General features: G+C 37.0%; 3 protein-coding genes across 10 annotated transcripts; all 3 read right to left on the minus strand.

Moving 5' to 3' along the window:
• Positions 1 to 11,466: 11,466 nt before the first annotated feature.
• inpp5kb (inositol polyphosphate-5-phosphatase Kb) lies at positions 11,467 to 21,569 on the minus strand. 6 transcript variants are annotated; one of them, XM_079448055.1, is made up of 14 exons: positions 21,412 to 21,569; positions 21,055 to 21,125; positions 18,674 to 18,778; positions 18,180 to 18,288; positions 17,631 to 17,747; positions 17,047 to 17,222; positions 16,835 to 16,946; positions 16,305 to 16,414; positions 16,149 to 16,175; positions 14,498 to 14,708; positions 13,966 to 14,103; positions 13,769 to 13,852; positions 13,301 to 13,405; positions 11,467 to 13,204 (listed from the first exon to the last, which is right to left on the minus strand). In XM_079448055.1, the coding sequence occupies exons 2-14, from the start codon at positions 21,099 to 21,101 to the stop codon at positions 13,136 to 13,138; spliced, it is 1,410 nt and encodes a 469-aa protein (XP_079304181.1). In that variant the 5' UTR covers positions 21,102 to 21,125; positions 21,412 to 21,569; the 3' UTR covers positions 11,467 to 13,135. The 6 variants fall into 6 exon arrangements, with proteins under 6 accessions (XP_079304181.1, XP_079304179.1, XP_079304182.1 ...); XM_079448053.1 differs by having other exon boundaries at positions 21,215 to 21,415; XM_079448056.1 differs by lacking the exon at positions 16,149 to 16,175.
• Positions 21,570 to 22,639: 1,070 nt separating this feature from the next.
• pitpnab (phosphatidylinositol transfer protein, alpha b) lies at positions 22,640 to 41,854 on the minus strand. 3 transcript variants are annotated; one of them, XM_079448440.1, is made up of 12 exons: positions 41,679 to 41,809; positions 37,717 to 37,747; positions 31,309 to 31,454; positions 30,806 to 30,897; positions 29,993 to 30,000; positions 29,727 to 29,801; positions 28,956 to 29,039; positions 28,764 to 28,841; positions 28,540 to 28,650; positions 28,186 to 28,308; positions 26,966 to 27,050; positions 22,640 to 25,718 (listed from the first exon to the last, which is right to left on the minus strand). In XM_079448440.1, the coding sequence occupies exons 1-11, from the start codon at positions 41,693 to 41,695 to the stop codon at positions 27,003 to 27,005; spliced, it is 813 nt and encodes a 270-aa protein (XP_079304566.1). In that variant the 5' UTR covers positions 41,696 to 41,809; the 3' UTR covers positions 22,640 to 25,718; positions 26,966 to 27,002. The 3 variants fall into 3 exon arrangements, with proteins under 3 accessions (XP_079304566.1, XP_079304565.1, XP_079304564.1); XM_079448439.1 differs by lacking the exon at positions 29,993 to 30,000 and having other exon boundaries at positions 22,640 to 24,834; positions 30,791 to 30,897; positions 41,679 to 41,854; XM_079448438.1 differs by lacking the exon at positions 29,993 to 30,000 and having other exon boundaries at positions 30,791 to 30,897; positions 41,679 to 41,823.
• A 1,354-nt stretch (positions 41,855 to 43,208) lies between these two features.
• Positions 43,209 to 56,084, minus strand: slc43a2b (solute carrier family 43 member 2b). The gene is made up of 14 exons (XM_079448267.1): positions 55,883 to 56,084; positions 55,179 to 55,403; positions 51,304 to 51,589; positions 51,140 to 51,195; positions 49,771 to 49,847; positions 47,912 to 48,004; positions 47,661 to 47,794; positions 47,223 to 47,419; positions 46,769 to 46,912; positions 45,520 to 45,652; positions 45,278 to 45,410; positions 44,703 to 44,776; positions 44,323 to 44,446; positions 43,209 to 44,235 (listed from the first exon to the last, which is right to left on the minus strand). Exons 2-14 carry the CDS (start codon positions 55,336 to 55,338, stop codon positions 44,074 to 44,076), a joined length of 1,773 nt encoding a protein of 590 aa, XP_079304393.1. The 5' UTR covers positions 55,339 to 55,403; positions 55,883 to 56,084; the 3' UTR covers positions 43,209 to 44,073.
• Positions 56,085 to 58,217: the final 2,133 nt, after the last annotated feature.

Here is a 58,217-nt window from a genome sequence, read left to right on the forward strand (position 1 = left end):
AGTGCTTTAAGGTTATATAACTGTGTTTGTAAGAGATACTTGCAGCTAAAAAGTAGATCTTCGAGGTCTCTTGTGTTCAAAGTTTCATGTGCCATGAACTACAGATTGCCTGTATTTAAAAATATTGTTGCACACGGCTCTGCTTTCAGAGAGAACAGCACACCATCGCTCTTTCATTATGCCATACTAAACTATTACAGTATGTCATTTATTAACAAATACAGCTTTAAAGTAGAACGAAGACTAAGTAAATCATGACCTCATTTCTGCCTCATTACAGCTCATTGAATTTTATGACAATTCACTTTATGTTGTGTGTAAGGCCAAGGTGAGTGAAGCTGCCCCGTTCGGTAAATCAGGTGAAGATTACATTTCTACCAGAGCATGCAGAACTGAAATTGAACGTGTGTAGGCTCAGTATGCATTGTTAAGTTATGGTGTATTATAATGTTTCTTAATACAGTGAAAAGTTATTCATTTACGCAGACAGTATACAGTTTATGTGCAGCGTAGAGAATGTGTTCGCAATCCACATGCTGCATCTGAGGTGTTGAGCGAGTCCTTGCTGCTTTGCCCTGGATACAGTCCACACAACGCAACTCTGGAGATGGAGGTGAGGCCTGGGGGAGGCTTTAGGCTGAAGTTCATAATGTCCCCCGTACATGATTTATTTTTCAAGTTCCCAATCTGTCTCTGTCTTTCTCACTTTCTCTCCCTCTTCTCCTGTTACTGGCCATTCAGTCATCTTCCCAGGCTGTTTTCAGATGGAGCGCCGGGGCTCTGGAATAAGGCAGGCCTGTAACGAACAGTTGAAAGAGCCGTCTCCAATCAGTTAACCTGTGAAAGCCAGACTAACTTTCTCTTCATAATAGAAGCTTTCTTTTTAGCTCTCACTCTCTCGCACAGCGTCTCGGGACAGGTCCATAAACACTGCGCCTCGCTTTCATATTGCTATTGATCTTTCTATCCCATATTTACTGTATTAGCAGCTAAATGTATCGTTTGTTTCCTCTGCTATGGGATAGAAATGTACTCTGTTAGATTTTCAATGTCTTCAAAATAGTGCTTTGGTCTAGTTCCTATGGTCTAGTCATCTTTTGGGGGGGGGGCTGGTTCCAGAGGCTGTTATAGGAATCAATATTTATGTTCCATTTTACAGCAAGAGAAATACTGTATATTTTTTCTAAAAGTACACATAGGCCCCTTCAGAAGATGTCAATAACGATGGTCCAAAATAACTTCAGTTTTTCTTGTTCCAATGTGTAATTTTTTTGGAAGATATATTGACAGAAATGCAATATAATATACACAACTGTGTCTTCAGGGGTGTATAAAGACCTTACATACCTTAGAATACGCTTTTTCTATCTACATACACCGTGGGTTCCCTTACATGGAATTCACAATGTTGTATCTACGGTAGCCCTAAACAGACAAGCTGCTCTATAGAGTGCATTTCTTAAATACAACTCCTTCGGTAAAGAAGCGAAAACGTGACGACATCTTACCCTACCCTACAGGGGTTGGAGTCAGCCATTGGTTGCAATTCGCAACCTCACCGCTAGATGCCGCTAAATTTCATATACTGGACCTTTGTCACATTTCACAAACGTTTGAACAGAATACAACCAACAAAACGTTTATAAAAATGATAAGTGTTAGATTAAAAATAATAGTTTCATAAAAATAGAAACCTGAAATGCTGCTGGACCAGTGTACATCTTGCGAAGTCATCTTAAAATAGCTGCTAAGCTAACACACAGGGACTAATCACCACAACTACTTTTATTTCAACAGCCCTTTTAACTATAATAAAAAGTCATAATCACAAATTTCTTTAAAAGTACTTCATTTCATCTTGTCAGTATTTTTGTCCATTCTGACACCGTGTCTACATCAGACATGTAATGCGATTGTCGCATCGCGCCGCATCCAGTGTGAACAAAATGTAAAATTCTAATGGATTCTAATGCGTTCTATTGGCTTTTTGTCATGTGGCATCACGCCGTGTCCATGGTAGACACAGTGTGAGCATGAGCTAGCTAATCTGGCTAGCATTAGAGGCACTAGCAAACATGACCAAACTTTAAGCCATTTTTATCTCTATTCAGTCAACTAATAGGGTTTAACACCTGACAAAAATGAAAAATATCCTGCTTTCGTCTCTCACCTACAAACAAACGCACACACTTTTTAGGAATGTCTGATTGTGACGGGGAATGAATTATTAAATAGAGACGCAGGTGCCGTTTACAACCTCCATTTTTGGAGAGTTGCATCATGATTTATTTAAAAGACCGTTGCTTCAAAGTCAGTTTAAAGTTTGTCTTTCCTCACCGTTTCTCTTTAACAGGACTCATCATTGTTTGCCGTTTTTCTTCACCTTATCGCTTGTTCTGTTGTTATCTCAATCGCTCTTTTCTCTTTGTCAAAGACAAAATAACATGTGGACTCCAAATGTGTTTGTGTCCTGACAGCTATCACAGTTTGAAAGGATGAGCCAGCATGGAGAGCAGCGGCGAGCGTTCGATATTGCAGGTTTCACATGGAAACCGCAGCACTCGGAATAAACTTCACGCTGGTTTCGATCACAGCCACTCATGGCAAGCATCAGCTGTTATCCTGAACATCTCTTCCACGGGCGTCCCGTATGAATTACTCTGTTTATCCCTCGTAGTTTGCAGTTTGGTATAGAAACAGCACTTTATGGGCGGCAGTTTGCAAGAGCCCCTATGTAAGGAACATGAGAAACAGTATTTTGTTCCACTCCAATCTGATCCTGATAACAGAGAGACTTGTTTGGCTTCAAAGCAGTTTTTGGCTGTTGAAGATATTGGATGCATATTGGCTGATATTGGATCATTAGTCAGCCATTTTGTCAACCTTCCCTTCTTCCTCTCACTTAACTTGTCTTTGCATTTAAAAGTAGGCCTATAGTTCAACAATTTTTTTGTAATTCTGTCACCGTTTACTCACCCTTAAGTTGTTTCAAATCTGTTCAAAACAAAAAAGAGATTTGGAAGAATGTTAGCAATTTTCTGTTCCGGGACATCATTCACTACCATAGTAGAAAAAAAAGGATATTTGATGGAAAAATGATGGAAAGCAAACAATTCTGTGGCACCTTTTACTACCATTAAAAATGTTCCTACTATATCGGCAATAATGTCCTAGAACTGAAAATTGCTAACATTCTTTCAAATATTTTACTCTGTGTTTGGCAAAACAAAGTTATTTATAAAGGTTTGGAACAGCTCGAGGGAGAGTAAATGATGACAGAATTTTCATTTTGGGGTGAACCGTCCCTTTAACCTGGTATTGCAGGCATTGTAAACCAGACATATTAAAGAAGAGGTACTTTTCCTGTAAGACAAGGCCTCACTTGTATAATCGCAAACAAATATTACATCTGGCTCTTTGCCAGATATGTTGAGTGTACTCTATTTACATTAACAATGGTATAAATCCAATAAACATGTTGAGAAGATAAGTCATAGTTATAGTCTTCTGAGAAATTGGTCAAATGGAGAGAATGTACTTTGACCAAATAGTGTTATATGTTTAAAATTTTAGCACATAGCTCAAAATTATTTTTGGATAAATGTAACAAAAAATCTGTATTCATGTATCACATTTGAATCGTATTTGTTTAGTTATTATTAATAATTAAATTATTATTATTATTATTATTAATTTTTGTGTATATATATCATCTATCCATTGTTGTTGATACAGTGAAATTAATTTTTTATTTTTAATTATTGAATATATTATCAATCATTTTATTTCTTTTTTTATTTATTAGTATAATTAATCGCCATGATTAATTGAATACTATAACTTTGTGTATATTTTATATTATTTGATTATTTATTTAGTTATCTATAATCTTTCCATTGTTATTCTTAGAATAAAAACATTATTAGAGCTGTGTGATATTTGTTTTTATTAATTTTGTTTATTAATTTTATTTATTTATTATCTGTCTATTTTTACAAAAACTTGTTTGTGACTCCATACACAAACGTTAAAAAGGGTTGAACTTTGCTGAAAGTTGCTCTTTTTCAGGCAATTACAGTAAATGGGGACCGTGCTTCACACCCTCAAATAGGACACAAAAGCACCGACAGTTTTGTAACAGTACAGATGAGTCAATGATAACAATGATCTTTAGCAACAAGTTGCCGTCTTTCATGCTTTGTGTGCTTGCATTGTGTAGAAAATAGGTGTGATACCCTAACAATTAGTAAACGGTTAACAATTCCAGGACCGACTTTCACTCCAGAAGAGTCGATGGGATACAGTGACTCTCTTAACACTCCTGTTTCCAATTTTCCCACTCTCTATGTTCGTTTTTGTCTCGCTCTGTGAAGACTGTTCAATGTAAGATTTCTTAATGAGCGACAGGATTGAATAATTACAGCTCTTAGATGTTTTCTTGATGAGATCCTTGCAGCTCAAGATGGGCCAGGCGAATCTTCTGACTACTCCCAAAGAAAAGAAGAGAGCGAATAACCCTGATCAAAGGAGCAAAAAGCTCTCTTTCATTTGAATCTGTCTGAAGCAATATGAATCCTCCACGTATAGCCACACTGTATGGATAATAAGGAAGGGTAATGGGGGAAAACAGTGGGAGTTTAATGTTCATTTATAACCTTTCCCTCTGACCCACATTCAGTCCAAGTGACCAGACTGAAAGTAAGTCGCAACCAGCTGGCCAATAGAGGGCGCAAGGGCACACCCTAAGCTACACACAAAAAACTAATAATTATATAATTATAATTATATAATCTCATTGTAAGAGCCAGTTTCATATGGTTTTGCATTAAGAAGAAGTGGTTCATATTTATAAGCACAGTAGGTTGTTCTGAACCCCGCGGGCAGTTTGGGACCATTGGATGGAGACCCAGGAGAGGAAAGTTTGGGGCCTTTTAAGTTATAGCCCTCCAGGTCTGCGTTCGTTCACATCCTTGGGGCATAACCTGGGACACTACCGATACCTCTGCTTAGAGCTAGTGTGGTTACTAGGGAGTTAATTTCGGGATTTTCTAGGGGGAATCAAAGGAGCCCATCCTCAAGTCTTTATGAGATTGTGGTCCTCGGAGATGGTTCGTATGTAGTTTCAGGGTTGTTTTATGGATGCCAGACCAAAAGAAAATATGTCAAGCTTAGTAGTAGAAACAGCAATGTGATGCTTGCAGGAGCAGATGAGCAGTAACAATCAACTGTTTCATATAACATAAATTTGCGAACACTTTAGATGGATAGTTTAACCCCAAATTATAATTTACATCACCTTATAAAAAGAAGACATTTTGAAGAATGTTGGTAACTGAAAAACATTGCCCCCCATTGACTTCTATTGTATGGACAGAAAACCACCAGGACATTTAAAAAAAATACTTTTGTGTTTCACAAAACAAAAGTCACAGGTTGAGGTTGAATAAATGGTGACATTACCTTTTTTTTGGGTGAACTGTTCCTTTAAGTCGATTCTAAATTAATTATCATTATGGTGCCGAATGTGATCTCCACCTCTCAAAAACATCTATAGTGTGGATGCTTAAAAGGACACATTAAGATGTTTCCAAGTCTCATTACTATTCAGCATGGATGAGTGTGGAGCGTTCATTTGTGTGAAGTCACGTTGTGTGTGTGTTACAAGGTAAAACAGCTGGAGTCAAATGGCAGGACGTTTATTGTGTCCTCGCTACACCCACGGATCCCGCTGCTGAGCCTGGCTCTCGCTGATGTGACTTCACTCAAAAACAACCGCCTTCCACACCTCACACCTCTCATCAGTCCCTTCTTATTCTCATTCGATCACAGCTAGTGTTGCTACCAGCCTGGTCATCAAGCCTAAAAAGAAAGATTTAAGTACTTAAGTAAGTAAAACTATTTTCTTTTGACTAAAGTTAAAAGTCTACATGAAAGCTATATTGATTTTTACCGTCCTAGTATTTATGGTTGTATTGTGATCGTTTACTTATAACAGAATATATATATATTTTTTGTAATCTTTGATTAAAAAACAATAACTTGCTCCACCTCTGACACAAATATACTATTCGGCAGATATCACCAAGCCTGCATATCTAATATCTGGCGAACCTGAAAGTTTGCGGCCCGTTGGTTCCCTCAACAGGATGTCAATAAAGGTTTTTCCATACACTTTTGTATTATCCCAAAAACATAAGCTCTGCCATCAACAAACATGTATAATACTTGCACGTTTTGTCTGTCGAGATAATCTTCCCACATGAACACAATATTCATGAAATATGAACCCTAAATATAATCAAAGTGAGTTAATGGAAGTCTTATCACTCGGCGGCCATGTTTGTAACGCCTCCGTGCAGCTTTTTGAGTCATTGCAAGACCACAGTCTTCTTGCCGTTCTTGGACGTCAAATATTTCTAAAATCGCTGGGAAAATCACAATTAAATGGCATATTTACAACCAAAACATTAAATCTGATATCAACTGTACCTTAACGTTTGTTTCCTAAGCTTAAATTGCACTTAGAAACACTTTTTTGATTCAATTACATTAAAACTACCCACCAGTTAATGATTCTTTGCGGAGGTGTACTGGAAGTTACGTTTGGAAAGCGGGACACATTGACGGTTTCAGGGGTAACAACATAAACACACATTATGTGATCCAAACGTAACTTCCAGTACACCTCCGCAAAGAATCATTAACTGGTGAGTAGTTTTAATGTAATTGAATACAATTCATATACACTTAAATATTAATACAAATGTATAGCAATTAAAATCGAATATTTAGTAAATTGTTATATTATAATGAAACACAGCCCGGAAGTTAACTTCAGGCCAGGCGCATGTGTCCGATTAAACTGTCTATTAATTGTTGCATTCCCTCTCCTTTCAGAGTAAAGGCAGAAGCACATCTTGTTAAAGGAACAGTTCACAGTGTTTTGATGAACACAGGTAAAGATATTTGGGAGAATGCTTGTAACCAAACAGTTCTTGGCCACCATTAGGGCAAAATGCTTTACAAATGTCTTTGTTTTTTATTTTTGGGTGAACTGTCCCTTTAATATAAAATATCTTGTATATGATCGGCAGAAAGAAAAAGCTAACATAAGTCCATTCCAGATGGACATCATCAAGTCCTGCTTTCAGTTTTTTCTTATTTAATATCTTCTCAGGAAAATGTCACATTCTGTAAAGTATTCTTTCATGATGACGTAAAATTAAACTAATATTTAAGGTATTTAGCATGTTTGCACAGTGAGTAATCTGCTGAAGTATAAGTCATTGTTCTGCTGTGTCCTGACTCAGCATCATTTAATGACTTACATCTTCGGCTTAATGTTTCCAATGTTAACATTCACTCGCTTTGCCTTGCCTGCATTTTCTGGCCTCTGGCACCAATGTAGATATGAATAATCAATACATTAATATCATTTTTTAAGAACTAAAGAAAAACGCTTAGATGAGAGAATATGTCATTTCTCTGGACTTTCATTCTCAAACACTAGCACAGATCATTTTAACCGTGAAATCAAACCCTTTTTGTCTTCAGCGCCGGAATTTATCATTCTTTTTGTAATTATGACTCATAAGGGGGCATTTTAGGACAACATAACATGCCAAATTCTCTACTGAGTTTTAATTAGCGCTGACGTCTTCATTACCGGGTTAGATCTTTGTTTTTGGAGTAGAGCCTGACTGCGGTCCCGCACGCTGTTCTGCTTCCTCCTGGGCCGCTGTACCTGATGATAGCCTTTTGTTTTAAATGTCAGTGATGGATTATCCGGCTGGTCAGGGGTTAGCGGCGGCCGTGTAGTTTGTAATGGCCTGAGTTGCGTGATTACCGGCGTTGATGAGCCGACTGAAAGATGGTTATGCCAGAAATCAATGAGCCTGCTAATACCGCTTTGGCTCAACGTGCCTTTTAAGAGATCCGGCTAATCACAGCAGGCATTTTAATTGAGCAAGATATTAACGGCGGTGTAACTCGGACGGTGGTCTGATGAAAATACGCTTGTTCAAAGGTAGCCTGTGTAAAGTGGGCGATTTGCTCATCTCAACTCTTTCACTTCTGTTCTCGTATAGCTCTGGTAGAAAGGTGCCCTCACAATGCCAAAGTTGCGGGTTTGGATCCCTGGAAACACAAATTGACTGCCTTAAATGAGCAATGACTTTAAGAATGTCCAACATATGTAAATGTGATTCCTTTTCGGTATATAAATGTGGGTGTTCTGCTAACATCAACACTGAAATCTTCTACAAAACGTTGTTCTTTTCTCCTTCTTGCAATTACAGACACTAAGACTTTCATACGCCGGCCATCTCGAGTCACTTCTTAAATCTGAAAATAATTTGTTGATTTTATTTGCAGCATTAGGATTGTATTTCTATTCAGCGCAATACAATTTAGCCTCGGGACTAAAAACTTTGAAGCAGGAGCCAATTTGTGCGTAGATTAGAGAGCACACCTTAGTCTCAAATTCGGTATAAATAAGCAGGGATGAAGTTGCCTGCAGAGTTTGGTGTTTATAAGAACGGAAGCTTTCTAAAGGCCCTCATGCCTTCAATATATTGTTGACTGTTTCCAAACTGCAGCAGTGACATCTAGTGGTGAGATGGAGAACGGCACCTTGAAATAGAAGAAGATGCTAGAGTGAGATTAACTTCATAGTGACTTATAAATCAATAGTTCCTGCTGTGTCTATTTCATGTTGGAATTTGATGAAAACTATAGAAGTCAGAGAGGTTCGATTCTGGAAGTCTGCAGTAGGCATTTATAGTAATATAGATCAGGGGGGTTTATAGAGAACCTGTGGAGGTGGATGAAGGGGTTATTTAGGGGGTCAATGAAGAAAATGCATAAAACACATCTAACAAGGCTCGATAAAAAATATATTTTTCACATTTTGAAACACAAAAATAAATATTTTAATATTTAATTTTTTAATTAATATATTATTTTACAGGATTTTCATGTATTTCTGTAATGTGTTAAAAAATGCGGTACTTTACAAAAATTTTAAATTTTTCTTATGCCCCAGTTGACGGAATATAAAAATAATTTATGCTCAATGAGAACCTTCAAGATTATTTTTAAGATGTGAACTTTTTTGCACATTTCTCGAAGAGATTTTCAGATCTCCTTGTCAGGATAGAGTATGCATTTTGTTTTTGTTAAAACTGTTCACTGTGACCTCTTCGCATAGAAGTGTTAAAGCAATAATGTTTCACAGCAAAAAATGTGAAATTCTGAAGTTTGTTCATTTTAACATTCAAGTAATGCTCAAATAGCAGCTACAAGCTCAATCTTTCCCTTAAATAAATCAAATGCACCGAAAACAAGTATGTGTGAGCACACACGCAGAGACTCACAGATCTCATTTCCAGAGACTTCTATAGGAAACACGCTGAAGGTTTGCGGTTCAAAACCGTGATTGTCTGTTTGTAGTCACAGCGGCGTGTGCAAGCTGCTCCTCACCTTCATGCTCTACATCCAGGTCCAGTTTCAGCAGGTGAGAACAGGCGCAGTTAATAAACCTCACGTCTGCTCCCCGTGGAAATCAACCAGAACCTGGCCTTACAAGAATGACTCAGATTCCTCTCCCTACATTGTTTTATTCATGAGAATTTTCGCTAGATATATTCTTTCTTTCCCTCTGAGAGAAACAAGTCTTTCTTGTCCGCTTGTAGACTACCGGACCCAATCACTTCTCAGCTCCCAACGGACTGATCTCAGACTTGTAGTCTTATGTCCTGCGGTAGCGGCGGAGGTCAAATAACAGTGATTTACCTAATAAAAGCAGTATTGCATGTTAGTCCCAGGTTACATGAGGAATTGTTTTCACTCAGCAGATTACAGGTCCTTTTTAAGAGTGCAATAACTTGCTCTCAAGCTTTACACCCATGAGAAATATAGAGCTGTAACTTTTTAAGCTCAGGTAGATACGGCCAATTGTTTTTTTAATATGGCTGGTTCCTTCCCTTCAAGAGTCTTGGACTAATTCTGGAATATTTTTGCGCTGAAATCATCTTCAAACCGCGAGTAGCATAGTCTGTAATATACAGTATGTTCATGTCATTTCTTTCAAGTAAGAGAGTAAAAGAATATGAGTTTCACACTCAGTTTTGACTTGAATAGCTTTTGTCCCGTCAAGGCTGTTCTCACTTTCAGTGTACACTGTGAATGAAAATGTCTCTCTCTTTCAATATTTCTTGTTGCTCTGCTTCTGGCTAATGAGGACATTGATTATAGAAACGGAAGACTGTGCAGATGGAGCTGGACTCTGCATCATTTCAAAGAATGTTACGCATCCCTTACATTCATCTGCTTACATTCACCAGCAAACTCTGGTATTGCTCTATTATGTTGCCTTATTGAAATTGCTACACATACAATGTTGCCACAAAAAATAAAAGGTAGTTTTCGAGTATTAAAACAGTAAACTTCACCAACTATGGACATACAAGGTTTTAAAAGAACAGTAGTGTATTAGTACCTCAGAGGTATTGGTACCAACCACAAACTATTTATTTGTAATACAGTAGATTATGTTGAAGTCCGCCTACCCAAATGTTGGCCCATTGCGTCGTCTCTGGTGTGGACGCAGTGCTTCAATGCATTGACATATACTCCTCTGAAATAGGGCGAAAGATATTCAGTGGCTCCTGACTTTATAAAGTAGCCAATAGCAGTGGCTGTACGTTTTCCATAATCTAGAGTGCTTTTTTATTTTGATGAGAAGCCGTTGATCAAGTTTTGTGGAAGTGGACGTTTTGTACGTTTTGAATGCTTAAACACTATCTTCAAAATATGAAGCTTGTCAGTGTGTTGGATCATTTAAGAATATCCTTGGGAACATGCTCATGCTGAAAGCCTCAAACTTCCCATTTTAATATCATGGGGACTTTAAAGAATGTTTCGAACAATATTTTGTACAAACCAAATGCTATTTTTTTTACATTGCATCATAAAACCAACCATGGAGAGCTTTTAATGTGCTATTCTGAACATGCACATCGGGCCTTTTAGATATCACTTTCATTATGACATCATGAAGGTCATTTCCTTTATATTCGCTTCCCCTCTCTTCCGTGTCTTCGCTTTAGCCTCAAATGCCTCCAATCCATGATTCTGATTTAGTGGGCCATTAAAAAGTTTTACGGCTCTGGTGACATCATGGGCCAGTTGGATGTGTTAAGGAATATGAATCTCCCGTGTCCGTATTGCTTAGTGTCCTCCCCTGGGAAGACTTTCCTCTTTTGCAGTGTGAGGTTTAAGCGTCTGGTATGATAGAACAGGAGACAAAATTCCCACCTAATTACTCTAATTATCGCCTTTTTGTCTTTAATGCTTTTAATTAAATTGCCTCAGTTTTATTTATCGCAGCACTTTCATTTTGTCGGAGCTCCCAGCCCAAGCTTTTACATGCTTATAAAACAGTATATCAATATTGAAGACATTCATATCCTTATAGTGGAGTTTATTGCCTCCTAGGAACAGCAGCATCGGCGGTCAAATAAACATTACAAAGCCAACTGTGATGTGTACACCCAGGTGTGAGTGGACAAAGAAAATGAAAGCCACAAAACAATAATGTAAAATACATTTACAATTTTATTTTAAGTCCATCAGTCATGTTAAACCCATTTATTTTCTCTTTTAATGATTAACGCACCTTTTTGTAATATACTAAAACCTTTTGTGTCCTATGAATGTGTAGATTGAGCAGATTTGGCCTGTTAAATGACAAGTAAATGACAAGTTCTAGTCGAACTTTGTCCGTCTAGAAAAACAGACCCTATAGATGTTTTCTAGGTCTACTATCCGAAGTATAGATTTACTATCTGCACAAGAACGAGTAGCTCCAGTGGCATTGTTTTATAGCTCATGATCACTGGCTCTGACTCACATTGTGTTCTTTGTTCTGGTTTGGACGTGGTGTGACCTCCTACTAGAGTGTTTCAGACTGATTTATAGCTATAATTATCCATGAAAATGCTCCTAGAGGGAAAACCACACAATATCTGCCGTGCTGAGTACTGTACATTGTTAGGTGCTGTAAAACCCTGTGTGCATATCTTAGACTGTTGAAACGTTATACAAACATGAGAATAGGAAAGCAAGCAGCGCCCCCTGGAGTAAATGAAGGGAACCTTGGAGAAAAAATGACAGACGAAAATAGAGAGCAATATTGAGTGAATTAAATATTCAGACATTACAATATTGTGTTTATGAGCTTCGGAAACATTTTAATGAAAGTAATGTAAATTATAAGGGGTCAAAACGACTTGCATTAACAGAATACATTTACACTAAATATAACATTAACCAAATAAAGCTGTTTCAGAAATACAGATTAAAGATAAACAGATAAAACTTATGGTTTTGAGCAGGTCTGATCAACTCTGTAAAAGGTGTATCGCTGTAAAATTATTCTGCTATTTAATAAACAGTATGTTTCTAATTTATTAGTATAATTGAATAAATGTTTAAGGTTAACCATACTACTGGTACAGGATGGGATTTACCACAGCCTCCCCTTATCCAAAACCAGCATTCACTTGCTACCACAGAATAAAGTTCATTCTGATAAGAAAACCCCTAAGTGATAAGCTTTGGTAATCTTAAACTGATATCCTTGATGTCCTGCAGAAACCTCGTATCTCCATATTTCATGATTTTTATTGATTGATATAAATCATTATTATCAGTCACCCTTTATGTCTGACACTGAGTTTTTGTCAATATCTAACCAATAAGCAGTATTAAAAAGTGCTTGCCTACACAGTATTTAATCATTTAAAAAGTACAGTGTTTTCTAAAAAACTGTGAATTTGGACATCCAGGGTTTTGAAAGGACAACGACCATGTATAAATGTGGCTTCAAAATGATTCATATTCCATTAATATAGTGCAACATGTGCACTATGAGCTAAAGATTCAACAGATTTCAGCAATTTGAGGAGGGAGAAAACTATCCGTTGCATTTCAAGAGTTTTTAAGCCTGAGAGACAGTTGTAAACAGCTGTTCCTAAATCATTTACATTTAAAAACCAACCGAAAGCTGATTCCAAATCAGATTTATGTTGTAATGTTTGGTGAGCATTATGTTCGGCAGATCAGCAATACTGAGTTACTTCTCAAATCCGTTGATGTTCTCTGGAATCAGACCCTCCATCATAGCTCGCTCAGACTGGAGAATCTGGAAGAAGAAAACCGCAGGTGGTTCAATTGGTTAATAAGTCTCATGTATGGAGATGCATGTGTGGGAAAGAGAAGAGAGAGAGGGAAAACCCACCTGGAAAGTCGGACTTGAAGCAATGAGGCTCTGCATGTTGCTGCTGTAGTATCCAAGCACATAGTCCCCTGCCAGCAGGGGGAGCTCATCCTTACTAATAATGATCTTGAAGAAAAAACATACCCCATGTCATATTTCCCAAGAGGTCAAAGATGATCCAATAAATGCAGTAACAGCAACTGGACCAATATGCCATTATGATTTTTTTTACCATTTAAAAATAATGTATAAAGATGCCCATTACAAAGAGAAATCTTATCCTTTTTTGTCCTGAGAATACAGAATTACAATAAAACTGACATCATCTTTTAAGATTCATTTTCATGAATTTTGTAGGCTTGAAAAAATCCTGGTTCTCTATAATAATGGAAAGTTAATGTATACTGGCATAACATCAACACTATTAATGTATTTGTAACATCAGTAATATCATCATCAGCTCCTTTTCAGTGCATTAGTCCACCGTACCGTCACGACTTCCCCATTGGCAGTCACTTCATCATCTTTGACCCAAGCGAAACTGATGTAATCTGAAGGACTTCTGAAGCCAATCTGCACACAGAGATATAAATCACCTCTGGTTAGTGACCTGCTTCATGATACCCATCTCCTTTTTGTCTCTTTCAATGGTTTTGTTCATCCATCAACCTCTCTCTCTGTCTCACCTTGTAAAGTCCAATCCAGTCCCATGTTGAGGCTTCAAAGGTTTCCATGATGGTGTAGGTGAGTGTGGCATCTTCATCTGCGCTCCAGAGTCCCTCTGCGGTCAGTGTGACGAGAGGTGTGTCCACCTTCTTTCTCATCTACATTCAAACCAACAATCATCAACCTTATCGATGTATTTTGCTATATTTGCTTAAGTCATGTCGGAATAAACTGCATTGCAAACCATTTGACTGAACATTCACACTGTCTGTCATTAATTCAATATTCTGGAAGAAAGTGAAATAAAATAGACGAACAGACTCTTAAACACCCCACAAGTTTTCAAAGTATCAAAATTATGAAGTTTTGGGACTTTTATTTTATGTCTGTAAGCTTATAAGTTGTCCACAACAAGTATTTTCAATAACCTTTTAAAATACGTAAGTCTTTCTTTTCCCAATAAAATTGACCAAAATATCAATGTGCTTGTCAAAATGTCAACATGTGGTTTTTGGTGTGTTATGATACAGCATGGCAGTACATCATTCTTACCTCCAGACGGAAGGTCCCTATGACGGGTTTGTGGTCACTGATCCCGTACGAGACATCACAGGTGTACATGTCCTGAATCACTTTAACCAGGTATTCATCATCTTCATCATCTGCTGACGATGCTATTGATCCGCTCCCATCATTTTCAATAGCTTTGGACTTTATTCTCCACAATATCCGATCCGTCCAGGCCGGCTTTCGCTTCTTACCGCTAAACATTGAGCCAAAACAGAAAACAAAGACTCTTATTAAAGTTTAAAGTTACAGTTTGCTACGTTTAAAACAGAATACTCCCTACGTATACTTTTCACTGCGTATAGTGTTTTGTATACAATATAGAGCCTGATGTTTAAAAAATCGATCAAATCGTGTGTTTCAAACGGAAGTAGAGTCTGCATTGTTGTCATACGAGTACTTTGCATTGTGATCAGTATGCAAACCGCTTTCTTTTAAACACATTTACAGTTAACTTAAAAATGTTACATATTAGACTCAATCTGTATACACTGCATTCTGAATACACTTGAAGATACCGAAAATATGTGGATATCGTTTAATCTGACATTAAAAACAGAAAGCAATATAGAAATACATCAAACAGCAGCCAATCGGAGAGAGCTGTGCATTCTATCTACACACATAAAAGCAGAGAGTGACATGCAGTGATCAGTAACATGCTGGCAGCTCTCCAAGACCACTGACACACTGACAGCATTTGTGTTATTAAAGAACTCCAGAGACTGTGTGTGTGGTCATGTTAAAGGTGAAGGCTCTGGTAGATGGGGTGGATGGATGGAGAGATGGAGGAAGAAATTTGTATACTCAGTCTACATCATACTCTTTAGAAAACATGTGATACATCACATCAACACTGTAAAAATAAATTCCATAAAAAACGTATATATACCGTAAAATGATAGGATATAAGGATATATATTATACTGTTTTCCCCATTTTTCTTGTTAATATGTTGTCTTGTTCTGAAATTTTATATTTTCAAAATAAACTGTAAAAAAGATCTTGTTTAAAAAACGGAAATTGTCAATTTACGGGTTTTCCCTGTAAAACCCACCTGGCTATCTTGTAAATTTGCGTAAATACTGTAAATAAGTTTTTTTTTACATTTAACGTTATTCTGTAACATTTTGCTCTCATAACAATGATCCATTTCATTTCTGAAAAGTTATGTATTTTGTCAGTATACAAATTTTGATGGGATTCAAACCCATGACCTCAGCATTGCTGGCACGCTCCTCTATCTATTACACGAAAACAATCTCTCATCCTGTTTGAGACATAAACTGCAACATTACAGACACAGTAAAACACAATTCTACAAACAGCTCAGAATTTGACCATGAAAATAGAGATGCCAGCTTTCCGAAAAAGACTCCCATCTTTTTTTATGCAGAAGACCTCATCTGAGGCATTTGATTGAAAATGCAAATTCCTTTCTGCAATATCTTATGAACTCATCCAGAGACCTTAACAACGTGGACAAGCTACAACATACAAATGCACAATTACATTTGTAAAAAAATGATTGAAATATTTACTAAAGATTTAAAGGGAGAGTATACTGGGTTTGGATGTGATGGTAAGTAAAGGAAGACAATACAACCATGCAACAAACACAATTGTTCTGTCTTACGTAAAGCCAAACATTGTCCTCTGTGCTCTGTGTGGAGAAAGAATGATCGTCAATTTCAATAAAATGGGTACGATGTCATAAAGTGGCGATCCAAGTCTCTAGGTTCATACACAGAGAATAGTGTGCTTGAATTGTTTTTGGATTGTGTGGATGTACCTTGTATCATATGTCTCGGAAAAACGGTCGAATTTGAATGTTGGCTTGAAACACAAAGGTCCTTCTTCGAATTCTTGAAGTAAAGGTTCATTCTTCTTCATCATTGTCAACTAAGAGCCAAAATAGTAAAAGACTAAACACAACAATTTTGGGGAAAACAGAATCTATTTACAACAAGAAAGAACTATCGTCTATTAACGCTTTATAATTAATTGTATATCGCTTATTGCTCCCCGAACTCTTTGTAAGTCGCTTTGGATAAATGCGTCTGCTAAATGACTAAATGTAAATGTACTTTGGCAAGACTGAGCTAAATATATTGCATTGTGTGTCACAGTCTTTCTGTCTACTATTTAGAATAGGCTTTACTTTTGATGCTTTTCTGTGCCAAAAAATTGATGGATGAATTTCATTTATTTTGTTCATTAAATTGTTATTTTGTTATAAATAAAGATTAAATGAGTTGTTTTGAGATATAAAATCTGTATGTATGCGGTGGTAAATGTGTGATGTATGTGCTTTTGCCTGACCTGATCTTTTCCCCACAGCAGATTAAAGCGGCCGTTGTTGATCGAGGAGCGGAGGAAGTGCATCCCGTGATCAGCAATACGAAAGTTCAGATCACCAAACCAGAAGACTACCCTAACAGAAGGTCACAGAGTAAGGCAACAGAAAAATATGAGGACCACATTTTATGCATTTTCAAAGCATATCTGCATTCAAGTCAGGAGTTTGTACTGACTTGTGGTCAAGCACGTGCGGCGTGTTGTAAAGATCAAAATCTTGCGTGTCCAGTATGTACTCAAACTCATCCATGCGTTGCAAGGCGTAGTTCATATGAGCAGCCAGATGACAGTTCAGAAAACACAGCAAGTGACCGTAGAATGAGAAACGTACAGAGACACCACCTTTATTGCCCTGAGGAAAACCATTTTAAATGTATTTCATTATTATAAGTCTAAAATATGTGCAAATATAACTGTTGTATTGCTTAAAAGTGAATGTGAACTTGTTTTCAAAAATACTTTTGAATTGGTCTTACTTTTTTCCTTTGCTGTATATGGGAATATAATGCATAAAATATAAGGCAATATAATAAATAATATATTTCCAATATTGGACCCAAGTGCTTATATTTTTAATGTATGAAAAGCAGCAATTGTAACATATTATTATTCTATACTATATGTTCTCAAATGTGTATTCAATGAGTTAATATATTCTCAGTTCATGTATAGAAAAAGTATTTAGTTTTGTGTTTCCAAATTAAAACCAATGAGTTCTAAATTGTCTGCAAAGTTTCAGAATGTAAACACTGTCACATACCCAGTATCCAAACAGTCCTGTGCGGGTGTATGTGCTTTGAATATCTCTGATGAAGGGAAGGTGGACCTGCTTTGCAAACAATAACAACAGCAAACCCTGCATCCTTACCGACGTCACCTGAGAGGAGCAAAGATCGATTGTGCTTGTCATTATTGTGATAAAAGAAATAACAAGCATTTGTTGTCGACTGTTATTTAAATAAAAACACACAAACACTGAGTGTACAGTGGCCTATTTGTATGCAGGAAATTCCTGAAATATTTATGAATGTCTTTAAACTCAGAGCCAATTAGTTATGAAAGGAAAAATTGGGGGGGGGCACGGATTAAACGTGTGGTTGCGTTACTTAAATTCTCTGGTGTGAAACAAAGCCTCTAGTGTTTTCATTGGCCTGCGTTGAACAATGAAGCTCAACAGGCTTAATGAGCAGACAGTTCATCATCCTGCTCTCCGGTTCTCCATTGTGGCTAGCTGTTGCAACTGCATGAAACACATTTAAAGACACTCATCAACACTTGCACTCCTTCCTGAATCTTTGTAGAGCTTTACCTTGACATAACCGTTTGGTGCCAGTGTGTCCATGAGAAGGCGACTCCATGAATCCTCATATATGAGGTCAGATACATATCTGACCGGAGCGGCATTCACTTCCTGTAGCCTGCAACACAAACACATCTGCTTACTTTATTATTGAAATTAAATGTAGAATTTGTTTTTTCTTTTAATTTGAATTTGTCCTTTCGATTTATTTTTGTTTTCTTAACCTTGCATCTTAAATTATTAAACTTGTTATCGTTTTTAGTCATGTTTATAGTCATGTTGATTTTTCAGTTTTTGTATTTTTAGTACTAAAGCTGTATTTTATTTTGATGGTTTTGGAGTCAAGAAAGTGTATTTTATTGTTAAGTGTCAATGTTAATTTTTAAATAATTTAAAACCCCTTTAAGACAATTTCATGACTTACTTACAATTACTTGAATTATGTAACTATGTAAGTATCTAAACAGGCAGTGACTGTGTCTAAGGAACTCACAGTAACTCACCCAATCACATAGAGGTCAGTGGTCAGGTGTGAGTCGAGCTGCAGTAATGATCGCACATCAGCTGGCGGCTCTGCCGTGCCAACATTCCAGGTGACCATGTGCAGCCTGAACAAAAGAAAAGAGAGGAAACATAACAGCATGGGTGAATAAATCAAATGTAAATATGTACTCAATATAGTTATAGCTGTGTGAAAGTATGAAAACTTCATATTTTTATTACATGCAAGAATTTGCCTGGAGGCCTAAATGACAAATTTCACACTTTGAATCACTACTGTATAACAAAGGGGATAGTTCATTGATAAATTAAAATCATTTACTCACTCGCATGTCATTCCAAACCTGTATGACTACACAAAATTTATTTTGAAGAATGTTTGTAACCAAACAACTTCGACCCCCATTGACTTTCATTGTGTGGATACAAAACCGGACATTCTGAGACATTTCTCAGAATCTTCTTTTGTGCTCCACAGAAAAAAAAGATTCATATATAGAAAGGCATGAGAGTGAATCAATTATGACAGAATTTTCCACAAATGTGAGTCTATTATACAGTTCTGCCATTACGGTATTTTACTGCATGTTTTAAAATTTCAAGAGTCAGTAATGTCATCTTCATTTTAAATCTCATTGTGACTTTGTCTCCAAAATCTCTAAATGCATTACTACTAACAGATAAATCTAAACTCTTGGGACATTCAAATGAGGATAAACGTAATGCTGACATTATCATTGAACATCACAAAGTACACAGCAAGAGATACAGATCGGAGGCAGAAAATCAGATGTTCAGGATTTTTCACATCTGTGCATCCAGACACCTGAAAGACTCTTTGTTTGTGTATCTCCCACAGAGATGAAAGGCTTCATCCAGCGTGCGGGAAACTTCCTCATTTGCTTCATCGTCCGAGCTGAGATCTTCCAGACATGTGAGCAGCTGAGCGATCCGCTGACGCAGTATCATTCGTCCTGAAGTAGACTGAGACGCAGTGCTGGATGTGCTGTCTGAGCGAGCACGCGATATGTCCAACACGTCACACATCTTACTGCTCTTTGTCCGCAACTCAATTGATGGACTAAGACCAGATTTATGCAAACCAAAAGATCAGTTTGTAGATAGATTCATTATAATGCCGTATCTTATTCAAATTCTGTTCGGATGTCCAGTGTGAGATGCTGACTTCCTACTTAAATCCGCAGTGGATTTTTCTCTTTCAAGTTAGAGCAAAAAGTAATATCTCTGGAGTTTCAAAAGAGAACGAGTCCATGGAAAACGTTCAAATCTCGTTTGACCTTTTAGTAAAAAAAGGTTTTAAAAATAGCTGAGCCTCTTATCACATGGAAGTGTTAGGACAGTCCATTGTTTTGATTTTCTGGTTGTTCTCATTGCGTCCCTTCCGCCGCTGTTAGTGGATGAATGGATGCGTGGGAGTAAAAATGTGAATTATGGAGTATTTTGGGATTAGAAACTAGCATGGAGCCACGTGAAACAGGTTAGGACGGAGTACAAATGCAGAAATAGTTAACAGTGATCTCTCAAACACTGTGTTTATTGAGACAGGATTTGAGTGACGAGAGTGAATGTGGACGGACGCTAATCCAGTTTCTGGAACCAATGGACTTTGGCAATATGATTATTTATTTAGCTTCACAAGCGAAAAGATTTGCGCAAGTGGATACATATGAAAAGTATAAAGCCACCTTTTGGTAATCAGACATTCTTGGGTCTTTGTAAAACAACACACTAGTGTTTAAGGGATTTGTGATTCATGTTCTTTGTGATTTTGAATCTAAGCTCTCTCAAATCTTCAACACCTTACGAAACCACATAGGTCACCTGTCTGATCCAGATTTATACAATGTAATTTTTTAATAAAGAAAAAGTATTTTCTGAAGTGCAGTTGCTTTATAAACCTATTGTGCAGTATCACACTTCATTTCAAGATAATCCCAAATATTCCTTGCTCTGTAATACTGTCACATGCAAATTCTTTTGGTGCAAGAAAGCGTTCAGCTGCAGCAGACGGAGAGAGAGAGGGAGAGAGGGAGAGAGAGAGAAAGCAGCGGTCTTGGAACCGTTCTTAAATTCTTCAGAGAATCTAAATTTTGTTACATGCAATAATATCGGAAAATAATGCATTTTACCCGTAATGGCAAGATAATAGTTTAAGTGGAAAATTTAGAATTGAGATCATCTATTAAAGATGTGACATGTGATATGATTTCATTAGCCTACTGCCTTTATCTACAACTAATACTTTGTAATTTTGTATACATTATATATATGTAATAACGATCTCCCCGTCTCACTTATCTCTCCCTCCTCTTCCTCCCCCTCTTCTATGGTTTTAAAACATTTGGTTCAATGTTTGTCATACCTGTGAGACTGAAGTCCGTGACCACTTCGTTCGTTCTGCGCGCTCATACTCGGACCTGCGTACAACACGTACTACAAAAGCACATAAATAAGGTCATTTGTTAGCGTTATTCCGCCTCATTCCCCGAAAAGTATTTGCCATAATCATTAGTTTTAGTGACCTTATTTAAGTGCATGCAGTTAAACAACTTAAACATAATAGTCCTTGCTTATTCGGATATAACGTTACAGAAATTAAAAACACGCGCGGCTCTGGCAAAATCAAACTAGCTCTATGTAACGCAAAACAATCGTCAAAGCAAATGATAACAGCCATAATCTCCCACATAGATTTTAACAGTCGGTTTAAATGTCTTACCTTCAGTGTTATCAGAGTCTGTTGGTGTTTTAAATGGTTTAATCCGCACTTAACAGGTGTCTAGTGCACAGAGTTCGTCCCCGCAGCCTTTAAAATCCACAAAAAAAACTCTTAAAGCTACAGTGCGTTATTCTTTCATTTCGCAAGTATTTGTGAATGAAACAGAGGCTCTCAGTTGATGTATATGGTGGGTGACTTGTATATGGTGTGTGCGCACGCGTGTGAGTGAATAGAAAGATTTTTTACTATAGAACTATATTCTTGTTTGGTCTAATATAATTCGTTAAATTACAGTTTTAAATGCAATTGAAATAATTTAAAATATTTGCCTTTTCTTTGCACTATATTCTTGTTGGTTTAATATAATTAAATAATAAGAGTTTAAATGCAAATGCCACAGTCCTTGCTTTCTGTAAACAGTCAGGAAACGCCAAGAAACATTTTTGAAACATTCAAGTCGTCCTATTTATAGAGCCTTCATGTTAGAACATTGAAACCAGTGATATATAAATCTCCAATGTAGTTTTATTGGAAGATAAGATGACAAAAGGCACAAATTCACATTAAAATCAATAAAAACCAGATTACATGACAGATAGGGTGAGGGAAATCATAAATTCATAAAAAGATTTATTTAGTATTTTTGGAATCATTGGATTACTTGATTTCCCTTAAATATATGCTAATTCATAATTTTTCCAATAAGAAACTGAGTCACATATCGTAAAAGTTTAGGAACACTAACGAATTACTCCTTTTTTTCCACATTAACTAGCTAAAATAAGTTAAACTTGCTAGGCATATATTTTCAGACACCGTTCTCTTGCCACTACTTTGTTTTTGATGTCTCACCGTAGGTTGCTTTTGAAAAATCACAAAAGTTCCTATATATGCTGGGTTCTTATTGGGTATTTTATTATTATATACCTTCAGATGAAAAGGTTTGCAGGTCAAGAGAAACGTTTCCCATCAGGTGACCCTAAACTCTTCAACTGAAACCCAAAATGTCTGAACCAAACACACAAGCTTTCTAAGCAGGGTTTAGTTTAATCTGCTTCATCTGTTTCAATCCTGATTAAATAGGAGGTTTCACTGAGGAAAGAGTATGTGGTGACCCCCCCTCCCCCTTCTTATGATTGCTCAACATGCACAATATGAGAAATTATGCAAATGTGTGGGAGTAGCTTTTAAGCTTCAAATCAAATGTAAAAATAGAGAATTACTTTTTAAAAGTTTATTTCTTTTTCTCCAATGTAGAAAAAAATAAATCTCCAATGTAGTTTTATTGGAAGATAAGATGACAAAAGGCACAAATTCACATTAAAAGAAATAAAAACCAGATTACATGACAGATAAGGTTAGGGAAATCTGACAACAAATCGTCAAATCTAACAATAACATATTTATGACAAAGTGTTGTTTACCATGATTTAATGTAACACAAACTGAGCAGTTTATGTGGATGTTGGTGCCACCTAAACATCAGGTTTAAGACAAGTTTCATGAGTCCAAATCTCTTTTTGGGAGAAAGGAACTTCCCACCGATCTCAGATATGAGCATAAGCTCATCTCTAAACCAGAACCCTGAAAAGGTATTTGAACAATCATAAACGTGGCTTTGCTCACAGTGTCATGTTGAAAAGTAATTTAAATTGACATATTTCTTCAGTTCACAGCAAAAATACAACAACAATAAATCGATGAAAACCTAGACACCATCCTGCCAAAGAGGAGTGATCAAGAATTGGGGCGGGACTAGCGACAGTGATGGGCGGAAACTATCTGAGGGTTCAATATTGACATGTCACTTTAAGTGTGGTTTATTATCGAGAGAAGGCAGCAGAATTCCTTAAACCATTATTTACTGCTACGTCTCATGAACCAAAGACCACATGTTTTACAAATAAAGTCACCCACAGACAACATCCAGCCAATACTGACCGCTATATTTACTGTGGCTGGGTTGATGGGAAGCTGTGCTAATAGCCTGGCAGGAAAGTCTGAACTATATGAATAAAGTTTTATATTTATTATATATATTTATGCGTTCATCTACATGTATTTATATACTATATACAATTCGATACATACAGTACATCCATACATCACCTAGATTAAACTCAGGACCAACGCGGTTCTGGTGTATTGCTGAAAGATGTTAATATAGGAAGAATGTAACACAGCTCGATCTACACCAGCATTCACATCCCAAGAATTCAATTTGACTTCATGTATTAACATAAGTAAATTGAACTCTGTCTTTGTGAATTTAGGCGAATATTTTACTACATATGACAGGTCCTGAGCATTGCTGAAAAGAAAAAGGGGGTGTAAACCTCCAAATGTTAACTTTCGTGTCGGATGTCCCTCACGCAAAAAGACGAAAAACTACTGAGAAACACGCACTCACATCCACGCACATTACAGGACTGAGAAAAGACTGTTTTAAAACCCCACACGCGACCCATTTCATCGTCCCTCTAACCAAGTTAATGTTAATAAAACAAAAATATTGGGAAGTGAAAGAATACAGTGTCCTATCGATACAACATTCTGAGAAGGGGTGGACCATATTACAATCTCACACGACGTTTGGTATTTTGAGGGGATGGTGGAATGGAAGGGAGGTATTATTGCTAATATCTGGATAAATAATTAGTTTATCCTCGTGACAGGTAATAAAATGGGAAGATGTTTTTGGTTCAAAATAGTCAAATAGTGTAAAATGCCTTCTTAGAGCACCACTGCTGTGCAGGGCAGACACAAAAAAAAACGACGTTTTCCGAAAGACGACAAGGTTTGGTGTTGCCTTTTAAAGTTCCTTTACGTGTGAACGAGCCAATGCGTAAAGGGAACGGAGCCTGGTCTGTGATGTAAACCAATCAAAAACAGCTAAACCTGTATTTTAATACAAAACATCTAAACTTACTTTAAACATTATCACACATAACAGAAATGATGGAACACAAAAGAGGACCAGCATCATTAATACTGATGCACACATACTTGATCAATGAACAATTAATACTATAAACTTCAGCTTATTTCAAAGACATGTGTCAGATACTGTTTGATGGGGTTGAGAATGAACCTCTGACCTCAGCTTTAACATGACCGAGCAGCTTTCAGACAAAATGAGTTCATAATGCATGTAACAGGTGGCCAGGGAAACCTACGGTCACAAAGTAAATATTCACAATTAAAAGGCTGATAGATTAAAAAGACATGACAAAAAAAGGTAGAATGAAATATAACTGTACAGCAACAAAAACAAATCACTACAAGATTAAAATGAAACACATAAACAACTTGGTCCGAAAAAACAGACACTGAAGAACAATCACTTAAAAACCCTGATTGTATGTGTTTTGCGTCAATTGAGGGGGGCATGATGCTGCTGGTCTCCAGTAGTTAAGGTCTGATCTGAGAGAGATAGTTGGAGTGGACATGAGAGAAAGAGATGAGGAAAACATAGAAGCGCACAGATACATACAGTTTTAAAAAGAATCTGTTGCATTCCCCTTACAAAAATTAACAATCGCTTAACTATGGTAACTTTACGTATTCTGTAGCAAAACAAACAGTAATCGATCTGCCAAGAAAATGATCACTACACTTTAACTGTAAATTGTAACCATACACTGTAAAACAGACACACTGTCTTATTTTTTTAAGTGCCATCACACTGGCTTTACAAGGTATTTTCAACTTACTATTTTACATTTTAATATTTTAAACATATGTTTTATTTCAGTGTATAACTGAAATGAGTTAAGCCAATTTGATTGAACATTTAAAGCAGTAAACATTTTTTACAGTGTAGTTTTCAGAAGGATTCATCATCGACATTTCAGTAATTTCAGTAATATCATGCTTAGAATACAGATACAGTAGTGACATAACAGTAAGTTAGTTAATACATAACGGGGTTTTATGGAACAATATTGTTACATGACCTCATTGCAGTGCATATACAGCCGTGGAAAAAATTAGGTGCCATTCCAATTTTTCATTTAACCAACATTTCTAGATGTATTGTGGCCATTCCAGTCCAGTGTCTGTTGAATTTCAACAAAATCAAACCTCAGGAGTGACATAAAGTCATCCAACAGCAATATAGAAAATTGATAGCATGACAAGACACATGAAAACTGTGATAAAAATAACTTTTCCTAAATATATGTACAAACATTACTGTTGTATTGTTTAAAAGTAAATATGAACTTGTTTTCTTTGCAGTATTTGAGGTCTGAAAAATACAGAGCGTCTTTTCTGATATTTTGACCTGTTTCTCCAGTTTTCATTTTCTGCAAATAAATGCAAATAAAAAATATTTGTATTTGTAATTTGGGAGAAATATTGTTAGTAGTTCACAGAAGAAAACAAAAAATTCCCTAAACACATATGCCTATAAATTCAGCATTTTTTAAAATAATTTTGAAATGGTTTTCTATTTTTTTCTGCGGCTGTAAGTTTTAAAGGAATTGTTCACTTTCAACATACATTTTCATGATAATTTACTCACCCCTGTTGTGATCCAAGATGTTTATGTATTTATTTTCATTAGTCGACAAGAAATTAAGGTTTTTGATTAAAACATTCCAGGATTATTCTCCATATAGTGGACTTCAATGGACTCCAAACGGTTGAAGGTCAAAATGACAGTTTCAGTGCAGCTTTAAAGAGCTTTAAACGATACCAGTCTGTCTTTTAAAAAAAAATTATAAACACAAATATACAGAAATGCTCACCTTGCTCTGTTCTGGAAAGCGCGTTCACGACTTCACATAATATCTAATTACGTTGAAAAGGTCACGCTTGGACGTAGGCGGAAGTACATCGTCAGTGTTTACAAGTTAAACATGCAAATACTTAGTCAAACGCTGTTTACAAAAAAGGTAGTTAAATGGTAAAACAACGATGTCGGACGATTTTGAAATGGAGGAGAAGATGAGATGGAATTTTTTACCCTGCCCTATCAATGTCAAGCATGACCTTTTCAACATAATTAGGTATTACATGAAGTCATGAACGTGCTTTGCAGAACAGAGCAAGGCGAGCATTTGTGTTTATAAAGCATTTACTTTTATTTAATTTTTTAAATTACCCTTATTCATCGTCAGGTATCATCAAAAGCCTTTTGAAGCTACACTGAAACTGTAATTTTGATCTTCAATCATTTGGAGTCCATTGAAGTCCGCTATGAGAATAATAATGGAATGTTTTCATCAAAAAACCTTAATATATTTTCGACAAAAGAAAAAAATACATAAACATCTTGTATGACAACAGTAAATTATCATGGAAATGTATGTTGAAAGTGAAAAATTCCTTTAACAATTACCTTAGAAATAATTATGGTTCTTTTGCATGTTTTAATCACGTTTGTGTAAAAATTATTTTGGCAGTCTCATCCAATACTAAAAATAGACATGCTAAAAACGACTACATGTATTTTTTTCCCAATCTTAAACAATAATTGTGATGTATTTTTCAACTCTCACTTGATTTTCAAAATAAATGCCATTAGGTGGCGCCAAAGTTTGTGAATTACCATTATGAATGGCAGCATCCAGCACCACAGAGCATGATCAGTCTTCAAGAGCCACCATCCCTTTCACTGGATCTTTCACTCTCATCTGAAACAGCACAGGAAAATATTGAATCTGTAAATTGCATCAGTTAGCCCAATTTATTCAACTCAACATTAAAAATAACAGCAATATAATCACTGTCTAACAAAGGTGTGATTTAACAAAAATTAAAAATGTGTAAAAAGAGTTGTAAGGGTGCATGCATGTACACAATGTATTATGTACAGTAATCTCCCTCTCTCCCAACTACCCTGTTTAGATGTGACCCTCTCTGTAAACATGTCATACTTTATATTATTTACCATGAAGACATTTAAATTAAGAAGGCGTAATTGAAAATGTAAACTAAACAATGAGAGAGCTCTGAGGGAGAGGTCCAGTCTATGGATCTTGCTAACATGTTATGACATCATTCAGTACCCGGGCTGCACCTGGGAAAAGCAGACTGTGAACCGCTCTGCACTGCTGCCCCTTTTGTTCACACAGCGCTTGGACCTCATAATGAGCTGCATTCAATCCTTCATCTCACACATTGTGCATTATTCTGCGGTGGGAAAATACTACCAGAAGGTGACATACTCTTTACATGCCCGAACATAAGCAATGACTCAGATAAGCTTAACTGTATGTTCTTCTGTAAGAAAGACCCCACAAAACTAACCTCTCTGATAGTTATTTTCTTAGGTATTTGGCATAAAAATAATAAATTATTCTCAATAAATCAAGTTATATCAGCCATCAGCTATTGTACTCTATATCCGTGGTTCCTAACCTTGTAAACTGGGGGCCCCAGATGGATCCAGGGGAGACACACATTTTGTAGCATTTTAAGAAATATAGAGATTTATCATAAATTTTATGCATCGGCCATCAATAAAATAAGCACACCAACCAAAATAATTGATGTTCCAGCATAACTGAATATGTTTTTGGTTTAATTAAAATGGTAAGTTAAAGATTATAAGTCTTTATTTAGGGAGCCCTGAAGCGATGCACCCTACACAAAGGGGGCCTTACAAAGAAAAAGATTGACAACTGCTCTAAATCACCATTTGTTGTCACACATAATTGTCAGACGCTAATAAAATATAAATCAAATATATCCAAGTTAATGACAGAGATGAGGAAAGATTTGCATTGAGCATGGTGAGTGTAAATTAAGTTCTGGGTGCCAAAAGACCTCATCCAGCTCCTTCCTGGTCTCCTCCTCCATTCTACGGATGTCCTCCATGTTTAGCTCGATCCATTTATCAATCCAGCAGAACAGCTGCCGGTGGAAGTTAGTAAACAAGCGCTTCTCTTGCTGATAAAAAAGAGAAAGTTTGTTAGAAAAATCAAGCACAACTTCATTTCGGAAGAAGGATATTGCATGTTTTGATACCGTGATGTGACAACATAAACCTTCAACCAGGTTTACATGATTTAATGAGTCAAAAAGCAAGGTGCTATTATTAGTATTTACTACCTTTTAAATAAAAAAAACTTTAACAATCTTTTTTCACGAAGGCACTATAGATGTTAAAAACACACTGACCTTTTGAATGAAGTTTTCCACTTTGTTTTGTAGGCCCCACCACTTGAACTTAACAGTTACCAGTTTATAGGCACACATGTGTGGACAGTCTGTCTTTTTAGGAAGCTCTTTCTACACACACACATCCAAAATCTATGAATCTATATATTTTCCAGGTGGAATTCAAGCGTACTACTATACACGCCCAATGAAGATTTTTAAAAGTGAAAGGGTTTTCCTCCTACCTTCCAATCAGGTCCGAGCGGCCCTCTCCCAGTCTTTACAGACTTGAACTTAGTAGGGTCTTCTTCTGGTTTATAGTCCTAAAGAGAGAGAACTCAGAATCACACATGGTTTCCATGGTAACCAAAAAACCTTTGAATGTCTAAATATAGGAGGTGAGTTGTGATTCCTGTGAAGCGTGTTGAACTTCTCACCTTTAGCTCTACCTGACTCCGGTCTGCAATGTCTATGTACACAACATCCACCTTTTTCCAGGTGTCTGGGTCTAAACCATGAACCTGTACACATTAAAAAGCATGAACTAAATAGTAAATAGGTGAGGGGTGTAAATTGTAATGCTCTAAAATGCTTTTTTATTTACAAATTTTAACCATTCTGGTATTTTCCCGGTTTTAATGACATTTTTGTAGTTTATTGTTAGAGCATTGCATTGGCAGCACATGGGTTTGAATTCTGGGCATCACACAATGATAAAAAACATATTACTTTAAGTCGCTTAAAGGTCCAGTGTGTAAAAATTTAGCGGCATCTAGTGCTCAGGTAGCAAATTGCAATCGACGGCTCACTCCACCCCTTCCCTTTCGTAGAACTATGGTGGATGACACAGGGCTAAAATGCCATCACCTTTTTTGCTAATTTGCTGAAGGAGATAATGTATTTATGAAACGCGTTCTGTAGAGCAGCTTGTCCGTTTGGGGCTACTGTAGAAACAACATGGCGAATTCCATGTAAGGGGACTGTATGTAGATAACAATAAGTCATTCTAAGGTAATAAAAACATAACGCTTCATGATGTAAGGTCTTTATACACCCCTGAAGACATAGTTATGTGTATTGTATGTGTATTTCTGTCAATAGAGCCTCCAAACAAATTGACTTTGGACCGTCAAAAATTCACCGAAAAGTGTCCGACTAAATTATGATTTTGACCTACCAAAAACTACTGAAATGATGATATCACTTACATTGTCCTGCTGTCCCATATCAGGCTTATGCCATGTCTCAATCTTGATGAGGAAGTTTTCTTTCATATACTCGTTCTAAAACACAAATGTCAAACAGACAAACTGATAAGCCACAATAACCAGTCGACTGAAACATATTTGTCCTCTCTTCTTTCACTGCGGGTGTTACTGTCTCCTGTCACAATCAAACGGTTTGTGTGTCTGTGCTTGTGCTGTAAATCTACATCTTTATAGGTGAGATCTACTTGTGAAGAGTGAATACTTACCGTGATTACTGAAGGTTGATATGACACCGGCATGAAAAAGAGAGATATTATAATTTAGAAACTACACAAAAATATCAGTTTAAAAAACATCAACATTTATTTATGATCAATTGTGTCTGAACTGACTTGACATGCGAAACCTTTTGTCATATTTTTACTTTTTTAAGTAAAAAAATGTTTAACTTAAAGGCTTTGTTTTTTTATTTATTTAAGATTTTAATAGGCCTACTACTTAACTGTTACAATGTGTAATGCGTGAACTAAAAAAATCAGTTTTATAGCCAATATATTGACTCCTTAAACAAGTAGAAGATATGATTTTTAAGATCTCTGGAAATGTACAAACTATGGACTTTCGGAAACTTTATTGGAACCACACTGTTGTAATACTACAGTCCTACTGTATATCAGCTTGATGTTTTAAAGGAAGACACTTTATTAAATCCATATTTTACATCTTTAGGCACCGCATAGAAGCTGCTGCCTGATATATAAATATCTTAGTAAAACACACTTTGGCAAATTTGAAATCTTCCATCTATGGGACTGTAATAATAAATATGAAAGTGCTGGTATAATCTGAGTTTCTTGTGCTGTAACTCCACTCCTGCGCGACTCAAACAGTGAATTATTCAGCACCCTCAAACGCAGTGACAGAGAGAGAACGACAGAGGCAGAAACAGATACACTAAAGCAATAATTATAATAAGAGAGCAACCTGAAACACAGCAAACAAGACACACGCAGAAGTTAAACCACAAGATTACATGCCCGTCTTTCATGTACGTGAGAGAATACATGTGCGTTTGTTACCTGTGCGACAGTATGGGTAGGCGTTCCAAGCTTTCTCGTGAATGTTGAGTGCTGATGCCGGTGCAAGCATCCGCACAAATGAGGGGACTTTACTGAAGAAGCAAAAAGAGGAATAAGATGGAGACTATAGGGACTGAATACATAAAAAGCGTTTACTCATCCAACCTTTATTGTTTTCTTCATTTAATTAACTTTAATGTAATTTATGATGTGCTTTTCTATGGGACAAATGCAAAGAAAAGGTCAATTCGAATCACTTTCCACATCTTCTAACACCACGCAATATCTTAGCCTTATGCTTAGCCGTTGTATATTACATGAGTCATTTGAAAAAAACGTATGTTCTTCCATTGTGCGTTTTTCAGATTTTGACCATGTCAGTCCCCTTCCAATAGATGGAAATGAATGGATTAAAAATGACAGAATATTAATTTCCGGGTGAACTGTACCCATCTGACACATTCTATTGTTATTCATTTGTGGGCTTGTGTAAGTGTGTTTACCTCTGCAGGTGGTAGATTTTGTGTGTGTACTGTCCCTTCTCTCCATCCTTCTCATAGGGTTCGTTCTTCAACACCTCCACACCTTCTCCTCCTCCCGTCTCTTTCTTACTGGCTTCTGCTACTGAGTACAGCTGCCCTACCTGATACTGTGAGACACATACATACAGTACATTCAGCACCCTCAAACTTCATACACACTAATGTGTACTGATAAAGATCTGGAGATCTGATAAACATCTTAGACGAAGCAGTTTTACATACATTCTAAATCATAGACATCTTCTAAACGTCTTTATTACATCTTGCCGATGTAAATGCACAAATCAAATTCATTTACAGTATAACAGCTCCTGTTTAACTAGTATCCAAGTCTTTGTTGAATTAAGAGATGTTTTTAGTTAGCTTGGCTGGACCAGCAGAAAATTAGGAATAGGCTTCTTTAAGCTGTTTTTGTTTTCAGCATGGCACCATTTGTTAATCTATGTCGAATAAACCCAGAGAGCTCAAAAACAAAGACCCCCTTCACATCATAATCACCTTTAATCCTGTGAAGAATTTAGTTAGAACATTAATGCACAAACACTTACAGAGGACTACAGAGGACTACCGATATTTGTGAAGGTTTGACTACGTTAGGGAATGCACAACTTAGCTCATTTATTCCTTTATTAAGTTTTATTTCATGAAACTTGTCTACTCCATTTGCACATGGGCAATTCCAGCATTATGAATGTGACATTATTAGTCGAAACTTGAAATATAAATTCTCAGAGAATGTGTTTAGTACCGATATATTGAACCATCTGTTTATATTTTACTAAACCCCTGATGATAGGGTCCAGACATCAGTAAAATATCAGTCTAAGCACGAGTTTTCTATTTTAAAAGAGAACATAAAATGTATTATGGACGTGGCAATAAAGACTCCAGGATTTGAGAGAAAACATTCTTTGTTGGATTTCTGTGAATAAAAATTTACAATACAGAAGCAATGATACCCAATACATGGAGAAGGTATGGTTCTTAATAGACCAATTTTTTTATTTTAATTTAAATTTTCATGTGCCCATTTATAAGAAATATGGACCATTATGGATGTGACAATCCTGACTAGGATGCCTGACTATGATAAACTATCCTTAAAGAACTAGTGTTTAAAGGGGTCATATGGCGGGAATACGTGTTTCTGCGTATGTGCATGTATAAGACAGGTAAAATTGCAAGTAAGTAAGTAAGACGCATTCTGTCGAAAGCGAATGCTCACCCAGACCTGCCTGAAGCGCCTTGTGTAACTACAACCCCAGAAATCTTCGTCACTTCGTGGTATGATTTGACTAAGACTGCCAAAATGTACACGCAAATAATGGCTAGTACAATTGCTTTGGAACCCGATGTTCCAAATATGATAAGAGGCATTATATTTCCGTCACACGTTTGCAGTATTCGACCAATCACTACCAATCATAGCACACTTCGCTTTTCATAGCGATGAGCTTTGTAAAAAATCTGTGCGTTTCAGATACAGCGTTTCTGAACCTTAACTCGTGTATACACATTGCATTACATCTACAACAAAGCCGTGTCATATTATTCCCCTTTAAGAGATACATCACATGGTTATTTGAATCACTAAATATTGACATCTGATCTATAGTATGGTGAAAACCTTTGGTAAAAAGTTGATTTTTTTATTTTACGGTTGTCATTTGTATGGATTTGTCCACATGCTTTCTTATTTTGCACTGATTTCTTTTGCACAATATTTTGCACAATAAAAGTGTGCAGTATTTGTTGTTGACATTAAATGGAAAGAGAGAGATCCTGCAGGTATTTTTCAGAATCCTGGGTCAGGTAAAGCGAGTTAAACAAAATGATTTGCTCTTTTTAGTGTCAGCACTAAAGAGTCTGAGGCAGCACAGCACAACTCCAGAGATTCAAGGCACCACCATGAATCCTACCTAGAAACCACTCTGACTGTCTAAATGTGGTCATCAATCCCTAAACACAGTGTTCTTTACACATGAGAATGTGTGAGACAGACCGCATAGAAAGAGAGAAATGACAGAAATCCTGTTTATACCAGTTTGAGAGAGAACGAGAAAGAGGAACGAAAGAGAATAAGTGACAGACGGAAAGAAAGCAGTCGGCTTTATGCTTCTTGTGTAGTGTAGTGTGTTTGTATGTGTGTCTCTGTTTCTACATGCGATGTCATCATTCTTTCGCCAATCAGAGGCTTCGGCTTTCCTCTCTGCCAATCAGAGGCCAGCAGCAGCATGAGTCACGTTGCAGCACTCTCTGCAAATCACACACACGCGCGTCATCCAATTCGTCTGCAGCGGATGTGTTATTTTTTTGTACATGCGTGTTGTCTATCTATATTTAAACTGACATTGCAAAAAAGTGTAATCATTATGAATGAACAGCATGTGACGTGCCTGCGTGCCAAAATCTGGTTGAGGCCTGATTGTAGTTCACTGATGGTGAACGGTGATGGTCAAATTTGACAATCGACATAGACTTGTCTGAGAATGAAAGAAATCTCATATGACGACATGAAGTGAAAGTAAATAAGGCAGTGTCACAAGGGGCAATAAACTGCCCAGCTGCCCCCTTAAGCAAGTAAGCTTTCGTAATCCATCATTCCCAGTCGAATGAATGATATCCAAGAATAGCACGTTGCACCTCTCGCTTTAAACAACATCAGCCAAATAAAATGCGTCTTTAGGCTCCTGGAAGCAGACGAGGGATCGGAGCTTTACTTTATACGAGCTCATCTGATCTTAACATTCAGGACAAGTTGAATATTTGGCCTTATTTGTTTACATTCAAAGTCTTATATGATTATTAACTTTATATTTATTTAGTTATTATCAAGTCTTACATTTTTTTTATTTAAGAAAGACGGAGAAATCGACTTGGCAATGTTAGTTTAGTTAACTTAATTTAAGATAAAAAATTTAAAACGTTTATGTTAATTTGAAATCAAATTAAATATTTACCTAAACATTATTGGAAAAACAAAACAAAACAAACTGAAATATGTTTTATACACAAAAATGATAGAAAATAAAAAGAATTATGAATTAATCTCATATAGACCGTATTATCGGACGCGCATGCCGGAACTGCAGCTAACTTTCGGTCTGTGTTTGGCTAGTGTCTAATCATATAACCATTTATATTTACTTAAATTGATGTTAATATATAATATTTATTTATTGTATAATAATTGTATTAAAAAACTATTTGTTGAAATTTTATGAAGATAAATCAGTACCAAAACATGAGAGCATGTAGATGTTAATTTGTGAACTTGTAAAGTAAGTAACGTGTAAATATGTGATATGCATTTGTATTTGCCAATGTATTTTGTAAATGTCAGTTTACACATTCGTGAATATTTTTCTGCAACTTCAAATTCAGAAGAGTGAGTTTTGTCCACGAGTGCAAATCTGAACAATAAACTTCTGTTTTTTTATTCGACAAGTTTTCACATTGGGGCTGTGAGTTGTACATTTGAGTGTACAGGTACCAATACTTACTTTACAAATTCCCAAATTAAAATCTACATGCTCCCATGTTTTGCCTCTGATTCATCTTAATACATTTGGTTGTTTGTTCATTTTATTAAATAGAAAATGGGTTGAATGGGTTCTGTAGTTTTGACGAATTCAAATAAACTGTATGGTATATTAATATCTAGCGGATGAGCTTGTTATCGCAGTCTAAATCCAAAGTATTGGAGAGACCAGTTTAGCCATCTACCGGTTCTTCTCGGCTTCTTTTGCTAATTTGCTAGTTATCAGAAATAATCTACAGGCACTCTATTATTTGTGAATGTGAAATCTATTATTGAGTTATATGATCGCACGCATGCAGAGTAACGTTTGCTTATGTTGTCACTTTGAAACAGTCTATAGCAACATAATATAAAATCTATTTTTAAAATGAGAAAAGCATATACAACAAATTGTTAAAACTTTAACAAAAATGACTATAAAAACTATTTAATCTAAAAATAATAGCTAATTTACCAACCAAAACTAAGTCAGCAAAATGACTATTATTGCAATTATGCAACAAATTCTCATTTATATTTTACAGTTATTTTCACAGGTTATTTTTAAGGTATTTACATGAATGTGTCAGTATATTAAAATGACCCAAAAAAACCCACTCGATAATGATCGTGAGAACTTTTAACCAAGATCAGAGCTCATGCATATCCAAATCAAATGTAATATACTTTTTATGGGGGGGGGTATGCAAAAATCTTCTGGATGCCAAAAAGGAAACCTTCATCTGACAGTGAGGACATATGCAAACATTTATTTCACCAAACTTCTTCGGACAGAACAAATGTATTCCTTATCCAAGTGCAACTTGACTGACTGTCCTGTTTCGCAGGATAGGTTGAGGTATAGAAAAACCAGTGCATATGGAAAGGGAGGCAGCACGAGCCATTAGAAGCAGACGTTTAATTTGCATAATCCAGCCCAGAGAAGTTTTGTCCCCTAAAGCTCACACTGTCTCATACGGTAACAAGATCACAGATACAACCGGGAGATTATGTGAACATGATGGTATGCCAGGAACAGCTGGAAGAGTCAGGTAGTCTCGAAACAGATTAGAATTATTATGAGATCTAAACTTTAATTGGAAGAATAATTACTCAATTTTTTCACCATCACACTGGTAGTCCGTGATCTTTTCTGAACTCCTGGTCCTGGTCTGCGGTGCACTACGGTGCCGGACACAGGATTACTAAACTTCTTTGCCGAAGGAGATAACATATTTACAAAACGGCTCTTCTGCGCCCCTGCTGCGGCTCCCTGCAGTCTATATAAGGGCCTGTTTATGTCTGGTATTAAGATGCGTCGGATCACAAGTGGACGAAAGAGGCACATACCCGTTAACACCTACTGCTATAATTAGTCTATTTTGTCCAATTTGGACCATGCACTTCTGTCCTGATTTCTTCAAGAAATATCTGAAAAAGCATATACATGTATTTACTTTTTCAGATATTTCATTCGAATACCCGAAATAACAGCATGCAATGTACATATGAGTGCGACCGTAGATGACAGAAAAAAACATAGGTGCTTTGACACATGTGAGACAGCGCCGAACACTGTATGCGTGTTCGAAATGGAATAGTGAGTAACATTCTGCTTGGTTACGATTTTTAGCCGGCATAGTTTAAATCCTGTCCGGCTAGCACGCTTATAATGTTTACGAGTGATGTCCGTATGCGAAGAGTAGGAGTCTCATGTGTCTGTTCATCAAATGCAGCAAAAACTAAAGTTCACAGAAAAAAGCTAAAGTTGCACGTGCAACAACGCAACGCCACTCTCCTATTGCAACACTCCCATTACTAATATCTAAATACATTACAAAAATCTCATTATATTGCCACATAGTGGTGAAACTGGGTAAATACTTCCTTACATGCATAACCTGTGTTATAGTAATATAAAGGTTAAATATAACCTTTAAATTACAAAAGTATTTTGGTCGCAAAGGTTGCCGACCCCTGGTTAAGGGCTACTGTAGAAACAACATGGTGAATTCCAGGTAAGGGGACCCGCAGTGTTTTAAATAGAAATAGCTCATTCTAAGCTAATAAAAACAAAACGCTTCATTATGTAAGGTCTTTATACACCAGTGAAGACATAGTTATGTATATTATATTGCATTTCTGTCAATAGATCCTCCAAAAAGATGACACCCTGGACTTTTAAACTAAAAATAATCAATCAAATAATCCAGAATTTTTGCAGAGGAAAGCAACAAAGACATAAGAATAAAAAGCATTGACTTCAAGGAAAGCATGAGAGAGAGAGAGAGAGAGAGTGAGAGAGAGAGAGAGAGAGAGAGACAAAACAGGTAGTATCAGGTGACTCATTGCAAATTCAGGATCGGATCGCTGTTCATGGGAAATGAGGAGACTGCAAAACAGAGTTAACAGGGAAAGCTCCTTCTAAATAGAACAGAAAAAAAGATGAGAGAGAATGTACGAAAAAGTAGGAATTGCTGACTTGGGTAAATGCAAAAGCTATTAATACTGGCAGACCTCGGAGGAATGATGCATTGGTGATTTGCATGGGCCGTATTGGGATTAGACAGCATGAGAGAAGAAATATTCATCCTCTTGCTGCGATAACTGACTCATAATTGACTGAGTGGCATAGATGGGTCCGTTTCTGCATTACAGATCTGTGGCTCGGCACACGGAGAGAATCACAACACTAGTGTCGTGACTGCTGTCAAAATGAGCCAACACTGAGTCATCCACACTGAACAAATGTAAATCGTGACAGGCACCAAGCGCATGCATACGGAAACAATGTTTAAAATTACTAGTAATCATAACATGGAGTACACAAACACTTAGTTCACACTTACCTCCTCCACAGAAATCGGTAGGATCACTCGACTGCAAAAGAGCAAACATAAGAAGTTATTTAAGAGCTGCTCTACTCATAAGAATGACAAGTTTCAAATTATAAAATGCTTTTACTTAGTCCCCATTTTGGCAATGTGATGCTGCATATGCATAGATCTCTACATGCTGACAATTTTTTTCAATTATAAACTCGGGAACGCTGGAATAAGAGGGATAGGTCACCCAAAATTACAATTCTGTCATCATTTATTCACCCTCATGTCTTTAAAAACCTTTCTATGACTCTTTCTTTTGATGAACACAAAGGAAGATATTTTGAGATGGTTAGTATTTGGTCTAAATAGAATAGAATAGAATAGAATAGAATAGAATAGAATAGAATAGAATAGAATAGAATAGAATAGAATAGAATAGAATAGAATAGAATAGAACAGAATAGAAATACACAACAAAATATTATGGGTTAGTGTAATGTACCTAACACTACAAAAATAATAATATAGAGTAAAAAAAATATATATATATTGCATTTTTACATATTAAGGCAAAGCAGGCTAATCTGTATGTTTTGTTTACTTTTTAATAAAAACATGCAAATATAAAGGCAGCTAAAGGAGTGACAATAGGCAATGGTCTAAGGCCAAAATTATTTTTATCGTGATTGGAGCCCTCATATTTTCTCTATTTTGAGAAATTTTTATTATGTCCTTCCACAATCATTTCACAACATCTCATAAAATCCAGAAACCTTAAGAATTTTATTTGATTACATTGCAAGCCTTTAAACAATAATGTAGAAACTCTAACAGAATGTTTAGAGCATTTCCAATATACTGTTTCTAATTGCTAGCTGGCGACGTACAATACGCTGTGCTGCCTGCATATATAATCAATACTTATCAGGAGTAAGTCAACACCGCTGCCTCTCTCCATTCCAGTTAAGCGCTCGAATCGTTTGTCATATGTCACCAGCACACTTCACAATTGTGCTTGCATGTGACGGGATGCACTAGAAGTTCTCCAATGACAAGATTTTTATTATCTTGAATGTGCAGAGGAAAGTTTTTATGTTCTCTTATACTGTAGATTGGGAAACTTTATCAAAATTTCACTTATGTTTCACGAAATAATATGAAGCTATTACATTAACGTGTATAATTTGGTGTGAGACGTGACTTTTAATTTCAGGCTTTGGGATCTTAGAAAAAGCCTTGGAATGTGAGATATTGTTGAGATCTCCTGTGAGATTAGTGGAGCCTTTCTAAAGACAAAATTTGGAGCACCATTTGCTTTCTGTTACTTTCCACTAGGAGAAACAGCTGAGATATTAAAAATTATTTAATCTCCTTTGTGCTTTTCTATAAACTTACATTATCACGTTTATATTTTAAATGTAAGTATTTAGTAAATGTTACAGAGATTTTTGAAAACAACTCTCTGCTTTCGCATTCTGCTGAACAAACTTCAGTCCTGAACACTGATGCTATGTGCCACATATTAAATGCACTATACACTCCGTGGGTCGCTTGAGCATATATCACATGCTATAGTCACCTTGCCCTCCAGAGCGATGTTTGTGTCCTGAACCGGGACTATCGGTCACCGCTGTGGATTTAGTGTCTCATCTACTCTGCCTCCATGACACCCAGGCTACTTTCTGCATTATAAATGCTGCTGACCGCATGGCTGCATTTCTTTGTATCTGACAGACTTTACTTATTGTTTCGGTAACAAGACAAAGTAGTTTACAAACTGATTCTGAAATTTAATACAAAGCAAAGGTCAGCGTCTGCTTCCCTAAATTAAATGTACTAAACAAACAAGCATTCAGAAATTAACACAATGCTCTCTAATAAAGGTTTAATAAGGTCAGATCTAAAGTAGGAATATGTGTTAGATCAGGACAGGGAGGACTACTAGTAAAAAGAAAACAAAATTGGGATATGAGGTGCCGGAATAGGGTCAACTATCTGGACTCAAGAGATGTTTTGTCTGTGTCTGGAGGTGAACTGGGTCACATGGAAGAGTCACTACACTGAGTTAGACCTGAGAATAAGAGGTCAATCATTTAGCTCAAATGGACAGATTCTATTAAACCATAATCAGAATGAAAAAAGGATGAAATATTTTTAAGTTTAATGCCCATTTAATGCATAATGGGACATCAACGTTTTTGGTTAAATATACTTGAATCATTAAAGGAAATGTTTAACTGTGTGACTTTTTTTAAATACCTCTTTATAGCTACTTTAATTTATCATATGTTGTGACGACATAGCGTCTCAATAAAAGATCATAAAAGATACATGTATAATAATTTCAAAGTAAATGGTGTTTAAAATAGTTTCACATTGAGTATAGTACGCAGCAGCACAGGCTGCTTCATGCCAACTAGTAGCATACAGAAAACATTAAAGGTATTACATAAACATGTATGCATTTGATGAGCACTTTTATTCAAAATTACTTATATGCAATTAAGAAACTTTAAGAAACTTAAAATGTATTATAATAGTGTATGTTCCATTGGAATCAAACCCATGAATTCTTCACCAGTAACAGGTAAGTGTTAAAAAACACAAAGCTTTCCTTGCAAAGAAATTATGTGATTTAACAATGCATCATTGAACTCTGCATTACACTTGATATCATACAATCGGCTCCAGTTAGAAAGGTCTAATTCTTCACCTGAGTGTTTTTTTTTAGTGTTTAATGTCATTATTAGTCCATTACTGAAAAAACCAAGAACCATGGACAGCATCGAGGAACCTCGCAGCGCGTATAAGCATCTTAAAAGACTACATGAGTCGTGGAAATTCTTTGCTGATAAACCGATTATGTAATACTGTTTGCCATCGTTTAAAAGCATGCACACAATACAATAAAAAAACAATAGGCTACATACGACAAAAAATAATGCGTAGGCTTACAGCTTCTAAAAAAATGAACGGTGTCTTCTGTCCCTCAAAACCTCCTTGACGTCCTTAAAAATGACGTCAGAGAGATACCCGTGACGATGCGCGGATGCGCACGTGATGATGCGTTGGCGTCGCGTCCTTGCTGCGAGCGTCGCGATACATCGCGCCTCTCTCCGAGTCACTCAGGAAACTCGTGAGTGCGCATTCTTGCACGACAGAACACATGGGCAGCGTTCGCGTGGACATTCATGACCAAGATGCATTAACGGGCAGATGTTGTAGCCTATAAGAAACACTACGCGCACGATAGGCTGTGCTATAGGTGCCAAAATCATATTAAGTTCTGATGGTAAGAAAGCCTCTGATGTTTTCAGCAGTGACCTTTTTGCTGGTGTAGCGAAAGGTTATTAATATTTCAGAGGGAATGGACAGGGGAGGTTTGGAGTAGGCTATATGATCAAGTTATAGTTAGTCCGGTTCAATGAAACAGATGCTCGAATTACAAGCGCAAGGTGAACGGATCCGGTGGTCGCGAAAAGCGGCCGGTTAAAATGTGAACGTAATAAATAAATAAACAAACGGGATCTTAAAGTGTAGGCTACGCGGGCGCCATTTAATATCGGAACGCGATGTGCTGAAGTCGGTCAGTTTCACCTTCACCAGTATCAATAACACCACGAAGAGACAAATAAACTCGCTTGGTCGCTGCTGGAATTCCAGATAAAACGAAAATACACGTTTAACTAATAAAACATAGAAATAACCCGGAGAAAAACATTATATTCGCACCATCCAAAATGATCCAGTTTTTAAACGCAAAGATTTAAAGAATTGCTCTATTGATAAATATTTACCAGCTTTGTTTTATTAAATGCATCAGATATAATTACGACCAGGGGCTTTGATGAACGTGAACTGACATAAAGTCAAGTTTACAATGTCGAAATGGCCTCTGGCGGTGGGATGCGGTCGTGGTACCCGCGCTGCGCGAACGGAGGATGCTGCCGTCACAATGAGATCAATAATATAACAGCTGCACTTACAATTCTTTAATGAGCATTTTCTCCGGTTCTCTGTGCCTTCCAAAGATAACGTCGTTTTGCACCTGGATGAATGCAAATAGGTGTCGAGTCCTCCGTTAGTCCCACGGTCTCCTTCTCCCCTCCTCACCGGCTTCTATTTCATTCTAGGGAGCGTTTGTCTATTCCCACAGATTCACTTCCTGATCAGGGCCTAGGGGCGTGGTGTGGAGTCCTGACGTCATGAGAAGGAGGGGTCATCGTCGGCTTTTTGATGTCTATGAAAAACAAGGGACGACCGTGCTTGGGTGGATGGTCTGAGGTGGTCCCCTTTGTGATATAACAGCTGGTGGCCGTATTTTTGGTTTGGCGGCTTCAGGCGCATTGTTACACTATTATCATGTTCCTTTAGCAATCAGCCAGAAATGATGTAACAATAAACCGGTGGAGTCTATTTATAGCACATCTGTTGCCAGATCCCACCATCCGATTATTTTCCTGTTTCATTCTGATCTTCACAAGCCGTAGCATTTCTCAAAGCGCACGTTGCGCAACTAAGCACAGGGTCTCAGTGTGGTCATTCATCTAGCTTAATACAGTTTCACAGCCTGACACAAAGCCTTAGTTATTCCAACACTTTTGTTTTTGTTCAGTGTGCAAACACTGGACCTTTGTGCTTTTTGCGTTAGATTTTATTGCAACATGCCTGAGATTTTAGAAGGCATTGGGTAAAATAACTTTTAGTTATCAGTAAATCATAAGTTCAAACTTAAAATCTAAACTGACTATAAGAGAATAAATATCACTTCAAACTATAAACATTGACACTTTGTATACTAAAATAAAGGTAAAAAGGTAGGCGCGAATTTCTTTGTCACTATTGGTGCACCTGGATCAATGATATGTCATGTGACCTGTCTATTGTTACCACCCTGGGTCTGGCATAGTGAATGGTGTCATGATTCTGCTCCATCATGTCATGTTTTCTTAGTGTAGTGGCAGGATCATGACAGAACCTCATGTTAAATGTGGAGAGAGATAATTATTGTTCTTATGGCCTTCCATAATCTCTCTCCGGTCTCGTCTTTGTTCCCATCCTCTCGTTACCCTCTTTATTGATTAATGCCTTTCACCTGTTTCCCTCTTGATTTGCTCCCTTATTTAATGCCCTTGTGTCTTCTGTCTTGTGCTGGTTCATTGTGGTTGTGTGGTGAGTCCATGTGTCTTGTCAAGTCTAGTTCAGTGTATTTGTAGTTCTTGTTTTGAGTTTATGTTAAGTCTTTGTGTAGTTAGTCTTAGTCATGTTATTGTATCCATGTTTTGTTCTGTTACCCCCTCGTGGGTCTTTGTTTTATTATTTATTAAATTATTTGTTAACCCCTTACCCGCTGTCTGCACCTGGGTCCTCTGTCCGTGTCTCACCACGAGAATCATGACAGAATGGTCTAACAAACAATCTCAGAAAACGTCTTGATTAAATTTTTGCTTTGAAAAGACAGACATTCATGATATCCTACTGAATATTTTCATACATTACAATAAATGAAGGCAAAATTAGTTATTAAAATCACATTTTATTCAATATAATAGTAATGCCATAAAGAAAGATAAATGAAAGCCGTTTAGAAAATTAAACAGAAAACAACTACTGCAACACTGTGTTAACTTTTGCAAGTAAGGTTGCATTGTCCTTGCTGTCTGTTAGATTCAGAAACAAAATAAATACATTAAACAAAACAACAAACACAATATACAGGGCTCCAGTTCTTCCGTCAGCGGTCACTGGTATTGTTAACCGGAGAAAAGGGAATTATGGGTCATGAGGGCTTTATGGGATACGTGTGTTAGAAGTGCAGTTGTTCCCCTGATATTTGAGCCATCAGCTCGCCAATCAAAATGATGTTTGCTAACATATGCATATGTGGACTTGCGACATTGACGTCCATTGTTAAGGTTAAAAAAATGAATGAGAGTTGTGTTTATTTGTAGGAGACCCAACTGGCATCATTACATTCCTATTACAGTCCAATCAGGTCTGCTTCAGCCATCCTCCGCACATACAGGCGTGTATACAAATCTTGAAAAATCATATAACAATATGTAATATATTGAAATGTGTTTTCTTATATTTAGGTTGTAGAGAGACAGTCAGGGTTAACACTTTTGCAACACTCGTAAGTAAATGTAAAATGCCTCAAAAAGAACGCCAATTTTCCCATGTCGCTTTTCATTCTGTTTCGGTCTCTCAATTCTGGTTTCATCCATTTAGTTACTCGTAAGTTAAATAATGAGATGAGAGGAAATGAGAGAGGCACAGTAGTGTGTTACCATCACTGCTTGTGCGTTTCTCATGATATTCTCCATCTATGCATCTTTATTCTGCATCACATCTTTGTTTTGTCCCTTAATTTGTCTTTTCTTACACGAATGCCTCTGGAACATCTGTGCCGTTGATTTTCAGATAGATTTTGTCATTGTTTTCTTTCTCCTTCCTCTTTTTGTGCAGAGTCTTTCTGAAGTACAGCAGATAAAGAGGTAGCAGGAACCCCATCATACTGACACCCAGCAGACCGACGTTCACCTACACCAGTGTAACAGAGGGGTCAGAATGTGCCTAACATACATTTCATCCATCAAGGTCTCTTATATATAGTGCATGTGTCATTACCCAAAGTGGGTCTCCATTTAATGGTCCCATCATGGCCATGAACAAAGGTTGCTGCAACAGAGCGAACAGAGCGCTAACCAGAGACTGCATACCGGTCAGACTGCCAAATTGAGATGATGGGTACCTGCAGACACACAAAGACACATTCACGGGTTACAAAGACTCAATACGGACACTTTTCTGTTGGGGTCAACGTCTTTTAAAAATGTTTTTGTATTTGAATTTTCCTCTGTGAAGTAAATGTGTAATAACACATTGTTCCTAAAAGTACATCATTCCCGGCATGTTCCCAACATTATCACAAGTTAATTTGTTATCACAAATGTGATGATAACATGCATGATGTATTTATGTGTAATAAATAATATTGATAAACTCACACAGCGGCGTAAAGTCCACCAATAGCCGAATGGATGAAGCCTCTGACAATGGTGTGAAGAACAAAGGAGAGCATCTGGAGAAAAATAATAATGACATGAAATGACAAAAGCAAATAGACCTAATAAGATTGAATATTGAATAGTATTTTCTTCTCATGGTATGACCGACATGACTAAAAAAGTCGTTTTATAATCTGGCCACTAGGGGGAGATACTGTACAACTGTGGAGGCACATCCAAATTGCCACCCAGGTGAAAAAAGCGCAATAACATACACTTCAATGTATTTAAAGTGCTCTGTTTTAACACACTGAACTTGAACTAAAAAAACATTTTAAGATAAACTTGACTACACTTAGCAGATGTGCTATTTTGAGACTCCATGAATAGAAATAATAAAACTAGGTACATGGAAGTGTACAAAGTGTACTGAAGTGTATTTTAGTGCACGATTTTGTATCTGGGCAGAAGGTTTTTTTTACAACTTGCAGTCAATACAGTACTAAAATCTGCATGGAAGTGTAGTATGTGCCTGCATTATTGATGCATTGTTACATTGATGTCGTCTCACACACCTGCAGGGGTAAGTTAGGAATCAGGCAGGTGATTCCAAAGCCGACAAGGAGGATGTTTGTAAAGATGAAGGCTCGTGTGGCATTGGTCACTTTCTGGATTTGCCTGTCTCTGCGTTTGGGCTGAGGTTCATCCCTGGAAAATGAGGCAGTTGATTAAACATAAGAAAATGTCAAAGATTTACTCAAATTTTTACATTCTAATGATTATTTAGGTCTTAGTTGACACAAAATCCTTAACCTACTTGTTGAGTTCTTTCTTATTGCTGTCTCCATCGTCACATTCCTTCAGTTTCCAGTCCATGATCTGACCGATGACCGGCGTTGTCATGAGGCACAAGAGCTGCATCACGCCAAAAATGGAGGTGTAGAGACTTACTAAAAAAAGAGAAGGAGAGAATATATCACTGTATAATGGATAACAACAGAGGTTGATTAATAATTACTCAGGTTAATGAGTTTAATGGTTTGCATATGCATTGTATCTCAGAGGTCAGACTGTGTACAGGAGAAGGTTAAATGTTAGAATAACAAGCTGTAGGAAAAAACACGCTCTACTGGGTTCTACTGCTATTTTACTGCTTTGAGGAGATTCTTACCCAATTCCATTCTTTCAACTGAAAAATAGCCAAAACGTATTGATTTATAGCAAAAATTACGTCAAAACCCGACAGCAAAATGGACATTTACTAATAAAATGTAGCTGATGTGATGTTCACATATAATATTCACATTCTGTCCAAAAATCTAAAATATCTAAATTTGCAGCTTTAAAGTGCAGCTTTGTTATTAATGGCAGCAAAACATGATATAATTGTATAATTTCAGCTATTTTCAAAAATGTAAGTTATGACATAAGTTTTGAACAATAAAGCATCTTGTTCTGTTATTCTAACATAATAAAACTCTTGGAACACCCTTCAACCAGACATTACGATGCTAGGGACCCCTAAATACTATTAATCTTTTGTGAGGACCCCTTCCTAAAATATATTTTTTGTATAAAGAAACATTTAAAATAAATAATAAGTGTGATATTGTGAAGACAACATATTAAATAAATGGCTAAAATAAGAGTTGGATATAAATCTGATCAGAAAAATGTATAATTCAAATGTATTTGTACTAGGTCTACTTTACAAAACCCAATACGTGTAAAATGGGAGCTGAGGAAAAACACACTATAAAGATAAAAAATAAACAATCCTTCTATGTATTCATGTGGCAAGAAAGAAGAGATAAACACTTAGAAATACATATGAAAACTTCAAAATTAAACGGTTATATTGTTCAGTAGATTTCTACTAAGTTTTTGCTTTGTGTGGGGACCCCCTAGAATCTTCTGGAGGCCCCCTGGGTGTCCCCGGGCCCCAGTTTGAAAACCCATGGATTAGAGGACCAGAACTAACAAAGAAAGTGTGACAGGCTAAAATATTACATCAGAGGTTGCTGCCTCCATGCTTTACATAAATATCTACCATCAGAGACACACACCTGTGTTGAAATCTCCTCCGCTGAGGGACTCCAAGATGTTGTTCATGGCTCCCATGTAGAAGATGAGACGTAGTTGAGTTACACACATGGTCACCAGACTCAACATAAAAAGCGGACTGAAAATGCTCTTCAAAAACGACTGAGCTGCAAAAACAAAACAAACACAGAGTTAACAATCATTTGCTAAAATAACTCAATGAGCCAAAAACATGCCCAATGAGCTCTTCAACATGTCCCCCTCAAATTGTACTAATCGAATGCAAGACCATTTTTGTGTTTGAGTGTCTTTTGTCTGATAAATCATCCAAATTGCCAATATATTTCAGATAGGTAGCTAAATAATAAAATACCCAATTTGATGGCATAGACATAGTACATCTATATTGCCCACTGTTGCCTCTTTGAAGCACATGCATCTTGGAAGTCTTGTATTGTGCTGGCTATAATCACTTACACTCCTCTTTGGGCTCACAGTGTAGTTCCAGGTCCATGGTGGACAGGCAGAGTTTGTTTGCTTCTTTTGCCTGGAGCTCTTTCTGTTTCTGAGTGTTGTCCACGCTCAGACGCTTGCCCACAGTCGTCACCTGCCTGTAAAACTGCTTCCCTGTGATCTTGTGGTCAAAGCCCAGCCAACTGAACTTAATCTTGATACTGGGAAATAAAGTCAATATTACACTCAGATTGTCAGATTTTTCCCTAAGAGTCAATGACAGTGCATTGAATGTATACATTTGATCAGAAAATAAACCCATGAGCTATATGATATATTATAGAATTATGGGACATAAGAGAGTGTGTGTGTGTGTGTGTGTGTGTGTGTGTGTGTGTGTGTGTGTGTGTGTGTGTGTGTGCGTGCGTGCGTGTGTGTGTGTGTGTGTGTGTGTGTTCTTACGTGTAGTCCATGTCCTCGGGTCCCGGGAAAGGCTCCAGTGGCCAGTTAAAGAAGCAGTTGAGAAAGACGAGGCCAGAACATGCAGCCCAGACCACCAGAATCATTATGAAGGTCACCCCAAGGTCATAGATCACCTACAAAAAGAAATAACACGTGATACGACCAATTACATTTTGTAAAAAACAATGTTGGATTATAATAACGTGTTATTTTGTTCAGTTTTTTTTATAACTTTAATTTGTCTAACAAACCTTGACCCCAGGAAACGTCACAGCTGAGGAAGCGTATGAGCCAATCATAAGCGCGATGAACGTGGAACGCAGGTCACCAAACATGTTGGGCAACTAGAAGAAAACATGAGAAAGAAAGAGGTCAATAAGGACATACGGAAATGTAAAACGTACTAAAATGTTTGTGTAAAACTGCTTTGAAGTTTTGGAAAAAGTCAATTTAGAATGTTATTACATTATAAAAACATTATCATCATTTACAACCACATCAGAAATACAATACAGAACATTTTATGTTGCATTTTTTAGGGTTACATATTGTTGGGGGAAAAGATGAAAAAACACTTAAAGGAACAGTTTACCCAAACATTTAAATTCTTTCATCATTTTCTCACCCATATGTTATTCCAATGTGTATACATTTCTTTGTTCTGTACCACACAACGTGTCCCAGAACTGTTTGCTTTCCGACATTCTTCAAAATATCTTCTTTTGTGTTTTTCCTACTATGGAAGTCAATGGTGGCCAAGAACTGTTCAGTTACAAGCATTCTTCCACACTCATTTTATACAGATTTGGAACAACTCCAGAACCTTTTTGGGTGAACTGTCCCTAAAATGAACATTGCATGAACATAAAAATGTGTGCATTCATTGTAGTTGTTCAGAGCATTTACAGTTTGACTAGCAAGAACAAAGACCAATGATCTCAGTCATTCTGTAAATGGTAGGCCAGGAGAAATGGGCAACAATTACGGGCTGATGAAAGCCCAGCGAATCAGCAGTGAAAGCTTGTTCAGTTGACTGCAGTGTATGGTTTTGAGAGAGAAGAAAAAAGGGATGTGACAGAGGACTAAACGTAGAAAACTGTATTTAAAATCAATTTCATTTCAAGTACTAACTTCTAATCTCAGAATTAACATTTTGAACTTTTTTCGGATACTTTAATATAAGCTTGTCCATTTTAAAGGATTTGTAAAGTCTATTTTCTACAGTTTATGTCAAAGCACAATAACCACAAATGTAGTTAATCACATCAACTATAGAAAAGTTCCCATGCTCAAAATGCACTATCCATTTCAATACTGTCCTTCTTTCACTTTCTGTCAGTTACTGGGCCGGTAAGAACTGACGTAGGACCTGTCCAGTCTAAACCGGCTACAACCGAGTCTCTTTTATGACTCTAATTGGAGCTCAGGCCGGGAATGCCCACAGTTATGCCTTGTTCTTGTGACAGCAAGTGGATGAGCATCAGCGAGCGTCCTGTTACGTAAGAGCGCGTTGTTAAGTATGTGATCAGCAGGATCTTAACAGAAGAGCAATGATTTGTGATTCAGTAGGAATTTCTGATAAAACTGGTCTGAAAACAATCTCAGAAAACAATTGGGCTGTGGTCCACACCCCATTTACATTGTGAGCCATTCCGCATGGCGAACTGGATCACAACACTTCCATTGTAATCAACATAATCCCAAAAATATTCTCTGATGAATACAAAATGTTTCTATGAACTATGAGCAGGTGTGACGAAAGGGTGGATTTGGACCCTGGGGGTTTCATAGGGGTTCTGCCAGGTCATATAATTCCTCGCATCACGCTGAGTGCATGCTAACCTGGGGCTGTTCTTACTGGGTCACCACACTGGATTGTACACAAGGAGTTAATATATGGTGCCAGTATAGCCATTAAAGCAAGTCGACAGGAAAATAGAGACCTGAGACAGACGGTTTGATAATTAACCTGCTGTATTGCGCTTGGGAGACATTTGAAAGAGAAAGATCTTATCGAACATAAGATGCAATGAAAAGATCGCAGGCAGGCAGAAACCAAACACAAAACTGGTAAGTGCACATGTATGTTTGCACACAAAAACACACTTACTGTAAGTGAAGTGAAGGTCATACACATTCCGCCGAAGCCATTGAAGGTCAGAGCGATGAAGATCAGAACGGACAGATCTAGAAAAGAAAGATATTTTAATCATTTTAAGCAGAGAAATACGCTCTTAGGTGCAAAGCGATTTTATTAAATACACAGTGCTTGAAGGAATAGTTCACTCAAAAATGAAAATTCTGTCATCATTTACTCACCCTTGAGTTGTTCCAAACCAGTGTAAATTTGAGTGTTCTGCTTAACACAAAGAAAGATATTTGGAAGAATGTTTGTAAGCAAAAAGTTCTGGGGAACTATTGACTTCAAGAGTAGGGAAGAAAACTACTATGGTAGTCAATGGTGCCCCAGAACTGTTTAGTTTTCCACATTCTTCAAAATATATTTTTTGTGTTCAACAGAACAAAGAATTGTTTACAGTGTTGGAACAATTTGAGGGTGAGTAAATGATGACAGTTTCTTTTTTGGGTGAACTATCCCTTTAAGAAATTATTAGACCACCACCCAGTGTAAGGTTTGTGCCACAACTACCCTCAACTAACATTATTGGTGAATACCAAAATACTGTTTTATGTTTCTGTAATGGTTAATCCACCAGTATGTGTAAACTCTTTATTCTCAGTCGTATTTCTAAAGCTAAAATATAGTTTGTGTTGTGATTCTTACATGTGCTTTACAAGCAACTGCAAAAATAGCACTTTATTATTTTTCTTTATTCTGATGCCCAGTTATTTTCTTGCAGTCCTTAATAGAAAAATGTGTTTTAATGATTGAATGTTGCACTCAAAAATGTGCCACTACTGTAAAGACGATTAGTTGTTTCAGTTTGTTATTAATAACCAACATTGGTCACACTTTAGTATAGGGGGCAATAATCGCTATTAACTATGACTTTTTTCCAAATAAACTCTTAACTTGTTGCTTAATAACAGTTATTAAGGTACAGTAGTCAACGTTTGAAGTGGATCAAAAAGGTTTGCCATAGTTGTCCTAAAACGTGAACAATACCCATTCTTGTTTTAGGACAACATTGATTCACTTTTTTGATCCACTTCAAATGTTGACTACTGTAGTTGTTATTTTTAGATATTATTGGTAGCATTAGGGATGGAGAATATGGTCATGCAGAATATGTGCTCTATAAGTACTATTAAAACATCCAATATGCCAATAATAGACATGCTAATAACACCTTATTAATAGTGAGAATTGCCCACTATAATGAAGTGTTACCCAAACATTTTAAGTTTGAAAGATTTCTAAAATATGGTTCTCGTCTCAATAATTATGACATGTGGTCTAATAAATTTGTTAAGCACTGCATGTACACACTAAACACAATATATGATGTTCCAAGTACCATTTGGATTGCTGGCTCCATAAGCGATCATGAGGCAAGACAGAGAAAAGCAGAAACTGGAAAATAAAAAACATTGTTCAGAAGGTCAACACCTAATGCCTCACTACTTTATAAATATTTATAAACCAGGGCCCATGCCATGTAAGCGTATGTACGATATCTACCTGCCAAGCAGACGAAGTTTGCGTGGGCCGTATTTGTCCATAACAATCCCAAGAGGGAGCGTGATAGCACTGAGGAGAAAAGAGCCAACGGTGAAAGCCATATTGAGCATCTCATCTTGTTCCTTACAGATCAGCCAGCCGTTCATCCTTAGGTGGTCCTCAGGATGGTTCAGAGGGACCACCTCCACTCCATCATAGTTCTTAAAATCGTCAAATTCCAATTCTGCATCATTGGAATGCGACGAAGGCACAGATGGCAATGAGAGATTTGTCATCGAGCTGTTGCCTTCGAGAAAAAAGGAGAAGGAGACAAAGAAAGAGAGTGATCGCAAAATCAGTTTGTGTTGAACAACGTATATTTAAGCTGTAATTTTAGACAATTAAAAATAAATCGACAGTAGATCTTCCAGTAGGATTTATCTGTAAAAATGCACAGATATCTAACACATCGTGGTTGTACCACTCACAAGGTTAACATTTCAGCTAAACCGGGAGATAAGTGAGAAAACTGATATGTTTGTGTAAAAACCGAGGGAAAGGAGAGATGCTGGACGAATTGGTCATATGGTCCATATGTGAGCCCATCTGTGACGTAAGCATCAAATACTTGTAACTCTGGTTGCTGTCCAATCACGTGTACACCAAATTTCTCGACTTCTATACCTCCTGAAAGTTCCATGAAGTTCACAACTGAGATTTCTCAAAACACGCTCTACACTTTTGTCAACACGCCATGGGTGAACCGGTCAATGGATTTATGCAGGTTCGACCATTTAGACCATTCAGAACTGTCTGACAATTTCATGTGTACATAAAAGTAGAGACTGTTTGACTGTTATTTTCTTTCTTTCGTAGTGCTGGAAAAACCAGCATACTGTACAGCAGGTTCCCAGCCATGATGTTTTGCACGGCTTTGCTGTTACGTCAACACCCGACCAGCGTAAACCAGTTGGATCTGATTGGAATTAATCCTGGATTATGTTGGTCTTCTCAGCAACATGTGCAGCTACTGTACAAAGTGTATGACACAGACCTTCAGCCGGCAGTAAAATGCTGGGAATTTGGAAACACCATTAGGTTGTCTCAATAAAGACGAGATATAGCCTGGAAATGATTTGGTAGGATGGAGAAAGCACACATTCGCTGTTGCTTTATCTTGTTTTATTGCTTGTTTTATAATCGTCCTTTTGGACTGTTGTACAGAAATTTGTCACATTATCTCCCCATACACACACACACATATAAATTATCTGACACTGAGCCAGGTCACAGCTAATTTCTCTCTATAAATAAGGTGACACATTGGACAATGAATTTTCTGACTTGATCTTATGCTAAGGTTGATCAATTTAAGGCCTATTTTTTCCAAATCTTGGGACAGCCAGTGAAATGATGGATGTTGGAAAGTATAACTGTGATTCAATAGAGTAATTCTGCTGATAAACGTGTCTCCCTTCATGGGCCACAAAGGAAGAGGTTGCAGAATGTTCTGAGTTTTTTTACACCCAGTTGTGGACTGTCACAAGGCACATGAGGGGCAGTGTCGACCTTAGACGAAAATCTATTTTGATGAGGTGCTGGCTGCGGAGATGATGTTCCCATGTGGGCACTAGGGGTGTCAGGAGATCCCCCAATGGTGCTTGCCACATAGGTGGGCTAACTGTCGGCTAACTATGCAACACTGATTAAAAATGTCAGTACACACCCTGAGAGATAGCAGTCACATGTGCTCAGCGAAAAAAGAGGTTGGAAGGGTATGTGCGTTTCGAAGACTGATAAGTCAGATGAACCGAATAAACCTGAACATTCATCAGTGGAGAAGATTATTAGTTAACTTTACTATAATAAAAAGTGATAAAAAGTTATTTAAATGGATATCATATAGTCTTTTAAATATGTTTCCTGATCGATCCTGGTCGATTGCCGGGAGTAGCTTTCTCGAAGCAACATGAAAATAAATTTGCCCAAACAGGATATGTTTTAAGGGATAGTTCACCTAAAAATTTAAAGTTTGTCATCATTTACTCACTCTCTCGTCATTTCAAACATCTGTGACTTTCTTCTGCAGAACACAAAAGAAGATATTTTGAAGAATGTTGGTAACATAAACATGAGAACCAATTGGTTTCTGTGCGCATACAATATAAGTCATGAGTACCTAATGGTTTTTGGTCACAGACAAGCTTCAAAATATCTTCTTTTTTGTTCTGCACAAGAAAGAAATACATGCTTGAAATGACAAGAGGGTGTATAAATGATCTGTAACTTTTAAACAACTGTTAATGTATTAGCACAAAGGAAGGATTGTTTTTTTAATTCACAGCCATTTGTTTGTTGGCCAGACTTAAGGGACATAGTAAATTGAATGAGACACACACACACACACACACAATACACAATGTTCCTAACCCCATTTCTGCTGAGAGAGTTAGAAGCATGATAAGAACTTGTTGTTTGAAATCTAACATTGCTGATGGAGCTCTACGTTTTGCTGCGCAATGAACCACAAGTGTCCTCACATGCTACGCGTCATACCTCTTTCCCGCAATGTAAATGCTGACTCGATGGCATTGTCTTGGACCTTTGATTCTTTTCTGTGGACTTTGAGATGACACATTCCAGCTGCTGCATACTTCAGCTTTTTTAGTGGCGTCTTGTGCAGCAAAAATTTTCGCTGAGACAGATCTACGTCATAATAACGTGACAAGACCAAAAGTTTGATCGATCAGCTGAGCATGCCAGAAAACAGGAACTGTGGCACTATTCTAAAAAAAAGCACACAGACAGACTTGTATGTCTACCACTCCGCCCAGAAGTAGATCGGCCTAAATGATAGGACTCCTACAGTTTCCCTCACAAACAACTTCTTTTCTCATCTACCCCCTTATCGCACCTCCTTCTTGTTGTCTGGGAATTTCAAACCAGCTTTTGTCATCAAACAGCCCTGAATGCTCTATTAAATCAAGTCCAATTGCCCAAGAGAGAACAAGACAGTGATTAAAGGGCATCAGAAGCCAATGTGTCCTTTATTGTGACACGCAACTTAAACAATAGACAGTTAACAGTTAATCAATCCTGAACTAATCAGTAGATATGGGCCTTTAACTCTCTGATAGAAGCAGATCATAAAGATATTCATTTACATCAAACCATCATTAGGCGTCTCATTTTAAGGTTTCGTTTGATTCGCAATGGAAAACTCCTTCACATTCCTGTGTTTTATACAAAGCCACGGCACTGTGTTTAAAAGCTGATTTAATGGAATTTCTGGAAAGTGTCTGTGGTCATGGGGCTCCTGGGGGAAGATTCCTCCTCCTTAGAGAAGGTGAGCACAAAAGTGTTTTGCTGGAGATCAGTTACGCCATATAAAACCCTACTGTCAGTGATAGATTACAGTGTATAGTGTACAATACGAACAAGTTTAAATACAAGTTTCTTACAAGTGCTTTCCTCTTAGGTTCTGCTGTTTGGTATTTTTTAAGAGTAAATAAGTTCTTACTTTAAGTACATTCTTTAGATCCGATTATTTTAAGGGGTAGTTCTTCCACGCATAGAAGTCACTACAGTAGACAACTATCAAAACGGCTAAATAAACCGGTCATTTTCTGCCAGTACATTATCCATTAATTTTATGGATAATCCTTCATATTAATACAGTCTAATGCAATTTTCATGGCATAGTTGCAAATCAACCCCTACAAGTCCCCTACACTAGTGCCCACTGTAACCTATACAGATGTTCATATCCATTGATATCCATGCATGAACGGCTTAAACAACCATACGTCAGTGGTTTTTACAATGAAAACTCATTTGTGGAATTTATAAAAGGTTTGCTTTCACATCAGGCTATTAAAACATTGGTTATGTCTTACCTGGATCTGTGCAGAGGTACGAATAGAAGCCCTCAGACTTCAGCATGATGAGCAAGGAGCCCCAGCCCAACAGAACGGCAGAGAAGAGCAGGTTTTCGATGATGGCTGTCACTGCCATCCACCAGCGCCGGGCAAACGCTGTGGCCAGAGTCGGTGCCATGACTGCAAGGCTTAGGAAAGCTGAAAGATGAAAGGAAACGGGTGGTGTGGATGGGGCTCTTAGATCTGTCAAAGAAAGAGAATGCGTTTGTTTTAGAAGATCTGCATGTGAATCTATACAGGAATACATTTATATAGAAATATATTTTGCATCTCAAAGCGTAGCACGTGGCACAGCAACACCGGGGTCAAAGGTTCAACGTATGTAAATGTGTGACATTTAACCGGAAGAAACTCATAGATTTACACCGTCTTTGTTCTGTATCACTTTAACACTTCTTTAAAACGCATGACACTTTTACAACACAGTGATCAGAGCTGGAGGCATCCCAAAACAAACGAAAAAAAGGATCATATAACTAGTTATATATAGACAAATCTGGATTCCGACACGATGGAGATCAAATATTTGCTGTTCATTTATATAAAACACAGTAGGCATATTCATTAAAACATAATGTTGAATAGAAACTTAACTAAAGTTATTATTATTTCAACCTCATACAAACAGTATTGAAAGTCACATAACACATGATCTCTCTTACCTTTGAGTGACAGAGAAGCTCTGACTTCTGCTTTACAAGTGCAACGTTTTTTCCCAGCAAACCCCGTCTCTCTCAACCCTGCAGTTACCGACACTTTCTGGGAAATACTTCAGGGCAAGTGTCACATTTATAACGATTTCATAAGGGAATACATCAGAGCGTTTCTATTGGGGGCTTTGGGAGGCTGAGCATGTCTGTCAGCCAATCAGCTGAATTGATCTCTTGTACTGTACTTCTACTTCGTGTCGCAACTTCCAGATATTTATCTTAAAAGAGCGGATGGATGGGATTTGATGGGGTGCAGGAAATGTGTTTTACATTGGTCGTCTCATTTTGTTCTGCTCGGGCATTGATTATAGGGTATTTCCTAAAACTCCAGATTAAGAAGAAAACATGCTGTCGATAGATTTACATGATGTCATTTTGCTTTTATCCAGATTCATTTGCAAACGAAGATCTCATGTAATTTTACAAAGATATCTGTAAATTCACAGTTTCATAACAAAAATAGTCAAGAAGCAAAGTGATGAAAAGTGGCATAAATAGGAATTGAGAATAAAGTATGTTTCATCAAGCACATTCTAACGTTAGTTGGATTCAATTGTACAATAATATGATACAAATGTAGTACCTTGACATTTTAATCGCTTATAATAAAAACGCATGTGCCAGATTCACATGTAAAACAACTTAACATAAACACTTGTTTTTCTTTAACAGCCAGGATAGACTGAGAAGGGGTGAACTGAGGTTGCAAATTGCAAAATGTAGATAAGACGAAAAAACAAAGCAGTTAAGTCTTCACAAGTACACAAAAACAGCTCGAAGCGTCTGAAAGGGTGACGGAGTGGGATGTGACATTATGCACGATGCTGTTTCCCTTTCAGTTTTTTGGCCACTTGGAGGTACTAGAAAAACACATCAAATGTATAGTTATTTAAGGGATGTTTAGGGTTAGGGACCACACCACAGCACAGCAAATACCAACTAATATGTTTATTTTCTAAATACGTCGCGCTTGTGTTATTTGCGCATGCGCATTCTCGAAAACACCGAGCAATCAGACATGCGCAGAACAATGGTGTGGCGTATTAATCTACATTTTATACATTAAATAAACAATAAACATCACAATACGTTTGCTAGTAAGTTTGAAATAACGCCCTAACTTCCTACACATCCACAAAGTTCGCACTTTATCCGTAACGTTTAGTAGATGTTGTCAATTAAATTATTGCATAACACATTTTACGCATTGATCACCCTAATCAGCAATACGTGTGCTGCCATGCATATCAACATCTTGTCAACACTGACTGATGGCTGTCAAGCCTTCAACATAACGGATGTAAATTGTGTTAAGACTATCATTGTAACAGAATATAGTAAGCCCACCAAAAAGTCAAGCTGACAAACATTGCTTTGTTAACAAAAACAGATAATGGCAAGGAAACAGTTTTCGCTGAAAGAGGCAAAAACAATGCGTATCAATGATGTTGTTTACTTGAATGAGCTTTACATTCTTTCCTGTAATGAGCTGATGGCCTGTTTTTGTATTTGATCAATGTCTCCAGTTTTATCACTGTGAAGAGTAACATCAATATCTTCGCCAAACAAAAGCCTAGTTGTCGTCTTAAAATGGCAACCCTTCATAGATTCTGCCCCGTGTTCCTGAGAGTTAGTACTGAGAATTTTAAAGTCAAACGTTTACTTGTAAAGTTCACTTCCATCATAATCCTCAAAGGCACTTATACTGTAAACCTACGTGATGAACTTCATTTGAGAATGAACTCCAAACCAAGAAGACCAAGAGGATCAAAAACAACTGCTCACCCAATTACATAAGCTCCAACCAGCTCACTCTTGTTTTCCACTTTAAATACTGGCCACTGTGATTTGAGCTCTAACCAAGCCTTGTGAAATTCAGACTTTTCCCTATCACATCAATAACAATAAATGAGATCTTTATTGTAAGAGCTTTAAATCATATTTAAAGCAAATACTTGTATCTTATATGGCCCTACTGTCTGGTTTCTCACTAGGATGCCTTGCAATAGATTTCACATTTAAGTCTTTATACTTGAAAGTTTTTAAACCTTATATATTTATGTTTTGTGGATTTCTTTTAATGCTTTATTTCAATGTTTTATTTCAATAATACAACCATTTTGGCACTCACGAATGCACAAACTATGCCTCCCAGTGGTTTGAGATTTTCTTGTTTTTGTAGGCTTGTGTTTGTACTAACTGTATTCAATGTTCTTGAACCTCTCATACTGAAGCTCTTGCTTTTTTCTCTGAACACTTTTAAGATTATAATCAAACAGAGGTAGAA

This window comes from Barbatula barbatula, assembly GCF_947034865.1.
Source record: "Barbatula barbatula genome assembly, chromosome: 24".
In the NCBI taxonomy this organism is placed as follows: domain Eukaryota; kingdom Metazoa; phylum Chordata; class Actinopteri; order Cypriniformes; family Nemacheilidae; genus Barbatula; species Barbatula barbatula.

What these genes read in the sequence shown, in the direction of transcription:
- pitpnab (XM_079448440.1), bottom strand. An exon ending in TACCGATTTCTGTGGAGGAG is followed by an intron (nt 31,455 to 37,716) that starts GTAAGTGTGAAC and finishes TGTGTCTCACAG; the next exon opens with TATCAGGTAGGGCAGCTGTA. An exon ending in AAAATCTACCACCTGCAGAG is followed by an intron (nt 30,898 to 31,308) that starts GTAAACACACTT and finishes TTGCTTCTTCAG; the next exon opens with TAAAGTCCCCTCATTTGTGC.
- inpp5kb (XM_079448051.1), bottom strand. Translation starts at nt 19,718, where the DNA reads ATGTGTGACGTGTTGGACATATCGCGTGCTCGCTCAGACAGCACATCC. An exon ending in CACCAAACGGTTATGTCAAG is followed by an intron (nt 17,748 to 18,179) that starts GTAAAGCTCTAC and finishes TGCTCCTCTCAG; the next exon opens with GTGACGTCGGTAAGGATGCA. An exon ending in AGGACAATGTTTGGCTTTAC is followed by an intron (nt 14,709 to 16,148) that starts GTAAGACAGAAC and finishes CTCAATGTTTAG; the next exon opens with CGGTAAGAAGCGAAAGCCGG.
- slc43a2b (XM_079448267.1), bottom strand. Translation starts at nt 55,338, where the DNA reads ATGGCACCGACTCTGGCCACAGCGTTTGCCCGGCGCTGGTGGATGGCA. An exon ending in TGACCTTCACTTCACTTACA is followed by an intron (nt 48,005 to 49,770) that starts GTAAGTGTGTTT and finishes GTTTTCTTCTAG; the next exon opens with TTGCCCAACATGTTTGGTGA. An exon ending in TTCCTAACTTACCCCTGCAG is followed by an intron (nt 44,777 to 45,277) that starts GTGTGTGAGACG and finishes ATTTTTCTCCAG; the next exon opens with ATGCTCTCCTTTGTTCTTCA.